The sequence below is a fragment of the Sus scrofa genome, unplaced genomic scaffold, assembly GCF_000003025.6.
Source record: "Sus scrofa isolate TJ Tabasco breed Duroc unplaced genomic scaffold, Sscrofa11.1 Contig2345, whole genome shotgun sequence".
NCBI lineage: Eukaryota > Metazoa > Chordata > Mammalia > Artiodactyla > Suidae > Sus > Sus scrofa.
Window position 1 is genome coordinate 127,429 of NW_018085072.1, and position 70,363 is coordinate 197,791.

Sequence of the window (70,363 nt, forward strand, 5' to 3'; positions counted from 1 at the left end):
CCAAATACCCTGTTATCTCACTTATATGTGGAATCTAAAAACTAAACAACAAAACAATAGAGCTCATTGATATATATAGAGAATAGATTTGTGGTGGCCAGAGGGAAGGGGTGGAGTGGGGACAAAATTCTTGAAGGGGAACAAAAGGTACAAACTTTCAGTAATAAAATAAGTCATGAGCAGGTAATATATATTTAAATGCCATGGGAATATATATAATATATAGTCAGCATGGTGACTCTAATTAATAATACTGTAATGAATTTGAAAGTTGCCTAGAGAGTAGATCTTCAAAGTTCTCATCACAGGAGAAAATTTTTTAACTATGTATGGTGATAGATTTTAATTAGAGTTATTGTGGTGATCCTTTTACAATGTATATAAATATCAAATCTTTATGTTGTAGTCCTGAAGTTAATATAATGGTATATGTCAATTATATCTCAATTAAAAAATTATTCATGAGGGAGTTCCTGTCGTGGCGCAGTGGTTAACGAATCCGACTAGGAACCATGAGGTTGCGGGTTCGGTCCCTGCCCTTGCTCAGTGGGTTAACGATCCGGCGTTGCCGTGAGCTGTGGTGTAGGTTGCAGACGCGGCTCGGATCCAGCATTGCTGTGGCTCTGGCGTAGGCCGGTGGCTACAGCTCCGATTCGACCCCTAGCCTGGGAACCTCCATATGCCGCGGGAGCGGCCCAAGAAATAGCAACAACAACAACAACAACAACAACAAAAGACAAAAAAAAAAAAATTATTCATGAGACATCTGTTGGTGGTGAGCAGGGATGGAGAGTTAATTAAATCAAATTGAAAACAATACACCATTTAACCTACTTAACCATTTAGGTTATACCATTTAACATACTTAAAACAATTTGGGGAGTGTGTTGCGGTCCAGGTGGAGAGTACATCCAGGTTTTGAGTTCTTTCACATTGTTTTAAACTTGATTTTACATAAAAGGGTAAATGTATTTATAATTTTCCTCTGGTCTCTAAACTAGCCTTGTATAGGGCAGTAGACTAGTGAAAGTGATCACAACTGTTTTTTATGAAGTAATGTAAATTATGTACTCATGTAAACTATGCATTTAACATACAGTTATCTGTACTGCTTGCAGCACCTCAGGTCAATGAATCCAGAGATAGGTTGTTGAGGCAAGAAGCAGGGACTTTACACTAAAAGGGGAGTAGGTGTGGCTGGTTGTTGCAAACTTCTGCTGTCAGAACCCTTTGTTCTTGCAGCTATCCACATAGGTCAGGTCATAAGGTTCCTATAAACCTCCAACTCTGTTCTGCAACTTTTGATCTCTATATGAATGGAAAGTGTAACATCTTTAAAGGTCAGAGCCTTCAGAGTGGACTATCCTGTGTATTTCAGGCTACAGGCAACATTCTTTTAGTTATTCATGTGTGGCAAAAGCAATGAAGGTGAAAGTAAAAGAAACAGATCCAATATGGAGTCGGATTTGTTCTTTCCTATTACTATACCTCTAACTCCTGCATACCCCAATTTTTTCAATGGGAAACATCTTGCTAAAGATTAAGTGACTTGCCCCAAAATATCTAGTAAATTGCGATTGGCTTTTATAACCAAAGTTCAGTTTCCCAAACCGGTGCTAAATCAATGCTTTCTAACAAGGTGGTTCTAAGTAGTAGTCCGCATCTGTATGAGGCAAAATTATGCTACTTATGATATACCGAATTACTGTATAATGTAATATGCAAATTAAGGGCCCAACCTCATTCTAAGATTGAGTCTTTTAAACTTAAAATGGCTTTACTTTCGAAAAAAGGTAAGAGCTAATACTTTCTTTTTCCCCAGTCAAAATAAAAAGCCGGGGGCGGGGAGGGGTTGGGGAGTGGGATGCGTTGCTTTGGAATATTACCTGTTCCATGAATTTCAAAAGCTAGGACCCAATACAGCAACAAACAAGTGTCAGCGGGGGTAAGTGAGGGAGGAGTATGTACTGAACCGTGGATGTTGGGTCGAAGCAGACCTCATATGAAGTCCACACACCCGGCAAAGGACAACACTGCAGCCCTGACAGCCGGGCGTTGAGACCCGGCCTGCAGTCTGGAGCCCACTGCCTGGCCGAGGGGAGGCCCGGCCAGGGGGGCCGGCGCCAATACTCAAGAATCGTCTCAAACTGCGCGTTAGACAGGGCCGCCCCCAGCGCCTTCAGCCTCCGCGCTTTGGAATCCCGCCAACTCCTGCGCGGGGTCGCAGGGGCCCTTGGCCAGTATACCATCCTAAGCCAAGCCGGGGTCAAGACCACGGCGGTGCAAGCGCTCTGTGACAGTCCAGGTGGTGGCGTGGAGGCGGGTGCCAAAGTTAGACCGCCAAGGGGCGCTGTGCAACGCCGAGAAATCTGAAATCTCGCGATAAGCGAGACTGGACTTCCCGGAAGTGATTCTCCGGAAGCAGCATGGCTGCTGTCCTGACCTGGCTGGCTGCTCGCTGAACCACTAACACCATGCAGTCAGATGATGTAAGTCTCCTCCTGTTGCTCTGCCACCTGGGTTTACGCAGGATGTCTTGCCTGCTTTAGGAGACTCAGAAGCCGCCTACTCAGGTGGCCCATTAGTCTCGTGTCGCTCCCGAAGCGAGGCTTCCAGAACCCTGATTTCCGAGCGTGGGGCTCTCACGTGTATACCCGGGCCAATCGGCCACGCCCGGCGGGATTAAGGCCAGAACACCTCCACCTCAGCTCCCAGGGTCCTTGGTCCTTGGTTCCTAGCAAAGAAGGACTTTGCGTATGGTCCCTCGGAACTTGGGGGGCGGCGGGGTTGGGAGGTGGGTGGTAGCGTGGGAGGCGGTGAAATGAAGTTTAGACACCAGATTTAAGGATCCTTTTCATCCACGTGCACGTTACTTTTCGACTCAATTTTCCTGTGTTATGCTTTTCTTTACATTTGCTCCACTCTCTGTCCGCGTCATAATTTTGGAAGCATCCTAGATTTATTCGTTTAGTTACTTGTAAGAGATATATTCAGGGGCTTACTGTGTGCCAGGCACTGTAGTAATTACTTGAGACTTAGTTGTTATTAAGCCAGGCGAAAGGCCTCTTGCTTTCCTGGAACACTCTGGTGGGGGAGACAGTAAACACGTGAACAAATTAAATACAATTGAACTATGTAATACTATATGAAAGAAACATCGGGGTTATGCAGTAGCGAGTAAGGAGGAGAGACCTCTTCAGATAGGGCTGATCAGGGAAGGTTTCTCGGAATAGGTAATACGAATTGAGTCTAAAAGATGAAAATGAACCGCCACTGGGGGCTGAGGGGAAAGCAATCAGTGCAGGCGGTAGAAACTGTAAAGTACAAAGATCTGGATGTAAGAGAGAGAAGGAATGTGTTAAAGGACATCAGTGTGACCGTGTTATAGGAATCAGGGGAAGAAAAATAGGTAGTGAAGTCGGATATCCCTGCAAGACAAGACCATGTGGAGTCTTGGAGGAAGTGTTTTTGGGAGTTTTATGAGAAATAACATCTGATTTACATTTGTGAAAATTTCTCTAGTTGTGTGACAGGCTTTTGAAGGAGAGGAAGTAAGGAGATTAGAGTGTGATGAAAATAGCTCCAACTAAGGTAATAATGGTCACGAAAAGAAGTTAATGAATACGAGATTTGATTTATCAGTGTGAACTCGGTTATGGATTAAATGAAGAAGAAAAGGGAGAAATCAAGGGATTTTTGGATTTAAACAAACCATTCAGTGTTGGCTTTATTTATGGAGGTGGGAAAACTAGGGAAGGAACACAGTATTCTTTTGAGAGGTGTGGAATTGAGAGCTCCATTTAGACCTGTTAATGTGTTGTCTTTTAAACACTCAAGTACAGATGTTAAGTGGGAAGCTGGATGTATAACTACAAATCTGGTGCTCAGGGGAGAAATCTGACTAGGAGATGACAGTTTGAGAGTCATCAATTTAGAGATGATATTTAGAGACACAAGCTAGAATGAACTCCTACTTTTACAATTTCATTTTCTCTTACCTGTTTCCTACCATCCCCCACCAAACATAGATCCTGTAAAATCTCCAAAAATGTTGTTCCATTCTTAAACATTACTTTGTATTTTTCCCTTTAACTACTTTAGAGCCTTTCCCAGTTCCTCAAGACAGCTCATTCAAAGGCTCTCAGGTTCAAATACACCCCTATTGGGGCATTTAGAATAGTGCTTTGTATTGTTTTGTTTATGTATCTTTCTCTGTAAAACGCTAAGTATGTGCTTGAGTGCCTCCTGTGTGTCAGGACTTTGAAATGTCAGTGTCTTACAAAAACTAAGTGTACAGTAAATGCTGAATGAATATAGAGCACGAGTTAGTGGATGATAGCAATAGATGATTTTCCTTGTCCTCAATGTGATAAAGTCATGGTATGTATATCCAAAAATCTAGTACTATGCAGTGTTTTACAATGATGAATGATGAACAAATTAAGTAAAAAAGGAAAATTAGTACTATATATATCTCATATTGTTCAAAATATACATGTAGGTATGCTAGTTGGTATAATGTACAGGTATTTATAAAATTCTAATGAAATTTTGTCTGGGTATGAGGTTCTGGTTGTTGCTAATTTGTATTTACTTTTCCTACAGTAATCTGTTATTTGAGTTTAAAAGAAAACAAATAAATCACACTATTTTACAAAGCATTTCTTGGTCCTCTCATTCCTCGAAGACCCCTTTCCTCAGTAAGAAGGGTGCTGCCCTAGGGCATTGTTGTCTTGGATTAATATGTTATCTATTGGGTCAGAGCAATCGCAATGGGCTTCCACTGTTTTGCAGGTTATCTGGGATACACTAGGAAACAAGCAATTTTGTTCCTTCAAAATCAGGTGAGTCTAGATTTTCACCCTGGACAAAGATTCCTTCAGTTGCCCTCTTGGTAACCCATCTTCTAATTTTTGCTCATTTCCTCCCATTCTAGAACCAAGACTCAGAGTTTTTGTAGAAATGAATACAGCTTGACTGGACTGTGTAATCGGTCATCCTGTCCCCTGGCAAATAGTCAGTATGCCACTATCAAAGAAGAGAAAGGTCAGTTTTAACTTCTATAAGAAGTTCTCAACAATTGCAAAAGGGATATTCTTTAGTTTCTCTGTAAATAATAAAAAGTATCTACTTTATCCTGCAGGACAGTGCTATCTGTATATGAAGGTTATAGAACGAGCAGCTTTCCCTAGGCGTCTCTGGGAACGGGTAAGCCTTAGGAGAGAAAATTATGATAACCATTGATTAAGAGCAAAAAAGCCACATGCTTTTCTTGCTTCTTTGACCATGTCTACCTTAAAGTGTTGTTAAAAGTAAAGACCTAAACATTTACTCTTGCCCTTCAAGGTTCCTTTCTGTTTGACAGGTCCGTCTTCATAAAAACTATGAGAAAGCACTGGAACAAATAGATGAAAATCTAATTTACTGGCCTCGTTTCATTAGACACAAATGTAAGCAAAGATTCACCAAGATCACCCAGTACCTAATTCGAATTCGAAAACTTACATTAAAGCGACAGTAAGTACTGATCATTCATTTAATCTATCTTTCCATGCCTCATATTATGAAGCTGAGAGATTATGAAACCTCTAGTAATGCTTTCTATTAAACTCAGCTTTGGGTAAATTTTTATGATGTGCTAAGAAGCAGCAGCTTTACCACAGATTAAAGTTGTATCTTTTAATTTTGCAGGATTTTGAAAACAGTATAGTACAATTTGACTATCCCCTTCCTGTGAAAAACAGCTTCAAAAAATTATCCTTATAACCCTGATGGAATCCTAAAATTAGGGAACTGAAAATGATCTTTAAAAAAATGCGAAAAGACTGGACTCTATGAACCTTACTCTCGGTTCACTGAAAACTAATTTTTAAAATTGATTTTTTAAAATGATATGAGTAGTTTCTGTTGTAGTTCAGCAGGTTAAGGAACCAGTGCCTCTGTGAGGATGCAAGTTCAATCCCTGGCCTCGCTCAGTGGGTTAAGGATATGGCGTTGGCAACAGGTCACAGATGCAGCTTGGAGCTGGTATTGCTGTGGCTGTGGCATAGGCTGCAGCTCTGACTTGACCCCTGGCTCAGGAACTTCCATTTGCCGCAGATTCAGCCCTTTAAAAAAAAAAAAAAAAAAAAAAAAGTGATATGAAATCCATGGAACTAATTGAATGCCTTCTTTAAGGAGTGATAGGCCCTAATACTTTTTCATTTGACCTGTAGAGAAAGCTAAAGATGTCAGGCTTCTGTAGAAAATTCATTTTTCTTAGTTCACTGAAACATTAATCTTCAGCATGGTGAGTACCTACAGAGTCTCAGAATGCTTAAAGAAACAGAAACAGCCACATATATGTAATGTGTCTGTCAAATATACGTAAACATGCCTGACTTATTACAGTGTTATCTAGAAAATTTTAAGTACATCTTGCTATATTGAGCTGAGCCCTACAAAATCAATTCCACTCCCTTTCTTCTTCTTTTTTTTATGGCTGCATCTACAGCATATGAAAGTTCCCAGGCCAAGGATCCAACTCACACCTCCGCAGTGACCCGTGCTGCTGCAGCCAGATTCTTTTTTTTTTCTGTTACAACTGACTTACAATGTTGTGTCAATTTCTGCTATATAGCAGAGTGACCCAGTTATATATATGTGTACATTCTTCTTCTCATTATCTTTCATCATGTTCTATCACAAGAGATTAGATACAGTTCCCTTTGCTGTACAGCAGGACCTCATTGCTTATCCATTCTAAGTGCAATAGTTTGCATCTACTAACCCCAAACTCCCAGTTGTAGTTGAATTCTTAACCAACTGCATGCACCATAGAGGGAACTCCTTTTTTTTAAAGGAACATGTACTGATCTTGTGTTTTATTTCCCATAGGAGGAAACTTGTTCCTTTGAGTAAGAAGGTGGAACGGAGGGAAAAAAGAAGAGAGGTAACTAATTGTTCTGATAATTGTAGCTTCTCTTCTCTCATTGAGGGTAGGGCTGTGCAGGTAGGGCTCCTGAGAATGAGTCTGTTCCCACTGTCTATGAACTGTTTGGGTCCTAGATAATAGGCATGGTACAAGTTGCATAAGATACCTGAGAGTTCATACTTGAAGACTGACTTGCAGCACAGGTTAAAATGTGGGTGCTTTGGGGATATTGGTAATGGAGAACAAGTAAAATACCTTAGAGATCTACAAATTTTCTGAAATTCTTGAGGTTAGATGTTTCAGATTTCAGAATTTTAGTATGTTGCTAATCTTATATTTTACATGTTACTCTCAGCAGGTTTTGTGCATTATCATCAAACACACTAGTAGTCATGCAGTGAAATACTACAATATTTCACTAGATGAATTCACACTAGATGGAATTTAAAATTTTTTCTCAGTAACCTCATGTTGATTCAGGTTGTATTAGTCCTCTAAATTGAGCTTGGGAGGCTCTGAAATTGCTGGTAAAGAATTAATTGGAATTATTTGTTTCTTTGAAGTAAACTGGTCAGCTTTGTTACTGAAGTAGTGAATAGTGATGGTAATGTTGTGCTATCCCTTGAAAAGCTAGTCCAGAAACTCCAACCTTTGTCACAGAGAGCAGTCAGCCCACCCACCTCACTGGGAGCTCACGCAGGCTGAATATTCTTTTGTTCTTAATACCCAGGAATTAGCTTTTCCTGAGAAGTTCACATTTTCAGTCATTCTAGGTGTTTGCGTTGCTTACCTCACTTCCACCAACAGACATTTATCATTTATCGTATCCTATCGAGAAGTAGCTCTAATAGTCTTGATGCTTTTGTTTCCATTAATCACGTAGAGTTCTGTACCACAACCCTGAGGTGTAAGCACCTACTTTGGAGGAAAACGCTGAACATCACAGTAATCTTTTATCTGCTCCCTGTTCCCTCTGTCTCCCTGGGATACAGCTGTGGTTGGTTGTGTGCACTGTTCATTCTACAGCTTCAGTGTGTAACATCCTTTGTGATTTTTACTATCAAATTAATGCAGTCTTTGACAAGAACAGTAGAGTGAGGCTACATTTTTATGTTTCAGTTGTGTACAGATTGTATCATTTCCTACAGAGATCACTGAAGGAAGAAATTTTTTTAAATTTACTTTTCTATCATGTGGAAGCTGGCATGGCTTTAGAAAATGTAAATGAATAAAGGCCTCTGTTCCCTTTTCAAAGCTTTTATGGAGTTTGCTTCAGGATTGCTAATTTTTCGAGATATTTAAATATATGTAAATCTGCTTGCTTTGTAGATCTGTCAAAGGCTTTTGTTAGAATTTAATTTAGAAATCTCATAAGTAAAAATCCCATAGGAATTTTTTTAATTGAAGGCCTTCCAAGGTTTGACAGGGGAAATACACATATCTGGTTGGACAGGCAGAAGTTCCTGTTAAAGCTAGAGGAAAAGGTGGTTACATATTTCACACACATAAACCCTTGGTTTCTTCCACGGCTACAGGCTAAAAAATGAGTACTAATGAAGTAAATGGGTTTGCTCTTTTTTTATCATAGGAAAAGGCATTGATAGCTGCTCAGCTGGACAATGCTATCGAAAAGGAATTGCTGGAGAGACTCAAACAAGATACGGTGAGAAAGCTAGGAACTTTGGGGTGGAAATTTTATTTTGTAGATGGTGATATGCTAGGTAGTGTGGGAAATGTTTTATTTTTGGAGATGCTAGAAAGAGCCTCACCTTGATTTTATTCCTGGAATAAATAAGTATCATATGGGCCCTGGCTTCCACTTTAGTTCAATGATGCAAGTACATAAAATATTATAGTTATCCTTGACACTGTAGTATAGAGACCTTTTCTTTTTTGCCATTATTCCCAACTCTTACTCTGAAACAACAATTCCAGATCTTTCTAATAGCCATATGGTTTTAATCCTCATGCCTATTCATTCATCCTAGTCTTTTAAGGTTGTAAAAAATGAATTTTTATTCTTTTTTGAAAAATTAATGTCATTTACAGAGACAACATGAATAAAATTTACTTTTTCCTTGTTATCTCCCCTTTGTCAGCAGAATTACATTTGTTCCAATCCATGGGTTTTAAAGAGTACTAAATTTTAAGTGATCTAGTATGCACCCTTCATAGAAGTTACCTATTTGGCATTAACCACTGATTAGATAGCAAAAATGGAATTTTTTTAAGATACCACTGGCTCTAGGCTTGAAAATAATATAGTAATATACTTATCAAGCTAAATGTTCTCATTTAAAAACCGAGGAAAATAATATGCTTGTTGGACAGGGGACTTGAAGCATAAGATCCAAATGTAACAGCTGACCTATGTTTATGTTCTTCAGTATGGCGATATCTACAACTTCCCCATCCATGCCTTTGATAAGGCCCTGGAGCAGCAGGAGGCAGGGAGTGACTCTTCAGATGCTGAGGAAAAAGACGAAGAAGATGAAGAAGTGAGCTTTGTGTCTTTTGATTTGTCAAGCAGTAGTTTGTAGGATTAGATCTATTTTTATGTAATTGAGACAGAATAGCATTTTCAGTTCCCTAACTAAAAGTAGTTATTTGGTCATTTTTTTCCTATTATTTTTGATTAATTTGGTTCAGTAGTGGCTGCTTTTCCAGGGTTAGCTAACAAACATTATATATTGACAATTTAACCTTAATTACTAGAGTTCTAAAATTTTTCCGGCAAGGTTACCAATGAGGAGTCCTTATCAACTGATGGACTATAACATTAAGGGGCCTACTGAAACTTACAGAGGATTTAAGCTTGCTAGTAATACAGAAGTACTTAAATGATGGTATTTTTGAGAAAAGGGCAGATTTAACAAGTAGATTCACATGGGTTACAAAGGTGTTATTTTCCTATTAGTAAACTTTTTTTTGATATTTGAAAATTAATAGTTTTAGTTGAATGTACACAGAATTGTTTGTTCCAAATCAGGCAGAATTGATATCCCTAAAATGTTTTAAGTTCAGAAGTATTCAACTTGGAAATAGGTCAGTTTTGGTGCCTAATAAGTGAACTCTCCTGTTTGTTATTGATGTGCTTATCAAAGAATACAATGAGATGGAGTTCCTGTCATGGTTCAGTGGTTAATGAATCTGACTAGAATCCATGAGTTCGCAGATTTGACCCCTGGCCTTGCTCAGTGGGTTAAGGATCCGACATTGCCATGAGCTGTGGTGTAGGTCACAGTCACAGCTGGGATCCTGCCTACGTCTGTGGTGTAGGCTGGCAGCTACAGCTCCATTTTGACCCCTATCCTGGGAATCTTCATATGCTACAGGTGCAGCCCTAAAAAGAAAAGAAGAAAAAAGAATACAATGAGATGTCTAAGCTGAATTTTCATCATGTATCTTGAACCTAATAGTTACATTTTATTTTAGGATGTGGGGAAAAGAGAGTTTGTGGAAGATGATGAAGTGGATGAGAGTGACATAAGTGACTTTGAGGTGAGGTTCATGGGTGAAAAGCTGTCCTTTGGGAGGGGGAGGGAGGTTCTGGTCACACACAGCAGATGAGTCCTCTAGTTTTAATTCTAAATTGAGAGGATGATGACTCGAGTTTGGGAATGAAGCTAGTGTCTTCTCTCCTAATTTTTGCCTCCCCACATTAGGATATGGATAAACTGGATGCCAGCAGTGATGAAGAGCAGGATGATAAATCCTCCACTGAGGAAGAGGAAAAGGCCCTTGATGCCAAATACAAAGGCAAAACACCTCTGAAAGGACCTTTGAGGAGGAAACGAGCATATGTGGAAATAGAATATGAGCAGGAGACAGAGCCTATGGCTAAGGCCAAAACCACGTGATTTCCCTGCAGACATTTATAAATAGGACTGCACATTTTGAACTTCTTCCCTTTTTTTAATCTTAAACACACATACACCTCCAGTTTTTGCTCTTTATCTTTTTAGCACAATATTCATGTTTTTTATATTTATGCTACTTCTCTGGGGCAAAAAATCTAGGAGGGGATGGAGAAGAGTTTAAGTTGTGAACAGAGTATTTTTATAGCATTGGCACATGTGCTGAAGTAACAGTTTGAGCCCAAGAAGCTTAACAGATGAGTCTGTGGGTATAAATATTTTAAAATTTTAAATGCCACCCACCCGTTTTCTTGGTGTCCTCCCCTCTGCATGGGAGCATACGCACAGACACACACACACACACCCTGCTTTATTGAGAAATATCCAGACTTCAATTCTCCTTTCCCTACTTCTATGGGAATAAAAAGAAAAAAGGATAAAGAAGATCTAAATTACAATATTTACTGTAAATATACCTTTTTCCTTAGATAACTGCATTTAAAACAAGTGGAATAGAAAGAAAATCCTTTTGTCTTTAGCAAAGTGATGTAAGTCTTAAGTTGCGTCATAGGGAGTGCTTTCAGAAACCTGCTGCACTTTCCGGATGCAGTTCATCACCTTACTGTCTTCACAGCTTTGGGAGATTTTAGCCAGGAGACCCTGAAACATGAAACCAAACAGGCTTTGATTTTTTTGTGGGGGAGGGGTGTTATTTCTTTTTCTTTTACCTTGGCTGTTTTTTCTTGATACCAGGAAAGAATGGATGCTGCCAGGGCACAATCTGCAGAACAAATGTAACTTTAGAAACTGTTGGCACGTTTCTAAATGTCCTGCTGGCTCATGAAGAAACTGCTTAATGCTGGCCAAGATGAATCAGATTAGATCTAGGGCTTGAAAACTGCAAGATTAAAAACCTGAGATGAAATAATTTGAATAAACTAGTAATAAACCATACTATCCTTAAGTATTTATAGGATATGAATTTCTTTTCATGCTGCCTTAAAACTTTCAATTGAAGATTTCTAAATAGGGTAAGAAATAAGAGAATAGCTAATTAAAAATATATAAGTAGACACACAGTTACTATACACCTATGCCTCTGAGAAGTTAAAAGTGGGAGTTCCCTTCATGGCTTAGCAGTTAATGAACCCAACTAGGATCCATGAGGATGCAGGTTTGATCCTGGGCCTCGCTCAGTGAGTTGAGGATCTGCTGTTGCCATGAGCTGTGGTGTACGTTGCAGACGTGGCTTGGATCCCACATTGCTGTGGCTGTGGTGTAGACCAATGCCTACAGCTCCGATTGGACTCCTAGCCTGGGAACCTCCTTATGCCTCGAGTGCTGCCCTAAGTAGCAAAAAGAAAAAAAGAAAAAATTCCCAGGTGGATAAATAAGAATATGGAAAACACAGTTGTCCCCCCAAAAACTGGAAACATTTCTGGTATCTGAACTATTCTACATAAATGATTATTTCTTGGTGGCTTACAGTTCATTGTTTCAACATTTTTTTTTCTTTTTTTTTTTTTTAATTCAGTCCACTAAAACAGAATTTAAATTTTACAAACTCTTGATCATGATCCTTTTGCCCATTCTCTGTCCTAGCTCCAGAAACATCTACTCTGTCCTAGCTCCAGAAACACCTCTTGCCTTTTGGTCTAAAGAGTTCTGAATAGCTTTAAAGGCAGAATAAGGTATTAATCAAACTGCTGAAGGCCAGAAGGCTCAAAGGCAGAGATGTGAACACTCCATGTTCATTTATAGACTTGGTCAAGCACGTAAATAGTAAATTAGAATCACAGGATTTTCCTGAGGGTGATAAGGCCTAGTTGAGACCAAGTCACAGACTGTCGCTTACCTTCACCTGTCCTTGAGAGCAGTGGTCCAGGAGAATCAGGCAGTCTGTGGCCTCTTCTAACAAGGTGCTTTTAATAGGCCCAGGTGTGAGGCTTGAATCCCCTGCTACATCACATATCAGTTTCAGGAGAGCCTTCAATAAGACCACAAGTCTACAGGAAACTCTGGAACCAAGAAAAAAAAAATGTCCATGCTTTGAATCAGGATATTGAAAACAGACCTCAAAGGCCATATAGTATAAAACCCTTACTTCATAAATGAAGGAACTGAAGTCAAAGTTTAGTGACAAAGTCCCCAGAGCTAAAAGCAGAACTAGAGACCAGACTCTAGATTTCTGAACTTCAAGCCCCCTGTTTTTTTCTACAGCACACTACCCATACACACAGATGCTCTGGTCTGCCCAGGAATACCTGGTTTCCCTCCAGGAGTGTGGTTCTACTATAAGGAAACAGCCCCTTCTAAAAAGGGAAAACTGGGACCCCCCCCACCAGGGGCTAGAATCTTGCCAGGAGAACAAGAGATGGCCCATAGTTCCTTAGTTTTGATGTGGTCTTAGGCTTGGAGGTTAAAAATAGTGAGGCAACTAAGCTTGGCTTCTGAGACCTAAGTGTCAGTTGAATTTTCTGTCACTTTAATTCTAGTTCCTAGATTACCACCAGCTGAGCTGTCTATGTACTTCACTTTTCTAAAAGTTTTTATCTTAATGAAGAAATTCTGAAAGTGGATTGTGGTGATGATTACACAAAATTGTAAATGCACTTAATGCCACTAAATCACACACTTTAAAATGGCAAATTCTATGTATTTTTTTACAATAAAAAAATAACTAAAAAGCCTTATTGGAAGTTGACAAATAATTTAACTTGTGTGGAAATATACATAATAAACCATATTTCTGGAGAGAAATGTGAATGGGAGAAGGAAAGTCTGCATCCCTTATCTTGGTGTTTTTTTTTTTTTTTTTTTTTTTTTGTCTTTTGTCTTTTTTTGTTGTTGTTGTTGTTGTTGCTATTTTCTTGGGCCGCTCCCGTGGCATATGGAGGTTCCCAGGCTAGGGGTTGAATCGGAGCTGTAGCCACCGGCCTACGCCAGAGCCACAGCAACGCGGGATCCGAGCCACGTCTGCAACCTACACCACAGCTCACGGCAACGCCGGATCGTTAACCCACTGAGCAAGGGCAGGGACCAAACCCGCAACCTCATGGTTCCTAGTCGGATTTGTTAACCACTGCGCCACGACGGGAACTCCCCTTATCTTGATCTTAAAAAGAGAAGTTGCCTGTAACTTGTGTGCCTCTCAGCCCTCCACCTGTCATCATTCAGCATAGTCTGCTGTTCCCACTCCTCAGGCCCCACCCCTCCATGCTTGACATTCATTTTCTAACCTCCCTGTATTTCCTTGCTGATCTCTTCTACTTGAACAATATTAGTTTGATTCTGTTTCGCTTATCCATCTATTTCCAGTCATTTTTCAAATACCGTGTACTTAACACCAGGTTCTGAGTAAATTTTGGAGTTGTCAGTATACTGGGAGAGTGGTCTTCCATCCTCTACTTTAGTAGAGGAGTAAGTAAGGAAGTAAAGGCAATCTCATTACAAATGTGACTGTGGGAGAGACTGGGTACATTATAAGGACATGAAAGAATATGGTTCACAGCAGAGGCACACGTGTTGCTGAGGCGCTGGATTCTGGCCAAATCAAACCTTATTTCATGCAGGAGAGCCTTTTGCAGACTTTTGCATGTTTGAGGTCCAGCTTTCTGTTTGGGACACCCACCTCAATCCAGCGTTGAAAGGCTAAGCGATCACCTTAAATTAGTACCCTCGTGATCACCACAGGTGTCCCATGATGTGCTATGCATGCTCCGTTCTCAGATTTAAGAAACATTACCATGAACAAAGCATGTCTACTGTAGCACTTCTATATGGCCTTTAAAATTCTTTTTTTTTTTTTTGGTCTTTTTGTCTTAGGGCCACATTTGCAGCATATGGAAGTTCCCAGGCTAGGGGTCTTGGAGCTATAGCTGCTAGCCTACACCAGAGCCATAGCAACTCGGGATCCAAGTCGCATCTGTGACCTACTCCACAGCTCACGGCAACACTGGATCTTTAATCCACTGACGAGGCCAAGGATAGAACTAGAGTCCTCATGGGTGCTAGTCAGGTTCAATAACCACTGAGCAATGACAGGAACTCCAGCCTTCAAAATTCTAGCATGCATTATAAACCCAGAGAGATGTACACCTGAAGGCACTGAGTATATGTGATCTTTTCAGTGCCACCTGCACATGAAATCCAGTTGGTATGTAAAAACAGGAGCTATTCAAATATATGGCATGTCCTTAATACTTTGTGCTGAAGGTACACCTGGGCAAGTTCTGAAGAGAGTATCAGCTGGTTTTGCCCCTCTCAGCACACCTGTCTGCTGGCTGGTTTACCTGGGCCAAGTATACTGAAGGAGAAGTTTTAGGGTTTCCAATATTTTCAATCTAGCCTCCTCTTCAGGTCCATCATAAACCTCCAGATAACTAATGATGACCCGCTCCAGCCTCTTCAAGTGCCGGACAGTTAGGATCCCCAACCTAAAAACAAAAAGAGAATATGTCACCAAAGAGCTAAAGTAGCGTATGGCCAGCCCCAGCCCCCAGGGACTCACCTCTTCACAAAAGCCGGAAGGTTTCTGGCATAAGTCCTGCGTAAGAGAAGGCGGTGCTCGGGCTCCATGTGGGTCAGGATCAGCTGCAGGACTTCATCACAGTGTGTGGTGGGTCGAGCTGCATCTCCTTTCCAGTGCAGGGTTTTCTCCAGGATAGGGAATAAATCCAGCAGACACAGGAGCACTGCCTGGGAGGAAGTAACAGAAAGAAACTGTAGTTCACCAGTTTGTATTCACAACACTCAATGATTTTTCTAGCAACTTCCACTACTCTACCATCACTGGGGTCCAGGTCACAGATTAAGAGATTCTAGTAATAACACACTAAGTGTATTTATATTTTCTTTCTTTCTTTTTTCTTTTTCTTTTTTTTTGTCCTTTTGTCTCTTTAGGGCCGCACCCGCAGCATATGGAGGTTCCCAGGCCAGGGGTTGAATCGGAGCTGTAGCCCCGGGCCTACGCCACAGCCACAGCCACACACAATCCAAGCTGCATCTGTGACCTACATCATAGCTCAGCAATGCCGGATCCTTAACCCACTGAGGAGGCCAGGGATAGAACCCAAGTCCTCATGGATGCTAGTCGGGTTCGTTAACCACTGAGCCACGATGGGAACTCCTAAGTGTATTTATATTTTCAAAATTTTTTTTTAACATTCTTTATCTCCACCTGAGTCTCAAATTAATACCTTCTCCACAGAGCTGTTCTCTTCGCTAATCTATAAAATGGGAAAGAACAGCAAAGGTAGGACTTTAACCCCAAATTTAGGAGTCTCTGTGTCTACTATGACTAAATTCCCAAGTCTAAGTGATATTTACAAGTATTTACAATAAAAATACTCCCAAAAAGAATCTAAGATGATCCTATTTGTATCCAATTTGATCACCCTATCAAAATGTCAGTGTCTAGGCAATCCCTTTTAGCTCTCTTAGGATCTTTGGGGGTTTTTTCGGTTTTTGTTTTTTTAAACCACCATCTCAGGAGCCCTAACCTAACTAGTTTCTTCTGTTTTTAGAATGTTCTCTCTGACCCCATCCCCAAGAAACTCTTATTCATCCCTCATAAGCAAGTATCACCTCCTTCCTGAATCCTTTTTTTATTTTTATTTTTTTGTCTTTTCAGGGCTGCACCCATGGTATATGGAGGTTCCCAGGCTAGGGGTTGAACTGGAGCTGTATCTGCGGGCCTACACTACAACCACAGCAATGCCAGATTGGAGCCAAGTCTGAGACCTACACTACAGATCATGACAACGTCGGATCCTTAACCCACTGAACTAGGCTTGTACCATCATAGACACTAGTCAGATTTGTTTCCACTGAGCCACGATGGGAACTCTCTGAAATCCTCTTCAAACCACCCCAATACCACCAAACCTGCTCAGTTATTATTTATATAATGCCACGTTCTACTTAAATATGAGAGCTCAGAGTTATGAACAAATCTTAAAATTACCTGAATGAGGTGGTGCTCCGGTGTGTACAGGTGGTTGAAAAGGGCATGGTATAGGACCTGGGCCCTGTTATACTGGAGCAAATCAGCAGCTGGCTGCAATCAGACAAATTATCCAATTTCAAGTTTCCCAAGGTTGGCAAAATGTTGATAATTTCTGAGACTGAACATGGTACAAAGGATTCATCATTCCACACTTTATCCTTCTATGTATATTTTAAAAGCTCTCTAATACATAGTTTAAAAGAAGTTTCCTTGACTAACAGCTTTAACATTTGGGTATAATCCCTTTAGGTTGCTAAATTTTTTGCTCCTGTCAACCGTTAATTACTCAAAGTCTGGTTATTCAGTTTGACAATGTTTTTCACATTACCCATGAGATAAAAACCTTCTAGGTTGGCAGAGGAAAACATGGAGAGAAAAATAGAAATTAGTGAACTGAGTCAAATTACAGCATTACTAGAAAGCCAGTTAATAAAAGATACAAACACAGGCAGTGATAAAATAGTGATATCATGAATGAGAAACGGCCATGATGACTCAGCCTGTGCCACTGACATAGGTGACAAAGCAGAGGTTACTCACCACGTTGAGCACAATGTGATGGAGGCAGTGGACACCTAGGATTTTGTTCTCAGTTTGATAGTCATCTGAGATGAGCAATGATGGGGGAAGTATCCTTTCCAGATGGTGGCTCAGCCAGGGTCGAGTGACCTTTTGCAGAGTCCATGAGAAAACGTATTTGGTGGCAGGGTTATTTTTCCAGGATTCCCTAAAAGAAAATGTGAAACCCCATTAAGTGGCACAGGGTCCAGATCAAGCCGAATGTATTTTCTTGTACTTGAAAGAAAATACATCCCACAGAAGATACCTCTTGATGTTATAACACATATTTTATGATTTAGATCAAAACAACTTACAGAACTTATACTAAATACAATCACTCAGGGTTCCAAGTCTAAACTGTATCCAATGAGAAGTAGCCAATTTTAACCACAGCTATGTAAAGAATCTGTGGTCAGGGGTTCCCATGGTGGCTCAGCGAAAACAAATCTGACTAGTATCCATAAGGATGCAGATTCGATCCCTGGACTTGGTCAGTGGGTTAAGGATCCAGCGTTGCCATCAGCTGTGGGGTAAGGTGCAGATGTGGCCCAGATTTGGAGTTGTTGTGGCTCTGGCAGGCAGCTACAGCTCCGATTCAACCCCTAGCCTGGGAACCTCCATATGTGGCAGATGCAGCCCTAAAAAGACAAAAGACCAAAAAAAAACCCAAGAATATGTGGTGATGGGGCCGGTGGTTGCTGTGAAAAAGTGTTGAGGAGAGACAGAGGAGTAAAGGAAATGTCTTCAATAACCTTATTTTTATTACTATAAGGCAGCCAATGAATCAATATTTGAACAGTAACTTACAGCTTAAAAAAATGAGTTTACACACATTACTCAACCAATCTTCAAATACAATGTAATAGGTAATGATATCTTTGTGTTACAAATAATGAAACTAGTCCTTTTCAGAAGGTATTAAAAGAAGCACCAGAATGCCTCAAAACTAAGCCTTTTAACTCCAAGTTCCTGGTAAAATGATGGTTATGTACTCACTTTTTCCTCATCATTCCAGTGTTACAAACACTAACATACAAAGTAGCAGGTGGAAACTCACAGAAAGTACTTTAGCTAAGAGCAATCTAAAGGACTTTTTTTTTCATCCCAAACACTGCTTTCATATCGAATAAGTAGCTATGAGTTTCAAGATCCATACATTTAAATTCAAACGGTAAGTTTAAATCCTCTCTGAATCCCCAAACTCATCTAACTTAAGAAAATTAAGTCTCAATAAATGGGACAGAACTTCCAGTTTCCAGGACAGTTATCAGGAAGATTGGAAAGAGCACTAGAAAATAGAGTCTGGGGAGGACCTGTGGTGGCGCATCGGAAATGAATCCAACTAGGAACCATGAGGTTGCGCGTTCGATCCCTGGCCTTGCTCAGTAGGTTAAGGATCCCGCGTTGCCCATTAGCTGTGGTGTAGGTTGCAGACATGGCTTGGATCTTGCGTTGCTGTGGCTGTGGTGTAGGCTGGCAGCAACAGCTCCAGTTAGACCCCTAGCCTGGGAACCTCCATATGCCAGGGGTGCGGCCCTAAAAAGACAAAAAAGAAAAAAGAAAATAGAGTCTGGGGAGTTCCGGCCTTGGCTCAGCAGTAACCAACCTGACTAGTATCCTTGAGGACCTGGGTTCCATCCCTGGCTTGGCTCAGGGGTTAAGGATCCAGAACTGCCATAAGCTGTGGTGTGGGTCATAGATGCGGCTCAAGATGCGCTTACATTTGTAGAGTAGACCGGCAGCTACAACTCCAATTTGACCCCTAGCCTGGGAACTTCCATATGCTGTGGGTGTGGCCCTAATAAAATTAAAAAAAGAAAAGGAAATAGAGTTTGAATATTTAGGTTCTAATGTTCAATTTGCCAATATCTAGTTCTGTCATTTATAGCAAATCATAATCTCTCTGGGCCTTAAGAGATCTGTTATTACAACACCTTTATCTTACTCATGAAGAAACGAGGTTCCTTTGAGCTAATCTAAAACATTAGGTTGAAGATCAGGTCCGCGGCCCTTGTGACATGAGTACTCACTTATTCAACTCGGGTTTCAGAAGCCCCATTATCGCAGTAAATCTCCCTTTGTCATCTTCATTTTCTCCGTGGAGGAATCCAGCCACAGAACCACACTCAGTAACCTGAAGCAGTAAGGCGAGCACTTGCCCAGCGATGACCAGAGATCTTGCGCTGGTCCATGGTTGCTCCGAGCTGTGTGTGACGGCAAAAATATAGATGGATCCTGCCATGTGACGGAGGCCTGTCTTCCATGCCGGGCAAACCAACGAATTCCTGGCGGCCTCAACTTTCCTCAACAGCTTAAGAAACAACAACCCAACTGCAGCCGCTTTCTCCGCCACTTCGGCGTGACGATCACCTCTCCCTTCCGGCTCCCTGGGTGGGGCCGCATGCTTCTCCAGGGCTTTTGCCACCTGCCCTAGAATCTCGGGCATTCCACGGAGCGAGTTGTCACTCCCCTCAAATAACTTATCACATTCTTTGGCTTCTAATAGAGCACTGAGGTCCTGAAGGACTGTATTTCTGGCCTTACCCCGTCGGGATTCCTGGCTGTTGAACTGGTGCAAGATCTGGGAGAAAGCCTGTCCGAGGGCGGAGGAAGGCCACTCTGCAGGCAAAGAGCCTTGCCCAGCTGCGGATTCCTGAGAGCTGCTAGGCTCCATTCCTCAGACGAAGGACGAGGATGTAAGCGGGCGAGGATCCGCTAAAGAGGAAAGGAAAGATCACCTAGGGGCTGAGATTCCCTCAAAGAACAGAACTAAAATCAAATAAAACCGCGAGATGTCTCGGAAAACAGGGGAAGTCTAACCGTCAGAGGAGTAAAGCATGTAAAAAGATGCAGAGGGAAAATCTCAGATTCTCAACAGTGGAGGGGAGCTATTACTCTTGCCTTTCTGAAGACTCAAAAAAAAAAAAAGAAGAGAAAAGACAAAACCAAAAAAATCCTAGAGTTTAAGAAATAAACCCCTAAAACATGACACTAACAGTGCCGCCATTACCTGTAACCCTTCCAGCGCCTCTGCGCCTATCGGGATCCGGATCTAGTTAACGTCATTGCCGCAAAGCACAAAGGTAGCTCCCGTCGTTACCGCAGCAACGCTCCGTCAGTTCACGACCTATTACGGTAAAGCAATAGCGATCAGGTTCAAACGGGGTGGGGCTACGAACAGAATATTTGCATAGATGATAATCTGCTCGCTATTTTATTTCCGATTTCACCTATTAAGGTGGAAAAAAGATAAATCACAGAATAATAGTGATAGTTATAAAATATACAGGGTTTTATATATCAGGTAGGAAAAATATGCACCATGTCTGTCACCCTTTCTGTAAAGTCAGTGGGCCATATTCGGGGCTCCTTACCAGAGCGTTGTCATGATCCTTTTGTAGTTCATAAGCATGATGATTGGGTGTTCACGCGCCTGCGTGATATGTGCCTCCCTCAAACCTTGTTACGACATCGGCACATTACCCGTCTGACGTGAACTTGGAGGATCTTTACTTTTTTATTTTTTTTTTATTGCAATGCAGAGCTGGTTTTGACATTTAATTGATCTTCATTGTTTGTAGTTATTTTGCTGTGCTTTCGCGGTTCTGACGTCAATTTTTAACCCCCGTTGGGCTGTTTTTGGAACTGATGTTTTCATGCCTGGAATTCCTGTCTTGAGAAAGAGTCCGCTGTTGAGCAAAGAGTTGGCGACTGATCACTGAAGGGGATTCGGTAAAAATTTTAGTGGTCTGAGCGTCGTGGTATGGTTCCCGGCCACAGGTGGATGCAGACACGGACGTCTGAAGCTGTGTCCCGGCTGTTCCTTAAGTGGGATCGCGAGCTCGAAGCTGCTCCTTGCCGGTTCCAAGGGAAAAAGAACTAGAGGAACCACGGTTCTGGAAGACTAACCCCTTTCCTAGCCCTTTACCTGCCACGCCCGCAACGCATCGCTTAGTCCCTGTCCCTGCGGGTTCCCTGACGGTGAATCTTGGACATTTGACCTTGGGTTCCCCAGGGGCGAGTCACGGCGCCTGACCATCCCTGGGAGTTTGCCGATGACCTCATACAGCTTCCATCCTGTCGTAGGAGCCCGGGGAAGCACACTTTGTGCCAAGGAGTGAGCCGGGGGCACAGAGAGATGAGTGGCGGACAAGGCGTGGGGGGCTTGGGGTGGGGGGAAGCTGTATCCGCCGCTTCTCAAACAAGGACCCTGGGCGGGAGACCCTGAGCCGCTGCTCAAACTTACGCTGCCCCGTAGGGCTGCTTAGTTTTCGCCGTGCATCTATCAGGTTGCCTCTGGACTTTGGGATTCCTCTGGCTTCCGAGCCCCCGGGCGTCCAGAGAAGGACCTAACAGGGTTTTCCCATCTAGGTGTATGTGATATGGGGGTGGGTGTGTGTGTGTAGGAAGAGAGGTGTGAGGGGGTGGTGCTTAAAGTGAAGGGAGGCTGCAGGGCTTGGTCTCGCCTTGGATAGCGCACCGCTTGCAACTACTCTGCATATCCTACCTTTGCTTCGTTTCTCATTCCAACCTACACCCCGCCACCGCCCTCGCTCGTTCTATGACTTAAGGCAAAAGTTACTTAAACTCTCTGTCCCTTAATTTTTATCAGAAGTAAAATAAAATGTGGGTAATAAGAGTCCTTCCTTCTTAGAATTGTTATGAGAAATAAAGAAGTTAAATATACGTAAATTGCTTAGAACAATTTCTGGTCACTGGTAAATTCTGTACAGGTGTTAATTTTATTATTAACCCACAGCTTCTGTATTAACTTAACATTTCCTCTTTTCCGGGGAGTTTTATGGTTAGGACCTTTCCTCTCTACCTCTTTCACTTGGCCTTCCTTCCTTTCTCTGACCAATTGGTGGCACTCATGATTTTCTAAGCAATTTCAAACAGCGACTAAAAACTCTCCCCAAGGGGCATCTCGCCTATGGAGATCTCCCATATATTACACCCAAGATCTCCCATATATCTCCCATATATTGCACAACTATGGGAGCAAGATGCCAATCCCAGACAGTTACTGTGTTCCTCCCTTGTGGGACTGACTGCCCTGTTCCACGTGTCTCCCCTGCTAAGCCCATGCAAGATGTCACTCCCTTATGAGGAAAGTACTTGTATTGGAAGGGTTCACCCCCTTTACACTCTGAGTTTCCTGAGACCAGAGACCATGCCTTTATCCCCAGTGCCTGGCACAGTTTAGTCATGCGATAAATGGTTGTTGAACCCACATGTCCATCCACAGAGAACTGGCTGAATAAACCACGGTACAGCCACACAATGCAGTTCTGTGCATCTATACAAAGGAATGAAGACCATCTCTGTGGAGGCCATGGAACCCTAGGATATATTAAGCGAAAAAAGCTTGCCTCCCTCCTAAGAAGGATGGGTGCATTTACTTACATTTTATTTATTTTTTTTCTTCTGTGCCTGTGGTGTCTGGAAGTTCCTGGGCAAGGGATTTGAACCTGTGCCACAGCAGTGACACAAGCTGCTGCAGTGACAATGCTAGGTCCTTAATCTATTGTGCCATAAGGGAACTCCATTTCCTTGCATTTTAAATAAGCAGCAATGGAAGTATAAATTACAAACTAATAAAAAGTGTTATGTATAAGAAAAGAAGAAGGAAAAAATGGGTATGGAAGCTAGACTTCTTTTCATATACTCTGTGTTATAGTTTTGACTTTAGCATCATCTAAGTATTTTACATAATTATTTTAAAGACTTCCCACTGTAGTGCAGTGGGTTAGGGTGTAGGTTGCAGCTGCAGCTCAGATTTGATCCATGGCCAGAGAACTTCTGTATGCCACTGGTGTAAACAACATATAAATAGAAACCAAGGTCTTCAGTGAAAGATAAAGAGATACAAGTATCAAATCAACGAAGTTGGGAGTTCCCATTGTGGCTCAGTGGAGATGAATCTGACTAGTATCCATGAGGACTCGGGTTGGATCCCTGGCCTCACTCAGTGAGTTAAGGATCTGGTATTGTGGTGAGCTGTGATGTAGGTTGAAGACACTGCTCAGATCTGGAGTTGCTGTGACTGTGGTATAGGCCAGAGGCTGCAGCTCTGATTTGACCTCTAGCCTGGGAAACTCCATTTGCTGAGGGTAAGGCCCTAAACACACACACACACACACACACAATCAATCAATGAAGTTATATGTAGATTCTTCTTTTTTTTTTTTTTTTTTTGGTGGTACCTGAGGCATGTACAAATTCCCAGGCCAGGGATTGAACTGGCACCACAGCAGTGAGCCAATTCACAGCAGTGACAAGTCTGGATCCTTAACCATTGAGCCATCAGGAAACTCCAGGTGTAAATTCTATCATCCAAAATTTGAATTGGCAATGGTAGGATGAATTCACAATTTTTCTCTTTCTACAAAATATATCCTAGCAGTGTCTACTGAAAAGGCCAAGAATCAAGGATAATCCAGACTATGAACAGCCCTAGTGTTCAAATTCATAATCTAAATGCCATTGCCACTGAGGAACCAGAATTCCTTTAGGAAGTGACTAATTTTATTTATTTTTAAAGCATCTTTTTTCTTTCTGTCTTTAGTGCGACACCCTTGGCACATGGAGATTCCCAGGCTAGAGGCTGAATTGGAGCTGCAACTTCCAGCCTACACCAGAGCCACAGCAACCCTGGATCTGGGCTGTGTCTGTGACCTACACCACAGCTCACGGCAACGCCAGATCCTTAACCTACTGAGCAAGGCCAGGGATCGAACCTGTGTCCTCATGGATACTTCTCAGATTCGTTTCTGCTGAGCTAAGATTGGAACTCTGGAAGTGACTAATTTTAGAACTGAGGTAAGGATTGAGTAAGATGAGCCCATGGCATTTAATTGTAACAGAAAGTAAAGTAGCTATCAAATACTACTGAGGTTATGTCAAGAAAAACCCCAATGATGAAGAGGCACCCTTGGCCAAAGAAGGAAAAATTTGGGCTTAAAAAATAATGACTAGTTGGAGTTCCTGTCGCAGCTCAGTGGTAATAAACCTGACTGGTATCTGTTAAGATACAGGTTCAATCCCTGGCCTCACTCAGTGGACTGGGGATCTGGCATTGCCATGAGCTGTGGTGCAGGTGGCAGACGTGGCTCAGATCCTATTTTGCCAGCAGCTGCAACTCCAATTCGACCCCAAGCCTAGGAACTTCCATATGCTACAGGTGGCGGCTCTAAAAAGACTGAGAAAAAAAAAAAAAGACTCATGAATTGAAACATATCAAATATATATAAACCCATGAATTCAAAGTGATACTAAAAAAGAAAAAAAAATCCCTCTCATTTACACTTGGATCACCTGAGGAACCAACTCTTTATTTTGAAGTTTGGTAAAGGAAAAAAATCAAGCATTTATTCTGCTCTATGTTTCAGGGTACCTGAATAGTTTGTAAGGGCAATAAATGCCACAGAACTAGTAGCTTTAGAAAGATACTGTTCACAAGTCCTAATGAAACGCTGGGGTCAGCCAACAGTCATCTATGGCTATTAGAATTATGAAGTGGAAGGGAAACTTATAATAGCTGAATCAAGCTAACAAAACCTGAACCCACTGATTTATCTTAACATCAATAAAAGTGAGACAACAGATACCATGTGCCTCTTGATGCAATGCAACAGGAAATACACACTATCTATGAAATAATCTTACACAAAAATTGGCCCTAAATTTAATCAAACTTTTAGATCTAACTACTAAATGGCAAGAAATATGAAGAACAGAAACAGTTTAAGACACCAAGACAGGAGTTCCCGTCCTGGCACAGTGGAAATGAATCCAGCTAGGAACGATGAGGTTGCTGGTTCGATCCCTGGCCTCGCTCAGTGGGTTAAGGATCTGGTGAGCTGTGGTGTAGGTGGCAGACGAGGCTCGGACCTGGCATTGCTGTGGCTGTGGCACAGGCCATCGGCAACAGCTCCGATTAGATGCCTGCCTGGGAATCTTCATATGCTGCGGGTGTGGCCCTAAAAAGATAAAAGACAAAAAAAAAAAAAGAAAAAAAGAAAAAAAAAAGAAAAGACACCAAGACAATATGGTCAGCTAAGCTAAGAATATGAAAATTCCACAAATTACCTGGTTTCTTCAATAAATAACAAGCATGAAAGAAAGGAAGAATTGAAAGTGTTTTTACTTCTTGTCAGTTCTCAGGACTTTTTTTTTTTTTTTTCCACAGCAGCCAAATCCATCCATATCTGTGAGCTATGATGCAGCTCATGGTAATGCTGGATCTTTAACCCACTGTTCGGGTCAGGGATTGAACCTGCATCCTCACGAATACCAGTCGGGTTTGTTCCGGCTGAACCACAGCGGAAACTCCCTGAATTATATACTTTAAAGTGTTGAATCTTGTGGAATGTGAATTAAATCTCAGTTAAAAAAACTAATTTAAAAAGTATTGAGAATTTCAAAGAGCTTTTCTTTTTGTTAGATATTTCAATAGATATATTTTTCTATGTTAGAAATTAAAACTGACAAGTTTATTTTTCATTTTTTGGCCACACTCACGGCATGCAGAAGTTCCCAGGCCAGGGATCAAACCCAGGCCACAGCAGTGACCCAAGCTGCCCCAGTGACAAGGCCAGATCCTTCAGCTCTGCCACAGGAAAACTCCAAAAGTGACAAATTTTTAAAATATCCATTGAATTTTTTTAAATCTAGCAAGAGTAAATCAATTGCATGCTAACTAAAAACTTATTTTTTTTTAAATAATTACATTTTCTAAGAAAAAACAAAAAGAGAGATGAGTGGCATTATTTTACATTTTTGTAAATAGATTCGAAAAAATTTGCCACTGTCAGATCTGGTTTAGTAGGAGACAGCTGGGTCCTCAGATCTGCTGCTGCATTCAGTCTGTGTGGGAAAACCCCACCGTATACTCAGGAAAGAATGAGAATAAAAAAGACAAACAATATGTTAATATTATTATAAGAATAGTTTTGACCTGGCAGATCTTCTGAATAGGGTCTTGGAAACCTCTCAGAGGTCACCAGATCCTACTTTGTACTAGAAATTCCCACGAGTATTAACAATTGATATCATATGATATCTGGAATTCACTTTTGAATACTCCGTAGAGAGGGGTGATGGGAAGGAGTGATCAATAAATGAGTGAAAAAAGATTATCAACCTGTTGATAATGTTGAATCTGGGTCATGGCTGTTCTTGTTTTGTTTTGTTTTTATGGCCACACCTGCAGCCTATGGAGGTTCACAGGCTGGGGGTTGAATCAGAGCTGCAGCTGCTGGTCTATGCCACAGCCACAACATCACCAGATCTGAACTGCACCTGCAAGTACAATGCAGCCTGTGGCAACTCCAGATCCTTAACCCACTGAGCAAGGCAAGGGATCAAACCTGAATCCTGATGGAGACCACATTGTCTTCTTAACCTGCTGAACCACAATGGGAACTCCTGTGACTGTTCTTATATATATTACTCTTTATGTTGGAATGTATGTCTGATATTTTCCACAATAAAATTTTATTGTTCCTGTTCTTATTTTTTAATCAGTGCTGGTTTGATTGAGCAACAAAGACCTTATGGTAGTTGGTAAGAGAGAAAACCAAGTGAGAGATGGGGTATACAAAGATGCAGTGCTGAATTCAATGGAGATCCTTCCTTCAATAGGTTTTTATCTGCTGGGGGACCCAGTGATAGGTAGGTATGAGGCAAAGCTATAATGAAACTTTTGAGAAAATGGCACCTTTAAGGGCCACCAGACACTCTGCTCAGGACCTTAGGTCCATTGTTTCCTTCTCACAGGAGATTGGTGTCATTATCTCCATCCTGCAGATGAGGAAACTGAAGCTCTGGGATGTTGAGTAACTTGCCCATGATCTCACAGCAGAAAGTGGTAAAGCTTCGATTAAAGCTGGGTGCATTTGACTCCTGAGTCTTTGCTCTCCCCAGCTCTCCCCTTCCTTTGTAGAGCCTCCAGATACACAATCCTAGACTGTCACTCTCATTGTGTACTTCATGAATGCACCCCCTGTCCAGCCAACAGAGGCCTGGGAAGTGACCTGGGAAGCCCATAGTCTTTAGAAAAAAACTAATAATAATGTCAACTGGATTGGTCTTTTTTTTTGCTTTATTTTAGGGCTGCACCCATATGGAAATTCCCAGGCTAGGGTGTACAGCTGCCAGATTACACCACAGCCACAGCAACACCAGATCGTTAACCCACTAAGCAAGGCCAGGGATCGAACCCATGTCCTTATGGGTACTAGTCAGGTTCATTTCCACTGAGCCACAATGGGCACTCCCTAGATTGGTTTTTACTCTGCACTTATCCCCTCATTTAATCCATACAACTTAAATTCATGGAGTAGGTATTTTATCCAAGGGTGCCCTCCTCTCTTTGGCACTTTTTCCTCGTCCAGCTTTTGAAAAGAATCTGGCAACATCCCTTAAAGGATTAAGTGAATTCAGTGGCAGCTGTACTCTTGAGACATGTACCCTTTATCTGCTACAAATAACTATATGTAAGGATATGGGTTCATGACCACGAGAATGAACAAGCAGGTTCCTTGTGTGACTCTTCATAAGGTAAAAATCAAAAAAAAAAAAAATCATAGGCTCATCAACAGCACATCCCCACTGGGGAATCATCCAGCCATTTAATGAAAGAACCAGAGGCCCAGAAGGGATTTCCACAAGGTGTGGTTCAATGGTAAATGTAAGATGCAAAAGATGCTATGATCTCCCAGTTATAGGACAATGCTTTTCTTTTTCTTCTACTGTTTATTTTATGGGCACACCCATGGCATATGGAAGTTCTCAGGCCAGGGACTGAATCTAAGCCACAGCTGTAACCTACGCCACAGCTGTGGCAATGCTGGATCCTTTAATCCGCTGCTCCAGGCTGGGGATTGAACCTGCACCACTGCAAGTACCCAAGCTGCTGAAGTCAGATTCTTAGCCTACTGTACCATGGAGGGAACTCATATAAGACTGTGCTTTAAAAATAAATGCCAGAAATTCTCTTGTGGTGCAGAGGGTTAAGTATCTATTGTGGTTCAGGAATGCTCTCCCCCCCCAAAAAAAATGAATGCCAGGGAATTAATTCCCTGTTGGTCTAGAGGTTAGGATTCAGTGCTTGCACCCCTAGGGCCTAGGTTCAATCCCTGGTCTGGGAACTGAGATCCCACATCAATCTACAGCATACCTCAGCCAAAAACAAACAAATAAACCTGCCTGTCTATGTAGATACATATGTAGGTGTAGGTGTAAGAATACTTGAATAAGGGAGTTCCGTTGTGGCTCATTAGTTTAAGAACCCAACTAGTATTCATGAGGATGTATGTTTGATCCCTGACCTTGTTCAGTGGGTCAAGGGTTTGATGTTGCGGTGAGCTGTGGTGTAGGTCACAGATGCAGCTCAGATCCCGCATTGCTGTAGCTGTGGCTGTCAGCTGTAGTTCAATTCGACCCCTAGCCTGGGACATTCCCTATGCCTCAGGTGCAGCCCTGGAAAAAAAAAAGAAAAAAAGCAATACTTGAATAAGGAGAATATGTGGGAGGAAACATCCTAGGTTCTAGCACAAATGCCCTTGGGTGCTGATGTGGGGTAAAGAAAAGATAGGAAGGTGGAGGAGCTTAGCAAAACCAAACTGAAAGTAAATGGAAAGAAAAGATGACTATGTATTTTTACAAAGCATATATATGTGATTATATTTACGTAAAATTATGTATGAACGTGGTTATGTATAGAGAGATTAAATTCTTAAATCTTTCTTTTAAGGAGAACTGGAAGAATGCAGTAAATTCCAGAGGTTTTGTGGCTAAACATTTAGCAACACCTTTCAGCTAATGATTGATGATTTAGGGTGAAAAACTCTTCATAAGGAAAAGCCAAAGTGAGAGAAAGTAAAAAAGAAGTGTTTGATCTCTTTCATTCAACTAGGAGTGAAAACTGATGTGATTACAGCTTGACTGTATTGCAGCTACATCTTTCAAGGTTTCTATGGTCTAAACATGGTTAATCATAGGACTCTGAAATACACTGTAAAATAATTACTGCTTGCAGCAAAGCTACCTTTTTGAGTATAGGCCAAATAGAAAAATGATAGTACAGTATTTACAAGCCTTGAATACCTGTGGAGAGTGAGGCAAAGACCATGTCCTTTTGCATATGATACGAGACCATATATATACATATATTTTTTTTTTTTTTTTTTTTTTGGCTGTGTCTGTGGCATGTGGAAGTTCCCAGGCCAGGGATGGAACCCAGAGGCTATACAATTTTCAGCATTGATTGTGACTATAACTCATGAACTAAAGAATATACTAATTAGGAGCTCCCACTGTGGTGCAATGGATTGGCTGTGTTTTGGGAGAGCTGGGAGAATGCTGGGATGCAAGTTCAATCCCCAGCCCGCCTGGCACAGTGGGTTAAGGATCCAGCCTTGCCACAGCTGTGGCTTAGGTTGCAACTATGGCTCCGATCCAATCCCTGTCCCGGGAAATCCACATGTGTGCCACAGGGTGGCCACAAAAGAAGAAAAAAAAAAAAGGATATACTAATTATGTTGAAGGTTTACATGTTCATAAAGTTTATAAAACAAGCACCAAATGACTCTTATCTGAAATTTTTTGAAAGATTATAGAGCGCTATAAAATATATATAAAATGTAACTAATACATGTCTTGAATTCCTCAACTTTCCTTTGCCGATACTATCACCATCTCAGGCCAAGTCTACCTCCCCTGAAATAATCTAATATCCTTCCAAATGGCCTCTTGCTTCCATTCTTGTCCTTCATCTCATCTCCATTGAACAACTAACTCAAATAAGGTGACTTCTCTTCTTTTTTTTTTTTTTTTTTTTTTTTTGTCTTTTTGCCATTTCTTGGGCCACAACTGCGGCATATGGAGGTTCCCGGGCTAGGGGTCAAATCGGAGCTGCAGCTGCCAGCCTACGCCAGAGCCATAGCAACTCAGGATCCTAGCCGTGTCTGCGACCTACACCACAGCTCACGGCAAGGCAACGCCGGAACCTTGACCCACTGAGCAAGGGCAGGGATCGAACCCTCAACCTCATGGTTCCTAGTCAGATACGTTAACCACTGCGCCACGACGGGGACCCCCTTTTTTTTTTTTTGACTTCTCTTCTTAAATCCCCATTATCATAAATTGAAGTTCCTCACCACAGCCATACATGATCTGACCCCCGTGTCCCTTCAACCTTGCTTTGTACTATTTTCCTGCCTCTCACGAAGCTCTAACCACATGGGATTTGTTCTCCAACTATCCAAGCTCAATTTTGCCTCGAAGTTCTCACATATGCTCTTCTGTCCAGCCTTTCCCCAACTCTTGTCAATCTTCTGAGCTCAGCCTCAGTGCCTCTACTGGTCTTGCTTAAAGGCCTCTCCTGTAGTCACCTCCATACCCTGCTCTCGGTTTAACTTAGGAAGGCACTGCACACTTTTCTATGGCTGGCATGTGTAGAAGTTTGTTTAGTCTCTATTTTTCTTATTATACCACAAATGACTTAGGAGTAGAGACCCTCTTGGATTTTGTACTTTGGCACAGGACACAGTGGCTGGCACATAGGAGGCACTCAATTACTCTGTGCTGGCTGTTGAATAAATAGGAAAAAATTGAAATATGTACTTTTCAATAGTTGACTTTAAGTATAGTTATTACTTTATGGCTCAGTGGGTTAAGAACCCGACATACGGTTTGTGAGGACGCAGGTTCAATCCCTGGCCTTGCTCAGTGGGTTAGGGATCCAGCACTGCTACAAGCTGCAGCATAGGTTGAAGATGCAGCTCAGATCCAGCATTGCTGTGGCTGTGGTGTAGGCCGGCACCTCCAGTTCGATCCCCTAGCCTGGGAACTTCCACATGCCGTAGGTGTGGCAGTTAGGGAAAAAAAGGAGAAAAAAAAAATTCCATATCAGACTTCTCCACAAATGGCATGTTCAATGGCTATCAGCTAGGCCCAGTGAAATAAAGCAAATCCTTTTTTATGCAACATGAATGCAGCACCTGTGATAAAGTGCATGCTCACCAAAGAGTGATGCATTAATTGGGATGACTGGAGGAAATACGCAAGCTTTCTTGTTTCTTCTGGACCTATCATTTAGTCCCCTTATTGGGGATCTTGACTTTAGAAACTAAAATAGCTTATATTTGAAAATGACTTTGAGCCTTTATTCTGCATTCTTTTATGTATGCTTCTTAACCACACTTGGAGGCAGTTACTATGATCTCCATTTCACAGAGGAGAAAAGCAAGGCTTAGAGAGACTAAGGAACAAGGCCAGGGCCTCCCAGCTAATTAGAGGCAGAGCTGGGTTTAAAACCCATTCTTTGGATTCCAGTGCTGGCTTTGTTTATTCCTCTATATGAATTAACCTCATAATGAGGAGCAGAAGGGAGAGACCCCTTGTTTCCTAAAACATAGCCTCAGTTCATTGCTGACTCTTGCCAGTGAACTTTTTGTTTCTCAAATACAGAACCTTCACCCCTTTGAAAACTAATAATGATGAACAAAAACCGTGCATTCAAAACGACTCTTTCTTGATCTGTGCTTGCTTCGTGCATTTTTTTTTGCAAACTAGACTTTAAAGAAATTCTTTCTAATTTATTTTATTCTATAGCCATGGCTCACTTTAAGAAAAACTGATTTTACATGAAGATTTCAGTGTTTCAAAGTATATAAGTTAAAAAGTGAAAAAGCCCTTAGATCTTATTTTAAAGACTTTTTTAAGTCATTAAAAACTCAAACAGAATTCCTTTCAATAATGAAATCCGCCTGGCACACTTAAGGCAATTATTCCATTCAGTGTGCCCAATCGCCAGAACACACAAAGCAAACCTATAATGCACTGCCTGTTTCTCAATATGAATGTATGAGTTTTTAATCTTATAAACCTGTAATGAATTTGCTGGGGTACTCTCTTGGCTCTGTCCTCAGCATATAATAAAGCAGGAGTCTGCTTCTTTGCATCATAATTAAATTGAAGACATTACATCCTAACCACAAAGAAATGCAGATTTCCCCCTCCTCGGCAGTCTCCCTTTCAAAAAGTTTGCTTAAAGTGGTGCTTAAAAGATAATTCTAGCTTGCTAAATTTAGGGTGTGGAAAAAGTCCAAAATGAGAATATTCCATGGGTAATTGTGGAAGAAATGTTAATATGTTCAGGAGGGCAAGGATGTCTTACACTCTTGATGCTTTTCTCTCTTTTTGCCTTGACATCTGGCACATAATTTAGCAAGGTTAAATATTACCCAAAGCACCAAAGGATGCTTTACCACCAGGATCACATTTTACTTTTGTGTGTTTGTTTGTTTTTTTAGGGCTGCACCTGAGGCATATGGAAGTTCCCAAGCTAGGGGTTGAGTCAGAGCCTATGCCACAGCCACAGCAATACCAGATCCGAGCCACATCTGCAACCCACACCACAGCTCACGGCAACGCCAGATCCCCGAAACACTCACTGAGCAAAGCCAGGGATTGAACTTGCATCCTCATGGATACCAGTCAGACTTGTTTCCACTGCACCACAAGGGGAACTCCTTAAATATAAAGTGATTTCATACCTGAGTTATTTTTCAAACAAGCCTCAACTCAAAATGTATGCATGAGTGATCAGAAGGGACTTATCTTCTTCATATCTGAGGCAGATTTCTGGTTATACTCAGTTCACTTGTTTTTAAAACATTAGATGTACAATTTATATATATATGTCACTGAGTTGCTATCCATCGTGCCTCCAGATCCATTTCCCTTCCTGAAACAAACCTGGTTTTTCCTTCTTTGGGGGTTGGATTTTTTGTCCTCTCTCACATTGCATCGTATCCTTAATGCATCAGCATCACCATGGATCCCATTCCTGTCTTTGAGGATATCAGCCACCTTCTTGAGACTTAACGCACACATATATTAAATACAGTGAAATTCAGAGCTGGTCCCTGGGTGGCTTACGCAATCACTTGGGTGTAACCCCTTTGTAACTGACCTATCTTTTCAATCATTCATGACAATGATGGCCCAGCGGGAGGTTCTGCAGTGGCTTTGGAGTTCTCTCAGAGAATAGGCTAGGATGAAGGAAAAGAGTGGCAAAGAAAGGAAGAGGGAGAAAAAAAAGAATTAGAGAAGAGAGAGGATGGATAAGAAAAATGTGCTTAGTGAGTTCCCCACAGTGGAGCAGCAGGTTAAGGATCTGGCATTATCACTGTAGTATCTTGGGTTGATCCCTAGCTTAGGACCTTTCCCATGCTTCGGGCATGGCCAAAAAAAAGGAAAGTAAAGAAAAATGTGCTGAGGGAGTTCCCTGGTGGAGCATCAGGTTAAGGATCCGGCGTTGTCACTGCACTGATCTCTGGCTCAGGACCTTCCACTTGCTGCGGGCATTCCCCCAAAAAGAGAAAGAAAAGAAAAGAAAAGAAAAGAGGAAAGAAGAGAAAAGAAAAGAGAAAAGAAAAGAAAAAAAAGAAAAGAAAAGAAAGGAAAAAAGCCTGTGACAGGTGAAAGACTGTGAAGAATACTCCAAAGCCATCAAAAATAACTTCCCGGGCCCCCTGGTGTTGGTGCTGTTAGTTTCCCTTTTGTAGAGGAAAGGCCCTAGGTTGGAGCTCAGACTGTCACATGGAGGCAGGATCAAAGGCCATGCCAAAGCACAAAGGTGACATTGGTGATGTCCTCCGCATCTGTGGAGGCTGCCAGTTTATCAGGAAGGGAACTACATGCGTATGCTTTTTAAAATAGGATCACTAGGAATCCAACGCTGTTGCTGGCATGGGGCGTGGGAAACAGCTTGACTCTTTTCCCATGAATGGCTTTGTACCAGCTTGCATGACTGGTCATCAGTTTGTCCTGCTTGTCTCTCATTTGGCCACCTCTGTCCCTCTGAATCTGTGTGCCTGGCTTTAACAAAAGAGTACCCTGTGAGTGATACAGTCAGGGGTATTCAAGAGGTTATTCTAATGCCCACAGGGACGGAGAGGGTGGTAGAATGGAAGGCAGAGGTGGGGTTAGGCTAATGGGGAAAACATGGCACAACTGGGGAGGCATAAAAGGCCCAAGTGAGGAGTTTGAGCTGTGGCAAAGTGGGATCAGCGGCATCTCTCCAGAGCCAGGACACAGATTCAATCCTTCATCTGGCACAATGGGTTAAAGGAGCCACAGCTGTAGCGTAGGTCGAAACTATGGCTCGTATCTGATCCCTGGCTTTGTCAATGGTGGATACACATAGGATTTCTTTAAAAGTCATCCATTGCAGAATTAAAAAAAGAAAAGTCCATGCTCTTGGATAGTGGCAAGCACATCACTTGACAGTCACCTGGGGTTTCTCTCCTCCACAAGGCAACAGCCCAGGAGCTAAAAGCAGCTGCTCCTTTGAGTGTCAGGTGCCCAGCTGCACCCGGGTCTGCCCAGCCATGAGCACCAACTGTACCAACAGCTTCTGTGGTGTAACTGCAGGGTTGGGGGGCACCACACCTCTCCTGTTGGCCTGGTTCCTCTGAGTGCACGGGCATCATCCACTACAGATGCTCAATGGATGCTCCTCCTGGGCACAGTACCCAAAGTTCATTGACTGGGATGACCATTGGTCCTGCCCTATTCCACAGAGCAGGGGGCAATCACAGCCCAGCTGCTCCGTGCTTATGAGAGCTATGAAATTTGTTCCCAACCCTCTCAATCCATTTTGCAAATGCATGATGGACTCACCACCCCTTGAAGATATTGACAAAGTAGCAGGGCGAAGGTGTCAAATCTGAGTGCAGCCATAGGAGCATGACCAGTTAACGATATGATATTTCTAGATGTGCTATACAGGGTGTGACTTGTCAGCCAGTGGAGAAGAAAAACAGACATCGGTCAAAGAAATCAAGCCTCTATGGCAGCTACCTGGACCTTGAATTGTGTTAGGAGTTCAATGGCTTGAATTACAAGAGTTGTATGACTGACGAGTCCTACTAGCTGGAATGCTGTGGCGGCATAATCAACTTTCTTTACAAATATTCTAGAAATCATATGAATGAGCCTGGCACACTGATGTCAGCCCTAACCTAACCCATGTGGAGCAGGTAATAATCTAATACTGATACTTCTTATCAAGGATTAGGCACCTTCATGCACATGTGTCTGCCTTGAGCATGGAGAAGTGAGTAGAGAGAACAGGCCACAGCTACTGGCAAAAGGTTAAAAGAAACTTGTTATTAAATTTAATTTTCTTTAAATACATACCTTTTCCCCACCCTCACCCGCTTGGGGGAGGAAAAGAAAACCCCCACCTTTTCCACTGGGGGGAATTCCACGTATAAAGCCTGAGATGGTGAGGATTAAGTATAAAAATACTATTTACAAGGGGGAAGGGGGGGTCTATTGCGACCTTACTCTTCAGACACCCCCATCCCCAGGCCCCTTTTTCCTCCTTTAGACAAAACCCCTGGGAATCCACTTGGGTGGAGAACAAGCCCTTCCTCTGCTGGGGTGGGGGTGGGGGGTGGGGGGGATGGAGCACCCAACCTGGAACAGGAAGCTCTGAGATCAGTGAACAGATAGCACCTCAATGCCAGCGGGGGAGGGGCTGCCCTCCACCCCCCTGCAGTCAGCAGGCCAGGTGGCCAGCCTTCGCTTCCACAGGTCCCATGTAAACAGCGACTTTGCTTCTTTTAGTTCCTGCTCTTCCTGATTTGATTTCCTCCAGTGCCTTGCTCCCTGGCTTTCACTGGAGGCACTTGGTTCTACCATCTCTCCTCCCTCCCCTTCTAACCTTCCTCTGGAAGGACTGGGGAGGGGGCAGGGAAATAACGGGTGGGGCAGAGCCCAGCTCATCCCTTCTTCTAGGTCAGGGCAACATGTCCACCTCAGGGGAACCCTCAAGGTGGGGTGCTGAAAGTTCTTGGCCCTACAGGAGTAGATTTCTTTCCCTAGAGGTGGGACAAGGCAGGCACAGTCCAGTGCCAGGATACAGGCTTCCGGATGGGCCATGCCGTCAGTGTGGAGTAGCTGGGAAGAAGGCTTCAGGACTCAATGAAGGGGGCAAGTCTAGTCTCCTCCTGATGGTGGAAGGCCAGCCCTGCGCCCCCTCCCCTCCAGGTCAGCATGACCATTGCCACCCAACAGTCTTGTTCACCACAGCTGCGTGGAAGGATCTGGTCCCCCCGCTGCGAGGCTGGAGGCGGAGTCTTCTCCAGTCTTCTCCACGCCTCCGTATGGAGGCGGCACTCACACCAGTTCATCCAGTAGAATCCCGATGCTCTGAGTGGCCTCTGAGGGACCAGCAATGGGCTTGTTACACATGGGGCAGACACAGCGTACTTCCAGCCACTTCACCAGACACCTGTAGGCAAAAGAAGATACCAACCCGCTCCAGCTGTCTTTTCATAGAGCCCCGCTGCTTCTCAGAACAAGAACTTCTCTATCCTTGCCCCAGTCTAAGCCCTCGGGCCTGCCTGGTGTCCAGACAGGATGTAGGGGATCACCCCCAAGGGACAGATGGGAGGGGAGGCCCTAGAGGCCCTAGAAGATGTTCCCTGTGTCTTGGGAGCACTGGGACACAGGTTTGATCCCTGGCCTGGTGCAGTGGGTTAAGGATCTGACATTGCCACAGTTGTGGCTTAGGTCCCAACTGTGGGTCAGATCTGATCCCTGGCCCAGGAACTCCATATGACATGGGGCAGCCAAACAAACAAAAAAACAAAAGGCACCCCCTAGACACACATTCCCACTGCAGACACATACTTGCGGTGAAAGGCGTGTTGGCAGGGAAGCACACCTAGCTCGTCCTTCCCCTTGAAGTCTTCCAGACAGACTGCACAGGTCTGCTGTGGAAGGAGAAGGGGGCGTGTGAGAGGAGAGGGGGAAAGGACCTCAGTCCCTGACCCTGAAAATCCATCACCTCATCCCCACCCAAGAGAGAACTAACCTGACCGGATGGCAGCCATTAGCCACCAGGGACCGTTTTAGATTTAAACTGACCAACATAAGAGGAAATGAAACATTTAGTTTTTCTGTCACACTAATCACATTCAGGTGCTCAATGCCCACGGGGTGGCCGTGGCCCCCACACTGGGTGGTGCACGTAGAGAATCTTTGTCCTCAGAGATTTCTGAGGGCAGCGCTCTTCTAGAAGAAGAGGTTTTCATCCTTTCTAGCCCAGGAGCTTGGCTGGGGTGGGTGGGGGTGTGCTTATCAATAACTAGGGGTAAGGATGGGGGTCTGGTGTAGGTTTGCATTCTTCAAATCCAGCCTCATATTCCAATACAGCAATCCCTTTGACCTTAGCTCTCTTGCTCTTTCAGAGGAGAGCTTAGGAAACATCGGAACTTGTGGATCTCATAACAGCAGGCACCAGAAAGAGGGATGAAATGAAGCCATGTCCAGGCGCTCTTGTGTGTCCTGAGAGCTGTGAACCTCCCCACACCCAGACAACCACACCCTCACTCTCTGCAGGAGTGTCTGTGGTTATGGAAGGAAGCCTCTCAGAAGTGAGTTAGATGTCCCTAAAGCATAAGCGGCAAAGAAAGAGGAAACGGTCTGCTCCTAAAAGAGTCAGAGCTGGAGTTCGTGTTGTGGCGGAGCAGAAATGAATCCAACTAGGAACGATGAAGTTGCGGGTTTGATCCCTGGCCTTGCTCAGTGGGTTAAGGATCCAGCATTGCCATGAGCTGTGGTGTACATTGCAGATGTGGCTAGGATCCCGTGTTGCTATGGCTGTGGTGTAGGCCGGCAGCTATAGCTCTGATTTGACCCCTAGCCTTGGAACCTCCATGTGCCACGGGTTTGGCCCTAAAAAAGCAAAAATAAATAAATAAATAAAAGAGTCAGAGTTGAGAGAGGCAAGGAGCTGGTGTCATGGGGGAGGGGAGGGGGATGAACCACAGGGCTGGACACAGGAGATCCAGAGGACAGAGTATATACAGAGGTAACTGGGGCAAAGCTACTGCAATCTGGCAGAAAAGTGTGACCCTCTATCCTTTTAAGATTATGCTTATCGGGCTTCCTGGGGCCATGGATCACCACTTACCCAAACCCTCTTGTGATCCCTTTGTTTTCTGCCAGCCCTGGTCCCAGACATAATGGACTCAGCATATTGATTAATTCCTGGGATGGGTTTCTATTTCTTTCTTTTTTTCCTTTCTTTCCTTCTTTATCTTTCTTTCGTCCTTCCTTCCTTTCCTTCCTTCTCTTTCTCTCTCTCCCTCTCTCCCTTTCCCTCCTTCTTTCCTTTTCTTCCCTTCCCTACCCTTCCTTTCCCTCTTCCTTTTCTTTCTTTTGCCCAAGGAGATAAGAAGGCTGGGACTAAAAAGGTTCCTGAAAAGCTCAGGCAGAAACCCAGGGAGGGTGCCCTTTGCCTTACCCACTGGGATCCCCATGTGCTGCCCCAGGACACTCACCCCGTATAACTGTAACTTCTTGGCATCACCTTTAAGCACCACCTGGGAATAAAAGAGGAGGCCTGGTGTCAGAAGAAACCAAACACAGGGTGGGCCAGGTAGCATCAGCCGAGGAAGGAGTCCCCAACCCGCACAGGAGGGACCCCACACCCTCCCCAAAGGAGGAGGGCTTTGGGCCCAGCCAGACCTGAGGACAGAAAGAGTATTCACCTTGGAAGGGACCAGAGAGGAGGCCGGAGAGGCCAGGCGAGGCCACTTCTGCTTGCTCTCTCCCCCTGCCTGTCAAGCAGGGCTAGTAGAGGGGGAAGGCTTCGCAAGGGAAGATCTAGCCTCTACTTACCTCTTTATATCCGTACCGTTCGCTCTGTGCCTGGTTCCGGAGTTTGCTGCGGGAGCAAGAAAGAGGGGAGAGAAGAGGTCATTATGTGTTTTCACAAACAGCCATTCAAAGTGGGGGCGGGGTGCAGCTGCTTGAGGCATCCTTCTGGGGGTGGGGAGGTGTGCTTCCCATGGAGGTGTCTTGTCCCATTGACACACAGGGTACAGTTGGGGCCTTATGCAGGTCGCCAGGGTGATTAGAGACTCAAATTCTTTCTCAGGGTCAACTGCCTCAAAATCACTGCCAGCTGCCACAGATGGTGGGAGGGTGAGGGGTCTCTGGCAAAGCACCCTAAAAGTTCATTCACACTCCCTGCTGCTTCCTGGTAGGTCACTGCCTTCAGGCTTCCCAGGTGTCCAGAATTTAGATATTCTTCTTAAAAAAATTTTTTTTAAATATAGTTGATTTACAATGTTGTGTCAATTTCTGCTGTACAGCAAAATGACCCAGTCATATATATATGTGTATATGTATATATATGTGTGTACACACACACACACACACACACATTCTTCCTCTCATATTAACTTGCATCATGTTCTATCACAAAAGACTGGATATAGTTTTCTGTGCTGTACAGTAGAACCTCATTGCTTATCCATTCTAGAAGTTAGTCTTTTTTTTTGGTTTGGTTTTCTTTTTTTTAGGGCCGCACCTGCAGCATATGAAAGTTCCCAGGCTAGGGGTCGAATTGTAGCTGCAGCTGCCAGCCTACACCACAGCCAGAGCAACATGGGATCTGAGCCACATGTGTGACCTATACCTCAGGTTGTGGCAAAGCCGGATCCTTAACCTACTGAGCGAAGCCACAGATCAAACCTGCATCCCCTTGGATACTAGTCAGATTCTTAACCTGCTGAGCCACAAGAGGAACTCCTAGAAGTTAGGTATTCTTCAAAGGGCTATTTCCACTAAGCCAGGGTAGCAGGATAAAGTCTGTCGAGCCTGGGGAATTTTCCACCAGGAAGACCCAAGTATTCTGGAACCAAAGCACACACTTCTCCCCTCACAGTGCCAGGCCAACACAGGCAATCCCTTCTTTTTTCCTTCTTTTTGTTTCAGGCTGGTGGCCTGCATACAGCCAAACTCTCAATAGCCAAAACACAATAGCCAGAACACGCTGTTACTAGTGGCAGCAGTGGCATAGTCCTTATCAAGGATTTGCTGCATGTCGATCCCTGCAACGGACACAGGTGTTCTCATTGATCCCAAACGGATTGGGAGGGAGAGACCTCCCTTTTCTGCAGATGAGGAACAAGGAGTCCAAAGAAGTTGAGTAACTGGCCCAAACCTCAGGGCTGCTTGGCAGCAGCATCTGGATTCTAATCAAAACTGATCTGATTACAAAGCCCGAGCTCTTTAACACACAATGTGGCCTGCTTCACCAATGAGGGGGAACGTGTCACAGTCCCAGAACTAGATGTGGTTTTGGGAAACACCCTTTCATCAACAAGGCTGCCAGTCTCTGAGTGGTTTACTCTGCAAATGGCTGGAACCACAATTTACGCACTGATCACAACTTTTTGTTGTGGTTGTTGTTGTTGTTTTATTTTCAGTGAGAGAACCCTCCTGAATTGTGTGGGGGGCTCTATGGCCTTCTCTACTTGGAGCCAGACAAGGCTTTCTCTGCCACAGATCATTTCTACCAAAGATCTGTGTTATTGGAAGGAAACAGCAGAAACCCACAAGGTTAGAATAGGTGCAGCAAACCATGGCCTCCCGAGAGCCAATTTCAGCTGACCACTTGGCTTATAGGGCCGAGAAGCTAGGAGTGGTATTTATTCTTAAATTGGCGAAAGCAGAAATGGAAAGAATATTTCATGCCATGTGAAAATTACATGCGACAACTTCCTTTTTTTTTTTTTCCCGCTGCACCCACAATATATGAATGTTCCCAGGCCAGGGATGGAACCCGAGCCACGGCTGTGACCTATGCCACAGCTGTAGCAATGCTGGATCCTTAACCCATGGCACCTGGCCAGAGATTGAACCTGAGCCATTGCAGAGGCAACACTGGATCCTCGAACTGCCGTGCCACAGTGGGAACTCTGAAACTCATTTTTCAAATGCCCATAACATTTTATTGGAGCACAGAAAAATGCTATGCCGGTAGTTTGCGTATCATCTAAGGCTGCTTCAGCACGGTAGAGGTAGCTAGTTCAGACAGAGATCATATGACCCACCAAGCCTGTGCTATCTGGTCTTTTGCAGAAAAAGATTGATGCCCTGGGTTAGAGGAAGTGGATCTCCAATCACAAGCCTCTATTGAAGGGAGTGAGGGAAGATGCTCTGTGGGCAATGCAGACATGCTGGAACAGCTCCCAGAGTGGAGGGAGGGCAGAAGGTGGGGAGGCCAGGCCACAGTATGGCCAGGGAACAAAAAAGATTGGGCTGCAGCCACCTGCACGGTTCCTAACAGGAGGTCAGGGGACCTGGCGAGGCCCTACGTGCTTAGAGCCCCTTGGGAGCTGCAGCCCAGGTGTCCCCCTGCCTCCTTCCCCACTGGAGGGTTTCTGGTCACTGGAGAGTTGGACTAAGGGCCTAACCAGGGCTCCCACCATCCCACCCGTAACTTTGCACTTTCACATGTACACATGCATCTGCGTCACATGAGAGGGGCAGAGAAGGAGGCACTCAAAGCTGAAAATGAGCAAGTGCGACCAGCCTGACATAGAGTAAATCTGTGGAAGGAAGGAGGGAAGAGAGCAAGGGAGGAAGGGAGAATGTGACCACATTGCCAGGGTGCTCACAGCCACCTTCGGAGGGAGACGCTGTGGCTATCAGCAGCTATGTACAGAGTAAATAAGGAAGTGGTGAGGAGCTGGCTTCTTGACTCAGATGAGGGGATGTTGCAGCTTTTGAGCCTCGCCTGCAACACGGCTGCACACATGGTATGTGCCGTGCCCTTCTGCCTGCAGTAGCGTAGGCTGCCTGGGAGTCCTCCTTTCCCACCCTTAGCCCTTTTGTCTGCCTTGTTCTGTTTAGTGGTCTTATCCACAGATCCTCCAGAAGCCCAACTTTTAGAGCTCAGGACTATCTATTGGCACAGAGAAGGGTTTCAGAGCCGCACTCCTATATTTGTTCTGCATATAGATTTCCATATAGGAAGGTAGAGATTGTGATGAAATGGGGCCGTAAGAGTTACAAGGGAAACAAAGCAAAAAGCGGAGCTCCTGGGCTACCCCAGCGGGGGAGGCCATGCCAACAACTCTGGACAGGTGGCCTTCTCAGCTGTTGAGTGAGCAAATTGACTAAAAATACCCTGGTTTCAATGAGACCATTTCTAGCTGCTGCCAGTGGGCTCTCCCTGGCTTTTCCCTTTTGCAACAAACAATGTAGCCAGGTCCTGAAAATAATCGTTTCTTTCCTGCCTATTTGTACTTCACCAGCCCCTCCATCCTGTGTAGGGCAGAGGTCAGCTCCTGGGGTGGGGGGGAGTGAGTGAGTGAGGGGGAGCTGGAAAGAAGAGGCTGGCCTTGGCCAATGAGCTCACCAGGTCAGGAGGGGGGTCAGGGGCCTGTTTTGGCTGAGGAGGAAACCGAGAAGCAGGGAGAGGAAGTGGCTTCTGCGCCTGTGTGTCTTTCTATATATAGACACTCCCAGGCTGCCACATACCATCAAGCCTGGGGAACCATGAAATGCCTGGGTCAAACTGGCTTCGGGCAGGCTGCAGAACAGAGGGCAGGGTGATGCAGGGCAGATTGCTGCCCCAGGGACAGGTGGTGCGGAGAGGCCCCCCAGTGGGAGAAGCTTTTGGCATCATGTGGTTACAGCTCTGTTCTTTTACTCCAGCCAAAGACAAAAGAAACCAGCCATACCCAGCTCCCAGCCTGTCCTTCCACTGGATCGTGAAATCTATGTGTAAGGGGGTTGGCGGGGGGTGGGGGGGAAGGCGGTCGGTGGCGCACAGATGCTACAGCTGTTCCTATTCAAGGAATAAGAATCAGAGAAGGCCAACATGTGGAATCAGAAAGGCTAGCTAAGAGTTCCTGTTGTGGCTCAGTGGGTTAAGAACTCGACTAGTATCCATGAGGATGCAGGTTCCATCCCTGGCCTTGCTCAGGGGGTTAAGGATCCCGTGTTGCTGTGAGCTGTGGTGTAAGCTGCAGAGGCAGCTCAGATTCAGCATTGTTGTGGCTGTGGTTGTAGGCTGGCAGGTACAGCTCAGATTCAACCCCTAACCTGGGAACTTACATATGCCACAGGTGTGGCCCCCCCAAAAATAAAAAAGACTAGCTTACTGTCACCAGACTAACCCATCTCTCCATCTTTCTGGATGGGGGACCTTCAGCAGATCCTTAACTGTCTGAGCATGTGTTTCCTGATTTAGGAGCTCCCAATGGGATTTGATCCCTGGCCTAGGAACTTTCATATGTCTTGGGTGCAGCAAAAAAAGAAAATAAATAAAAAATTGAATAAATTTAAAAAAGATAAAAGTGAATTTCCTCATTTGTAAAGCAGGCTGATACCAAAACTGGATGGAAATTCTGAGGACTGAGTAAGCTAAACGTTTTACAAAATGCTGACTATGATGCCTGGCACACAGAAAGTACTTGGCAAAGAGCAGCTAAGATCATGCCTATTAGTGGCAGAATTAGGAAATGAAGCCTGGTCACCCACTCACTGGCTCAGAGTGATTTTCTAGATTTTCTTCTCTTGACCACCTTTGTGGCCTGGTGTGGACGTGCCTCTGTGTGTGTGCAGGGACTAGTTGGTTTTACTGTCCCCTCCTCCCACCAGCATCACACATCAATCTTTGTATGCCTCCGTCTTTGGGCTCTGGGGAATTGCATAAGTGGTTTGAAATGGAGGAGAGAGGAGTGGCAGGTGGTCAGGAAGACAAAAGAGTTTGAGGAAGAAAACTTAGGCTTGGGGAAAGGGGCGGAGATGGCAAGATAACCGGAAATCTACCCTCACCCTCCTTTAATGATGAGATGCAAATTTTAGACCCAGTTGTACAAGAGGGAACATAAACCACGATCTTCTCTGAGAAGACTTGTAAGTGGAAAATTCCAGTCCTAGGGACTTTTTAAAGTTCTGAGAAAGAAGAGGCCCAAGATAGTGGACGGGTAGGGGGGTGTGGGGACGACACAGGACAGCGGGGCCTGAGGGCACTTCCCCTTCTGAAGAGGGAGCTCCCGCTGCCCTAGGAATCCGGACAAGGGTCTGCCTTCCCTCTAGCCTCCGGCCAGGTGAATCACTCAACCCACCTGGAGGAAAAAGTCATTCAGGTGTCTGTGGGGAACCTGAATGCCTTTTTCCTCCATCTTTTTTTTTTTTTTTTTTTTTCTTTTTAGGGCCACACCCACGGCATCTGGAGGTCCCCAGGCTAGGGATTAAATCTGAGCTGCAGCCACCAGCCTATGCTACCAGCCACAGTGACGCCAGATCCAAGCCGCATCCTCAACCTGTATTGCAGCTCACAGCAAGGCTGGATCCTTAACCCACTGAGCCAGGCCAGGAATTGAAACCGCCTCTTCATGGATACCAGTTGGGTTCTTAACCTACTGAGCCACAAAGGGAAATCCCCTTTATCCTTCACTTTAATAAACTTCTTAGATGATTTGATCAGACACTAGCCTAGACTCTCAGCTGACATCTACCCCGACCTTGGGTAATGTGCTTGTGTGTGTAGGTTGGTTACCACAATGGCTTTAAGCATCATTAGCACATTCTACCAGTCAGGGGTGCTCAGTGTTCCCTGATGTTCAGGACAATCCCATACAATGAGGGATTGTTAATATCAATAGGGCACCCTAGTCGGAAACACTACTGTATTTTCCACTCCAAATACCAGGCATGCCCCACATTTTTGATAGAAACCAGTCACCAGTGCTTATGTCTTTCCTCAGGAAGTGGAGAAACTGCTCCTGGAGCTTGGCTAGTGCTGCCGAGCTCATGTCCTTCCCCAGATCCCTACCCAGTAAGAACAGAAGTGCCAGTTTTCATTTTTTTCTCTCTTGAAAATAAGAGCTTACAGGGCAGGACAAACAAGCAGCTCAGCAGCTACCAGCTTGCTAATATTAGAATCTGGAGGGATGACAACAGGATTTCCCCAGAGGGCAGAGGAACATGCCTTTGGTGTCACGATGCCCACCTGTTCCTGGCCATGCAGTAGGTGTGAATGGGTGGAGAGGGCAGTTAGGAACCAATGACGTTACTTGGTTGGACAGTCATTCTAAGCAATCTGAGAATAACTGGCCAGTGGGCGGGATGCAGCCCAACCCAAGCTGACCTTATATGCTCTCCAACAACTTGATAGGCTGATGTAAATAGAAACACCAGGCCTCAGGGGCCCAGTGAAGGGCAGGCTAAGTCCTGTCCTCAAAGCTGGAGGCTGGTGACTCTGCTACTAAGAGCTTTGCTTGGCTCACCCTACCCATGGCCTCCTCCTCCTGGATCCTCATCCTCCACCCTGGGTCAGCCAGTGAGATGCCCACCTGATAAAATAGCAGCAGAAGATGAGGCTGAGCATGAAGACAAAGATGCCTGTGCCGAAGATGACCATGTAGATGTTCAGAGGGAGGTCTTGGAAACTGATGGGTGGCATGGAGCAGGACTTGTTGGTGCTTACCAGTCCCAGGCCACAGAAACACCCTGCAGAGAATGAGGGAGGACAAGTATTAGGGTAGTGGAAAATTTACCCCTGGGCGGTCAGTACCCAGTACCCTGTGTTAGCAAGCAGCAAGCACAGAGGAAGAAATGGCAAACCTCTGATTCAGGGGCTAACTTTTTTTAAAAAATTGATGTCTTGTTGATTTACAATGTTGTATTAGTTTTAGGTGTTCAGCAAAGTGACTCAGTTATACATATGCATATGTATTCTTTTTCACATTCTTTTCCATCATGGTTTACCACAGGCTTTTGAATACAGTTCCCTGTGCTCTACAGTAGGACCTTGTTGCATACCCATTTTATATATAGTAGTTTGTATCTGCTAATCCCAAACTCCTAATTTATCCCTCCCCTACCTCCTTTCTACTTTGGTAACCATTAAGTTTGTTTCCTATGTCTGTGAGTCTGTTTCTGTTTTGTAAGTAAGTCCATCTGTATCATATTTGAGATTCCACATATAAGTGATAACATATGGTATTTGTCTTTCTCTTTCTGACTCACTTCACTTAGTAGATAATCTTTAGGTCCGTCCATGTTGTTGCAGGTGGCATTACTTCATTCTTTTTTATGGCTGAGTAGTATTCTGTTGTATATGTACCACATTTTCTTTATCCATTCATCTGTCAATGGACATTTAGTTTGTTTCCATGTTTTGGCTGTTGTGAACAGTGCTGCAATAAACACGGGGTTGCATGTATCTTTTCAAATTAAGAGTTTTCTCCAGATTATATGCCCAGGAATGTGACTGATGGATCATATGGTAACTCTATTTTAAGTTTTTAAGGAACTTCCATACTGTTCTATAACACTGTTCCATAGTAGCTGCACCAATTTCCATCCCAGGGGCTTACATTTATAACCTAGTTCTAACACTTACAAGCCATATGATCTTGGGTAAATTATTTAACCTATCTTTGAAATGGTATCCTGCATGCAGTACTTAAACCAGCATCCCCATCTAGGGGATCAAGGATTCAGGCAATAGGCAGAAAATGGAAAACTCACTTCTATCAGATGGAAACCCAAATAGTATAGTAGCAAAATGAAGAGACTTAGGTGAGGAAATGTACGTTTGGGCTCCAACCCCACCTCTCCTTAGTTACGTGACCTTTATGAAATTACCTCTCTGAGCTTCACTTTCTCACAGGAAAACAAGCAATATGCAGAGAAGACTGAAAACCATGGTGTAACAAACATGCTTTGTAAATTGTGAAGTGCAGTTGCAAAGGTCATTTGTCATTATTAAGCCACCTGCTCCAGAAGCCAAGGCTGCTCCAGGACCAGAATAGAAATTGTTCACTCTGAGGCTGGGCCAGCATTCCAGAAAGTGGCAAGCAGGCAGGGGTGGGAAGCTGCAGCTAACTTTTACTGGCCACCCTTCCCCTTTCTACTCAAAACTTGCTGTGCAGTCCCCTAAGGACAGTGCCGTCCCTGGGAGCTTTGTTAGAAATGCAGAATCTCGGGTTCACCCCCACTGAGATGAATCAGAATCCACATTTAAGAAGGTCCCTTTGGCATCCATTTCCATTCCAGGGACTTACATTAAATCAGTTCTAACACTGGCAAGCCACTAGCTGCTTCCCTTTCTCACATGACTGGAATAAAAGGGGATTGGTCTAAAGGTGGTAATTACGTTGCCCTTGTCAGGGGTGATGTTGAGGTAGGTATATAAGGCTCTGGGCCAAGAAACAAAGAGAAGAAGGTCTGCTGGGAAAGAAAAGGTTTTTCTTTTTTTATCACCCCCCCCCCCCCAAACCTGGAATGGTGGCAGCCAAGTTACAACTGGAAAGAGAGGAGATCCATATGAAGCTGGTGGCAGAGAGGACAGGGAAAGCGGAAGAAACTCTGTTGAGTTGCTAGATGTCCAATTCTGGAGCCACGAATTTGGGGACTACTGATTCTGAGAGTTACTAAGTTTTCTGTAACGTGTATAGGGGAAAAGTTAGATAGGATTTAACCACTAGCCAGTTGAGTATTTTTGCTTGCAGGCAAAAATGTCAGTGATCTCAAAGGTAAGCATCAAACTCTTGGATTTCAGTTCTCTTGCGGCTCAGTGGGTTAAGGATTCAGCATTGTCACTGCAGAGGCTTGGGTCGCTCCTGTGGTGTGGGTTTGATCCTTGACCCTGGAACTTGCACATGCCATGGGCACAGCCAAACAAACAAAAAGCAACAACAACAAAAACCCCACTCGTGAATTTCAGGAAGTATTGGGGAAAGAAGGCTAGACCTTATGGTACACTGGCTACTTCCCAAGCACATTCTTATACTAAGCTACCCTTTGTGATAATGCCACCTCGAAGTGCTACTTTACTCCTAATGCGTGGAGTGGTGGGTAAGGGGGGAGACTCGATCATTAAATAACGTGTCCATAGTCAAACAGCTGAACTGGACTCAAAGACCTCTGGACTCAGGGCTTCAGTCTGGGTTTTAAGGACTTTCCTGATCTCATGGTTAGACACCAGACCCCCATTCATACACCCTGGAAATTCTACGTGGTAATTAATGATGCTACCCCAACTCGGCAGCAGAGTGGCTTAAGACTGGAAGTCATCTTTGACATCATATATCTCAGACCTCTTCATCTCCTGGCACAATCTAGTGACCAATATAACGAGCCTCCCCCCCAAACCTCTTTTGGATGTTGTGTCAGCTCTATTGCCAAGTCTCTATTCCAAACAGATTTGGAGCCCACTTCTGCTCCAAGTCCCTATTCCAGACACCTAATTGATGTCTCGTCCCTCCTCTAATTTAGCCCACATGTCTGACATTTCCTCCCACTCGATGTATTTCCAAAAACTCACAACTGGCTTTGAGTCTTCCTAAACCCACACGGTCCGTTCTCCACTTCCTCCACTCAGCAGCTTCCAATATCACCCCATGTGGGTCAGTCTCTCTATTTCTTGCTCAGCCTTGTCCTCACCTGTGTCTCTACCTTTGTTCATGAAGCTTTCTCTGCCTGAAACTCCTCTCCCTTCCCAAAGTCCCTCAAGCCTGGTCTTTGTGACATTCTGGTGACCCCCCCTTCTCCTCTGAATTCTATAGTACTCACAGCCTGTATCACATATTCTGGCTCTGGCACACTCAGTAACTGTCTTTTGTTGCCCAACTGTTCTGCACGTCAACTTCATTTAACTCAAACATGCATTGAACATTGATTATATTGATAAGTACCATGACAGACACTGAAGATTAAAAAAGCAAAAGAAGAGGAGTTCCCATTGTGGTGCAGTGGTTAAAGAATCCGACTAGGTACCATGAGGTTGTGGGTTCAGTCTCTGGCCTCGCTCAGTGGGTTAAGGATCTGGTGTTTCCGTGAGCTGTGGTGTAGGTTGCAGACATGGCTCAGATCCTGCATTGCTGTGGCTCTGGCATAGGCCGGTGGCCTATTAGACCCCTAGCCTGGGAACCTCCATATGCCGAGGGAGGGGCCCTAGAAAGGGCAAAAAGACAAAATAAATAAATAAATAAATAAATAAATACAATAAAATAAAAAAGCAAAAGAAGAAAGACCAGATGATTTTATCATTTTGGGAAAAAGAGAGACACAAAGGTTTCCACTGTACAAAGTGAGGAATCATCTTAGAGGTGTGACTACATACAATGTTGAGATCAGAGACAGTTCTAACAAGCCTGAATGCTCCTAGGTCTGAAGACAGTGATGTGGACTTTTATACATTCTCCAGCGCCTACCCTTGTGTTTGGCTTGTTTTCAATAACTGGTTAACAGATAAATAACTCCTGATTTCAAGACAAACTGGTAATCTTTGGCAGAAGCTCCCACTTCAAAGTAAGGAGACTTAAGTTTGGGAAAATTGCCCACAAACTGCCCTTAGCTAACTGATGACCCGTCAACCAACAAGTATTGCTAATGACTTGGTTTATACACTGACCTAGACACTGGGGGGAAACAAAAAGTAAAAGTAAAGTAGTTCTTGTCCTAAAAGACTTTGAGGTTAAGCTGAAAAAAAAAAAAAAAAAAAAAAAAAAAAAAAGAATTAGCTACTAAACTTCTGGTAAGCTCTTGCTTCTAGCCTCTAGCATGGGTTAGAAAGTTCTCACCACCCTTCACCCTCCACTGAAACATCTGATCTCTGTGGGCCAAAGGAGATCAATTTTCTATAAAGACCTCATGGTGGACTGGCTGAGGAGGGCCAGCTTTCTGTCTGAAAACAAACAAACAAAACGCCTTTGGAAAACTCTGGAAAAGGGCCTTTGGGCTTCTCTTCCAGGGAACTCTGTCCTCAATGCCCAAGAGCCTTCTTCCCCACCATATACATCACTCCTCAACTCCTGTCCCAGCAAGAATTGATGCTCTAAGAGGGTCTAATCCCCAATCTGCCTTGGCTCTCCATGCACCTTTCATGAGCTGGATCTGGCATATTTAAGGCCCCAAAGGACCTCATTTTGTTCCCTCTTCTGGGAACCTGCACAGCAGTGGCCACAGCTAAGGCAGAGGGTTTACGTATGCACTCTGGAAGCACTCTGGCCTCAGCAGTTTATCAGTTTATCTCGACCATCTTATCTTGCTAAGAGAAGCTTTCCCTGGGGCTCTGGGATTGAGTCAGTGAGGTTGGGACTCTATGTGATAAAGAGGTGTGGGTGAGAAGAGCTTGAAAGCCAAGAGGAGATGGTCCATTTGTTTGCATTCTGATGAAAAAGAAATGGAAAAAACAAGCAAACCATACACTGGCTAAAAGCTGACAGTGGAGTAGTTTTTTCCTCTCAACTTTTAAGGACAGAACACGAACCCCAGGAAAGATGGGCTCCAGATATTTTTCACAAAGGAGTTGGGGGAGGGATTGCTTTCTCCTTGGAGTCAAAGAACAGTCCTTGGAGTCAAAGAACAGTTATCTCTCCATCACTTTAAGAAGTGAAAAGATAAAGCAGCAGAGTCCTCTGCTGGTCTCAAAACCTCTTCTGAAAGAGAACTGCCCAGAAGAAAGGCTAGTGTAACTGACAGCCGCCTGGGCTCTACTCCCTGAGTCTCTTCCATTGTTTCAGGCGACCTATGAAAGCCCTGACATCAGAATGTCTCATCTCAGAGCTCGCAGGCTGGGAGCTGGAATGACGTCAAGAGAAGGGCTGGCCAAGAAAGACCAGTGGATCTGGGAAATGCTTCTCCTTCCCAGCCAAGGGGAATCTTTCCCAGATGCTGGGATGCACCGTCTTTCCTTACCACCCCCCCCCGCCCCGCCCCCGTTCCAGCAATGCCGCCTATCACACACACACAGCTTGGTTCATTTTCAGGAAATTAGATCCAACCAGCAAGAGGAAGAGGGGGATGGGGGGCCACTCATACACATGCTATCCAAACCGTGCCTTAAAACAAGAGCCTCTTGAAATAATTAATCCAAGATCTGGCAGGAGTCTGCTCTCAAGAATGGATTCCTGCCCCCCACCCCCAACTAACTATCCAGCCTACCAAACTCAAGAGATAAGGCCAGCTGCTTTTGTCCCCCACCTCCCGCCCCGCTTCTCCAGAAACTCACCAAGCTTCAGAACAACGAAGTCAAGATACTATGGCCACTACAGCGTATTAGCAGCCAAAGTTTTGAACTGACCCGCTCTCTAGGGCCCTCCTTTAAGATAGCCTGGGCGGGGAATCAGACCCAAGCCCAATCGGTATCACCTGAACAGCTAAAAGCCTCAGGAAAGATGAATTTAGCGTCACCCAGGTCTGGATGGGATGGGGGACTGGGTCTGGAGGTGCGGCCACCACCGAGGCACAGGAGCTAGCACCGCGGTTTGGCCTTGGGGCCAGTGAACACAGCACCCCAGGCTTGCTCAAAAGTAGCTGGGCGCCGAGACATCTGTAAGGCTTTATCAAGCTTTATCAGTCCAATAAAGCCATGCTCATTAATCCGGCGTCTTCCACAGCCACAAAGCCCCCTAGCAGCCGATGCCAGGCCAACAAAGACGCAGCGGAAGCCGCCTCCGCGCAGGTCCAGCACGCTGCACTGTATACATATTTAAAATAGCCTGCAAAGTTTCAGGCCGGGAACTTGAGCTCCCTCTAGGAGACCCGAGCCCAGGCGCGGATTTAATTCTCCTCGGACAACCACAACAAAGAATAGAGTTTGAGCGCACAAAGGCAAGGGAAGGGGGTAGGAGAGCGAAGCCGCCACACAAAGGCCGGGAACCCCTCGGCTCCCACGCCCCCCGCCTGCCGCCCGCCCAGAGATCCTTCTTGGCCCAGGAGTTAAACCTAGATTTCCCCCCCGCCCCCAAATCCCGCGCTGTGCAGAGAAGAATTGGGCGCCAGGACCCTCCTCTTCAGTCCCATTTCAGGAGAAACTTGGCTAGAGAGGAAGAAGGATCCCTCGGATCTCAAACCTGCCCCCCCCCCTCCGCGTCTCCGACCAGCCCCGCGCCCCTCGCCCTCCCCGCCTGGGACTCACCGTTACACCACTGAAATGGGTGCATCAATGAACTCTGGGCTGGCTTCCTCGGGCGAACGAACGCAGGCGGCGGGTCGGGCAGGCAGGGTGGGCGCGCCGGCTTGCGGGGCCGCAGGAAGGGCCGGTGCGGTGCGCGGCAGCCGCCTTCCTCTGAAAAGTCGAGCTCGCTCAGGAGCCGGGGGCTTCGGCGAGATAGGTTTTAGAGCAACAAAGAGGAGAGAGGAGAAAACAAACAGAAAGTCTCCCCGAGCAAACCACGGCGAGGAAAGGCAGGAAGGACCACGGGGCTGGGAAAACTGCTGGGCACCAATGGGCCGGGTCGGGGTGCGGGGTGGGCAGAGGCTCTCGGCTGGCAGAGGAGGAAAAAGCCTTGGCGGGAAGCGCGACCCAGATGCCGGGGAGCGGAGGTGAGATGCCAGGAACTCCAAAACTGACAAGGAACGCGCACACCCCCTCCCTTATACTCCCCCTCCCCCCTCTCCCCGGGAAGCTCCGCCCCCCGCCCGTCACCCGCCCTCCAGCCAATGGGAGCCTTCCTACGGGCCCCGGGTATTATTTACCGGCCAGCACGCATCCGCCGTGGGCGAGCATCTTTGCTCCTTGGACGATTTCGCGTTCACCATCCCAGTCCCCGGGATACTTGAGTCGAGAAAGAGAAGCGCCTGGCGAGTCGGGTTGGGCGCGGCAACCGGAGCCAGTCACCTCCGTAAGGGACGTGGAGGAAATCCAACAATTAGTGCCATACGGTTTTCTGCGTCCTGATCTTTTACTGTTTAGCATTTCTATAGCTCTTTGAGAAGTCAGCTCAGAGAAGTGGTTACATTTCTGTCCAGAGGGCAAGGACTTGGTCCTAGAGGGTGGCTAGCAGGTTCCTTGGCTCACTTCAAGAGAAAAATTTGCAGCATGGGGGATGGACCTAGAGACTCTCATACTCAGTGAGGAAGTCAGACAAAGACAAATATGATAGCTCTTATATGTGGAATCTAAAAAATGATACAAATGAACTTATTAAAAAAACAGAAACAGGAGTTCCCGTCGTGGCGCAGTGGTTAACGAATCCGACTAGGAACCATGAGGTTGCGGGTTCGGTCCCTGCCCTTGCTCAGTGGGTTAAGGATCTGGCGTTGCGGTGAGCTGTGGTGTAGGTTGCAGAGGCGTCTCGGATCCCACGTTGCTATGGCTCTGGCGTAGGCCAGTGGCTACAGCTCCGATTGGACCCCTAGCCTGGGGACCTCCATATGCCGCGGGAGCGGCCCAAGAAATAGCAAAAAGACAAAAAAAAAAAAAAAAAAAAAAAAACCAAAAAACAAAAAACCAGAAACAGACATAGAAAACAGTTATGGTTACCAAAGGGGAAAGGAGGTGGAGGGAGGGATAAATTAGAAATTTGGGATTAGCAGATACAAACTACTATATATAAAATAAACAACAAAGACCTACTGTATTGCACAGGAAACTAAATTAAATATCTTTAATAACCTATAATAGAAAAGAATCTGAAAAAGAATATATATATGTATATATATACACACACACACACATATATAACTGAATTACTTTGCTGTATGCCTGAAATTAATGCAACATTGTAAATCAACTATTTTTCATTAAAGTTAATCTATTAATTAAAATTTTAGAACAATTGCTGAATGTAATTCCCTAGTATGACTATATCACAACTCCTTTGTTTGCCTGTTTTTGGAAAACTGTTATTTCCAGTTTGGAGCAATTAAAAATAAAGGTCTTGGAGTTCCAGTTGTGATTCAGCAAGTTAAGACCTGGACTAGTATCCATCCATGTGGATGTGGGTTCAATCCCTGGCCTTGCTCAGTGGATTAAGTATCCCAAGTTGCCACAAACTGCAGTGTAGGTTGCAGATGAAGCTCAAATCTGGCATTGCTATAGCTGTAGCTCAGGCTGGCAACTGCAGCTCCGATTCAACCCCTAGCCTGGGAACTTCCATATGTCACAAGTGCAGCCCTAAAAAGAAAAAAAATAAAAATAAAGGTCTCAAGAGCAAAAAATCCACCACCACCACCAACAACAAAAGAAAAAACAGAAGAAGGACCTGAAGCTAGGAAGGTAAGCAGATGAATTACAAAAATAAAATCTGTAAAGTGCTTTGTCTTTTTATTTGGGGGGGAGCCCCCTCAAGGAACTAAGGCCTGAAGCTTAATCTTAAAGTAGACTTATCAGCGTTCTAAGTTCCCGAATAGCAGAATCGAACCCAGACATTGACATTGGCAATAACACAAGGGCAGCATTTTCATCAGCTAACATGGCACCCGTGTTGATTAAATAGCAGTTGGATGAAAGACTGAATCTCTTAGTTCCCTGTCCAATGTGATAATTTCTTTTACCTTACTTTGCATCATTTCTTTCTGTTTCTTTCTTTCCTTTTCTTTCTGCCTTTCTTTCCCTTTCTGTCTTACTGTATTCTTCCTTCCCACCCACCCTGCCCCTTCCTTCCTCCCCCCTTCTTTCTTTCTTTCCCTCCGTCTCTCTCACTCTCCTTCCCTTTCTCTCTTCTTCTGCCTCTTTTCCCCTTACTTTATCTGTCTTTCATTTATTCAGAACCTATTAACCACGAGCCTACTTTGTGCCAAGCACTCTTTAGCTGCAGACCCATCAACATCCTCAAGTCTGCTCTTCTGGCATTTATTTACATTGTAGGAGGAGATAAAGAGTAAGCAAGCAAGAAAACAAATAAGAATGATTCAATCTAGTCTTCCTATTAAACTTAATATCTTAATTGAAGGTGATTAAATACTCTTTCCTTACTCTGAGAACACTCAAATAAGACTATGCAGATGAGCACTTTTTCATTTAAAAACATGATGGTTGAGAATTTCCCTCTGTGAGGCAACTGCTCAAGTGGGTTCAATCCCTGACCTGTTGCAGTGGGTAAAAGGACCTGGTGTAGTTCGCAGCTGAGGCTCAGATTCAGTCCCTGGCCCAGGAACTTCCACAGGCTGTGGACGCAGACATTAAAAAAAAAAAAGGCGTGATGGCTAAGGTCTCAAAAGATTTGGCTGAGATTATTTAGCAGTCTACAACAAACAGTTCAGCATTTAATTACATACTTGTCTGAAAATAATTGTTTTCTTTAGGAGCTACTATGGAAGGACATCATGTACAGATTCAACTAATTTTATCTCCAGATTGGACAATTACGAAACCTTCCTAACTGGTCTCTCTGGCTCTACATCTTAGATTTTAGAGCCCATAAGAATCACTGCTTTGTGAGAGATGTTACATATGCAGACTCCCAGGTCTCAAGACTGGAGATCCTGATTCAATAGTTACTAGGTCTCCAGAAGTGTTCATTTAATATGCTTTGTCCCTCCCAATCCTCCTGCAGTTATTCTGAGAGAAATAATACTCTGATCTTACTCTCAAATCCATCCTTTCTGCTGGCCCCAGAGTTCTCTTTCTAAAACTTACATCTCATCATTTCTTTCTCTTGCTTAGCAAAATCTATTGACTCCTGGTCGTTTACAGGCACTCCAGTCAAATTCTAGAGTGTGGCACTCAAAATTGTTTCAATCTGGCCTTTGTTTGTAAAGCTAATGCCAAATGCACCCTCCCCATATACTATTCATCAGCCATGAAGTTTCCACCGTTATTTCTTAAATATATTCTTTCTTGACTGTGATTTTGTCCTTGGTAAGTTTTATGTTTGGAATGCACTTTTCCTTTCTGTGCTTGACATTTTATAAGATTTCAGCTAAGAATTCACCTCTTCTGTGGCCCCTTGTTGCCTGCCTTTCCCCTCTCTTTCAACACCTTTCATATAAAATGTAGTAGTTACAGGATTATAAAAATAATTATGTGAGTTCTTGAATTTGATCTCTTCATAAGCCCTCCTCTGAAGAGATTTTTCAAGGGCATGAATCATTGTGTAGTCTGGTTCAATAAATATTTTTGAAATGTGTGTGCATGTGAGTATGTAAATTGCCTTACAATTTCAGCCATGTTCTAGCACAGTGTGGAGGACTTAAGTGTAGTTGTGACTTACCTAACAGTTCTGTATCTTAACTCAGAGGAAAGGTGACAGCATTAAGGAATTTCTGTGCCTCTAGGGCACCCCTGTGAAAGAGGGAGATCTCTGCAGGAAAAATGGATGGGAAGTGAGGAATACCTCTTCCTGCCTTAGGCTAAGGAACCCAGGTGGGAAGACACCTGAAAGGTGGGAACAGTGGAAGTCCTCAAGGAGACACAGCTGGTCCATCAGGGCAGTGAATAAGGACCATGAGTACAGTTGCCCGAATCTTCTATAACAATTCCTGTTTTAAGCCTGGCATCTTAAGCATTCACTAAGGAAGTTCTCCTGAGGTACTCAAGGACTCTGACTTAGAAAACCTGACTCATGGAGTTCCTGTCTTAGCACAGGGGAAACGAATCTGACTAGGAACCATGAGGTTGCTGGTTCGATCCCTGGCCTCTCTCAGTGGGTTAAGGATCTGGTGTTGCCGTGACCTGTGGTGTAGGTTGCAGACACAGCTCAGATCTGGCATTGCTGTGGCTGTGGCTGGCAGCTGTAGCCCTGATTAGACCCCTAACCTGGGAACCTCCATATGCCATGGGTGCGGCCCTAAAAAGCAAAAAAAAAAAAAAAAAAAAAAAGAAACACAACCAAAAAACCAAAAAACTGACTCCTCTCTTCCCAGTCTCCTACCCTCATCTCTCATGGCCATTGGTGGCCATAGGGCAGTGCCTCAGATGATGGCTTAGATGGGGAGATGTATGTTGAAGGAAGCATTTGATCTTGAGCATCCTTGACAAGGTTGGTGCAGTCCAGCATTTTCCTAGATTGAAAGGTCCTATCAAAAACAAACTGAAGAGTTCTCACGATAGTTCAGCAGATTAAGAACTGACTAGTTTCCATGGGGATTCGGGCTTGATCCCTGCCGCTCAGTGGGTTAAGGATCTTGTGTTGCCAAAAGCTGTGGTGTAGGTCGCAGACGTGGCTCGAGTCTGGTGTTGCTATGGCTGTGGTGTAGGCCAGCAGCTGCAGCTTTGATTCAACCCCTAGCCTGGGAACTTCCGTATGCTGCAGGTGTGGCCATAAATAGGAAAAAAAACATTGATTTCTGGAGTATTTCTGGAGTAACTGTAGTGCAGTTAAGAATCCGATGTCACTGTTGTGGTCTTTGTTCTATCCTGGATGGGGAACCTCCACATGCCATGGGTGTGGAAAAAAAAAAAAAAAAAAAAGATTTCTTAAAAAAAAGCATTTCCCTGCAGGCTCAGTGGGTTAAGGATCCATGTTGTTGCTGCTGTGTCTCTGGTTACTACTGTGGCGTGGGTACTATCCCTGTTCCAGGGAATTTCCACATGCTGCAGGTGCAGCCAAAAAGGAAATTGATTTCTCTCATCATGTCAATATAGTTTAGATAACTCATCCCCCCTCAACCTCCACCAATGATTCTTCTTGTGAATCAGAAAGACAAGTCAGTTTATTTCATGAGGAAGAAACTGAAACAGTAAAAAAGTTGAGAGATTATACATCCAAAGCCACTTGAAGCAGTCTGAAGTAGAGTTATGTTTCTAAATCATCCACAGCAGGTGAGAAGGTAATACTAAACCTCCAGAGAAGTTTCTAAGGAGTCAGGGAGTCTCTTCATTTCCAAGGACCAACTCAGCCTCCTCTTTTACACCCAAAACCTTCCTTATTGGAATGAGCACTAGAGAAACGTGTTTTGGAGAGAAAGCCAATTCTATGGAGGAGCATGAGACCAGAGACATTAATTCCACTGTTTTTCTAAGAGACGATTTCTTCCATGGGCCTCCAATCGAGCCCTGAAATGCTAACCATGGTTGGTTGTAAAAAGTAATAATTAATCCCAAATCAACATGTCATACTTCAAAATTAGACAAATTGGCACACTCCCCCAACTTTTCTTTTCTGGCTTTTTATGGCCACACCCTAAAAGTTACCAGGCTAAGGGTCGAACAGGAGCTACAGCTGCCAACCTACTCCACAGCCACAGCAACGCCAGATCTGAGCCACATCTATGACCTACAACACAGCTCATGGCAACACCAGATCCTTAACCCACTGATTGAGGTCAGGGATCAAACCCACATTCTCCTGGATCCTGGTTGGGTTCATTCTGTTGAGCCACAATAGAAACTCCTGTCTGTGGTTCTCTATGTTAAGTTTTTTTTTTTCTTCTTCTTCTTTTTAGGGCTGCACCTGTGGCATATGGAAGTTCCCAGGCTAGGGGTTGAAGTAGAGCTGCAGGAGCCAGCCTACACCACAACTGCAGCAACGCCAGATCCAAACTGTATCTGCAACCTACACCACAGCTCATGGCAACCCCAGATCCTTAACCCCCTGAAGGAGGTCAGGGATCTAACCTTTATCCTCACAGACTCTATATTGGGTTCTTAACCCCCTGAGACACAATGGGAACACCCAAATCGTGTAACTCTTAAGTGTTAGTGACAGAATTCCAACCAAACTTGCTCTCCATAAAATATGCTCTTTCCCTAACACTTAAGTAGTGAAGGCTCTGGAATCTGGCATGGCATTAACCATGATAAACTTCATTTTCTACCCTAGAAAATTATAGTCATAACTCTACCACAAAGGGTCATATGAGAAACAAAATGTTTGGAAAAGGCTTAGCATGTACATGGCCCATAAAAAGCCCCCAATACATGTTTGTTATTATTATCATGGAACTGTATCGTGAAACATCATGGCTCAGAAGCTGCATCAGACCAGAAACCAGTACATCTATTGTATTAATTAGGATGCAGGCTAAGCTACTATGGTGAGTTTGAAAATATGCCCACACTCATTTTATTTAATTATCTTTTTACAGCCACATCTGTAGCATATGGAAGTTCCTGGGCTAGAGGTCCCATCAGAGCTGCAGCTTCGGGCAACACCAGGTCCTGGCCACATCTGCGACTTAATGCTGCAACTTGTGGCAATGATGGATCATGGATCAAATATGTACCTCATGGATACTACGCCAGGTTCTTAACCCACTGAGCTGTAATAGGAACTCCTGTCCACACATTTTTATCTATCTATCTATCTATCTATCTATCTATCTATCTATCTATCTATCTATCCTCTATTTTATTTTTTATTTCTTTGGCCACCCTATAGCATATGGAGGTTTCTGGGGCCAGGGATCAGATCTGAGCCATAGCTGCAATCTAAGCTGCAACTGGATCCTTAATCCACTGCGACGGTCAGGGAGCAAACCTGTGTCCCAGCGCTCCCAAGATGCTGCCGACCCTGTTGCACCACAGGGGGACCTCCTACACATTTGAAAATACTCCTCCTTTCACAATGGGAGTCTCCTTTCAATCATCTTGAGATTGGGTTGGACTTGGGGGCCCTTCTAACAAGCAGAATGAAGTGGAGGTGACAGCGGTTGATTTTGGAGACTGGGTCATAAAAATGCATTAGGGTTTCCTTTCTCTTTCTCTGTCTCTGTCTCTCTCTCTCTGGTCACTTGATCTGGGGAAGCCAGGAACTGTGTCACAAAGGCACTGACGTATGCAAAAGCCACACGGTGGGGCACGGAGGGTTCTGGTAACAGCCATCTGAGTGGGTCTTGAAGTAGATATTTTTGCTTTAGTCAGGCCTTCAATGACTGCAGGTTCTGCCAACACCTTGGCTGCAGCCTCTTAAGAGACCCTGAGGCAAAATCATGCAGTGAAGCTGTTTCTGAATTCCTGACTCACAGGAACTATGTATGAGACAACCCATGTTTGCCGCTCTAGGTCACTGCGTTTGGGGATAATTTATTACTTAGCCAAAGGTAAATATTACAGCCACTGGAACAAAGAGACACAAAAGTACAGAGGCTCCGACAGTCTAGTTTATTTCTGTCTCAGGAATATTTCAAAGGAAGGAGGTGGTTCCCGTTCATGAAGCCATCCAGAGCCCCGGGTTCCTTTCTCTGGCTGTTTGGCCCCGTCCAGAGAGGTGTTCCTTGTTCAGATGGAAGAAGCTGACTTACCAGTTACATAGCTTATATTCCAACCCCAAGGGAGGGTATGAAATAGTGGAAAGACAGCATTTTCCTTGTAGTAATTCAAGTTTTACTTTTGTTCCCATTCCACTGCTGAGAGCTTAGTCACAGGGTCTGTAGTAACAGGAGGAATTGATGAAGGGGAATCTGGTGGGTGCATGCCCAGCAACCTCCCTGTACCCCAGTCCCAGAGTCAGCACCTGCTCTGTGACTTGTAATAACACCTCTTCCAGCCTGCCTCCATTTTCTCATTAATAAAGTGAAGGATTGGATAAGTTTGGTGGTTTTCAAAACTTTTTTTTTTTTGGTAGCTGAATGTTGTTTATTAAGTAATATTTAAAAACAGACATTGTGGAGTTCCCACTGTGGCGCAACGGGATCAGCAGTGCTCAGGAACACTGGGACATGGGTTTGATCCCTGGCGCCGCACAGTGAGTTAAGGACCCTGCGGTGCCTTGGATCTGATCCCTGGCCAGGGGAACTCCATATGCCCTGGAGGACGGCCAAAGAAACATAAAAACGTAAAAACAACCCCCACAAAAAAACAGACACTGGGAGTTCCCGCTGTGGTGCAGTGGGTTAAGAACCGACTACAGTGGCTTGGATCCCTGCAGAGGTGAGGGTTCGATCCCTGTCCCCAGGCAGTTGGTTTAAAGAATCCTAGGTCGCAGCTGGGGCTTGGATTCAATCCCTGGCTGGGGAACTCTCATATGCCCACAGGAACGAACCAAAAAACCCAGACGCTTCATGGATAAGAGAAATAAAAACAGATCTGGTCTGTTTGAATCATGTGGGTTTTTCTTTCTCTGTGACTCCCCCCCCCCCGCCCCGCGCCCCCGTCAGCGGCCCCATGAAAAGCGATTTCAAGGACTAGTGCCCTGGGAAGCACGATCAGAAAATCGCCGGGTGAGAAGTTCTCCTGGCTTCCTTCCAGCTCTGATATTTTTGAGACTGCGATCACTCATCTGTGTCCCCTGCTCTGGGCTGGATCGCAGCCCCGCCTTGTTGGGCAGCTGTGTTGGCGGAGGAAGATGGAGTGAGCCTTTGCCGTGCGGATCCAGCCTCACCACACTTTCTTTCTTACCCCTTTTCTGATCTGGTGACATCTCTTTCCTTCGTCCTTATGCAAGTGAGGGTCCCCGGCCCAGGGTTCTAGGTGCCGGCGATGGAGCTAGGAAGGACTGTTCCGAGCTGCCAGTACACTCTAGGTAGCTTTCTGCGCCACTCGGAGATGGGTATGTGGAAATTCTCCAAGCAGATGGTCTCCCTCCCCAGGCTAATTCTTTTACTAACTCTCTTGTCCTCTTCAGGGGCTGCCATTGGCTTCTGCTGGATTAGGAGCTCAGGGTTTGTCAGGGTTCTAGACCGGGAATGTGAACTTGCTCAACCCTGACCCAGTCTGTGAGTGACCTCAGGGACAAAAGGGTGAAAGCCCCTGCCTCTGATTTTCTTCGCCCCCCCCCCCCCCCCCCCCCGTTATTCTCAGATTCTCAAGAACACAGTTTACCTCAGGGAAAGTTGCTTAGGGGCAAGGGAGTTCCTTTCTTTTAGTGCACCGACCATCCCCCATCGAACAGCTCCTGTGCCAATAACCCATCCCCTCCCCCGCTCCTGAGGGTCCTTTCTGAGGGCCTGCGGTGCCAGCTAACTTCTCCCAGGTTGGCTTCAGATGCTGAAGGGGAATTGGGCAGAGGCCCTAAGGAACAATCCCAGGCCATTCTGCACACCCTTAACCACTGCCCACAAATAAGGTCCTAAGAATGGCTGGGAGGAGTTCCATTGTGGCAGAGTGGGTTAAGGACCTGGCATTGTCCTTGCAGAGGCTTGCGTTGCTGCTGTGGCATGGGTTCAATCCCTGGCCCTGGAGGCCAAAAATAAATAAATAAATATTTAAAGAGTTCTCCTTATGGCTCAGAGGAAAACAAACTTGACTAGGATCCAGGAGGATGTGGGTTCAATTCTTGGCCTTGCTCAGTGGGTTAAAGATCCGTCATTGCCTTGAGCTACAGTATAGGTCATAAATGCAGCTCTGATCTGGCTGTTGCTGTGGTTGTGGTGTAGGCTGGCAGCTGCAGCTCCGATTCCACCCTGGGCTGGAGCTTCCATATGCTTTGGATGCAGCCCTAAAAAGACAATAAAATAAAATAAAACAAATTTTAAAATTAAAAAAAAAAAAAAAAAAGGGATGGCTGAAGGCAGGGGAGGGGAATTGGGAGAAGATAAGGGCTGGAGGCCCACCAGCTTCTTAGGATGAGGAATATCTTACATTTCTGGATGGTACATTAGGGCTCAGTGGAGGAGGGTTGATTTACTCCAGGGATGGAGGCAAATGATCTCAAGGAGTGAGCAGGTCCAGGGTCAGAAAACAGTGATGGGTAGTGATGACTACCAGGCAGCAGGCCCTGGTCTCAGTGGAACGGACCCTACTTAGATAGTGCCATGTGCAGATGTTGAAACGTGGCCCTTTCAACATTTTTTTCTCTTTTTTTCTTAGGGCTGCACCCGTGGCATAGGGAAGTTCCCAGGCTAGGGGTTCAATCGGAGCTGCATTTGCCGGCCTATGTCACAAGCACAGCAATGCCAGATCCGAGCGACATCTGCGACCTGTGACACAGCTTCGCATCGCAGGATCCTTAACCCACTGAGCGAGGCCAGGGATCGAGCCCGCATCCTCACCGACACTATGTCGTGTTCTTAACCCGCTGGAGCCACAACGGGAACTCCCCCTTTTAACATTTTAAGAGAAACTGGAAATGCAAAAGTTGTGTAACATTTCCCAGTACTGCAACATTGCATAGAAAACAAAACGCCCTCTGCTGGTGAGTTTTGCTCTGTGATGTAGTCCCCTTGCCAAATAAGCCTCCCGGGGTGGTGTGTGCCGCTACTTCTCAATTTTTTTAAACCAGGTGTGAGATTAGTCCCTGTACTTTTAATCAGTATTCATGGAAAAGTATGGCGTGCCAAGGGACTTTGATCAGTTTCCTGTTGCTGTTGTAGCAAATCACCGCTTCATGGCTTAAACCAATGCACAATTATTATGTTATCATTTTGTAGACCGGAAGTCTGCCGTGGGTGTCTCTGGGCTGGAATCAAGCCCTGTCAGCCAGGCTGCCTTCTAGAGTCTGGGGGAAAGAATCCTCGTTCTTGCCTTGTTTGGCTTCTAGAAATGCCCATATTCCTAGTGTCACCACCTCCATCCTTGTCCTCAAAGCCAGCTACCAGGTCCAATCCTTACATCAGATCTCTCACCGCAGTTTGCAAAGGTTCCCTAGTTCTAAGGACTCCTTTGATTGGGTCCACTGGATAAGCCAGTGAAATCTACCCACAGCAAGGTTGCCGTTTTCATCCCATTGCAGAACCCCCTTTACCACTTAAGGTAACAGTCACAGGTTCCAGGGGTTAGGACATGAACTGGACTCCTCCCTGTACTTTTCCATTTTTTGCTCCCCTTCCTTCCTCAAAAAAAATTTTGAGGACAGAAACCTATGATAAACAGGGTTTATCTTTCTTCATAACCTGACCCATTCTTCCTTTGTCCAGGCTTCCTTTTCCTTTCTTTTTCTTTTTCTTTTTTTTGTTTTTTTAGGGCTGTACCTGTGGTATATGGCAGTTCCCTGGGGTTGAATCTGAGCTGCAGCTGTCGGCGTACACCACAGCCACAGCAACTCAGGATCTGAGCTGCATCTCTGATCTACACTACAGCTCCTGGCAACACTGGATCCTGAGCAAGGCCAGGGATGGAACCCAGGTACTCATGGCTACTAGTCGATTTGTTACCATCATTACTAATGGGAACTCCAGGCTTCCTATTCCTTAAGAGATCTGCTTTTTTCTTTCTTTCTTTTTTTTAACCTCTATTTTCTTTTTTAAAATTGAGTTATAGTTGATGTATGATATATGTTTCAGGTGTATAACAGTGATTCACAAATTTTAAGGGTTATGTTCCATTTATAGTTATAATAAAATATTGGCTGTATTCTCAGTGCTGTACCATACATCCTTGTGCTTATTTATTGTATACTTAATAGTTTATTCTCTTAATCCTCTATCCCTATCTTGCCTCTCCTCCCTTCCCTCACCCCAGTGATAACCACTAGTTTGTTCTCTGTATCTGTGAGTCTGTTTCTGTTTTATTTGTTTGTTTGTTTGTTTTGGCCACCCCCTTGGCCTGTGGAAGTTTCTGGGCTAGGGATCAGTCCTGACACACAGCAGTGACAACGCCGGATCCTTAAACTTCTGAACCACCAGTAAACTTCTGCTTTGTTATGTTCACTAACTTGTCCCCTTTTTTATATTCCACACATGTGATATCATACAGTATTTGTCTTTCTCTGCTAACTTATTTAACTTAGCAGAATACCCTCCAGGTTCATCCATGTTGTTGCAGTGGCAGAAGTTCATCCTTTTTATGGCTGAGAAGTATTCCACTGCATGCACATACTGCTTCTTCTTTATCCATTCATCTCTTGATGAACACTTAAGTTACTTCCATTTCTTGGCTATCGTAAGTAATGCTGGCATATGCATTTTTGAATTAGTGCTTTTGTGGGCTTTTTGGATAAGTACCCAAGAAGTGGAATTACTGGGTCATATGGTAGGTCTTTTTTTTTTTTTTTTGGCTACCCTCCGGCGTATAGAGTTCTTGGGGCCAGGGATCAGATCCAAGCCACAGTTGTGACCTACACCGCAGCTGCAGCAACACTGGATCCTTTAACCTGCTGTGCTGGACAGGGATCACACCTGTGTCCCAGTGCTCCAGAGATGCCACCAATCCTATTGTGCCACAGCGGGAACTCCTCATATAGCAGTTTTTAGTTTTAGTTTTAGTTCCTTGTATTTTTAGTTTTTGGGGAAACCTCTGTACTGTTTTCCAGTTGGATGCACGGTTTATATCCCCACCAGCAGTATAGAGGGTCCCTTTTCTAAGGGATGGGTCTCTAGTGGGGGCTTTGGGGGGCAGCCCTGCTGAGTCCTCTCCAGCGGGCTGTACTTGGCTGCCTATTTGCCTTCCAGCTCCATCTGCTACCTCAGGGCCCAGAAGCAGCAACTTTCTCTTTGCTGCGGCTCCCTATGGAACTTCTCAGCTGGGATTGGTTCCAGGGTGAAGGACAGGGCAAACATTCCTCTTTCTCCCCAGAGTCGGCCAAGGCCCCAGGGCCTGCCCTGAATGTCTGAGTCAATGTCAGGCGGCCAGGGCAGTGTGGGCAGGGCAGGTGGGGCAGGATGACCAGACCGATATGAGCTGCAGCTCCCCAGGGCCCCAAAGCTCAGCCAGCTGGAAGCACAGGCTGCATCTCACAAGAGCATATTTACTCCTGTTTATTTTCAAGTCCTTTGCTTGGGTCCAATTGGTCAATTGCCTGAGAACCGGATGCAGGAAGTTGAACTTTCAATGCTGATTTTGGCAGGTGTGAGTGACATCCACCTGTGACAGGTGTCATCCTCAGCCCCTTTGGGGGATAGGAGAACCCATTCTACTTGTGTGATCACTAGGCTGTGCCCCTTCCTTATCTCCCTTGACCCAGCTGGTTCCTCAAGACACATACACACACCCTTAAAAGGTGGAGGTGGAGGGATGCATGGCAGCATGATGTCCACACACGGATTCTGGAGGAGAGCTGCCAGGTCTGAATCTGAGCTCTTCAACTCACTATTCGTGTGTCCTTGGGAAAATGACAACCTCAATTTCCCTGTTTCTAAGCAACAGCAATGACGCCACTTCAGAGGGTTTTCAATGGGGATTAAATAACTTAATATCTGTAAAGACAGAAGAGTGCCTGGGCAGAATTATAATGTGGCTTTGTTAAAAAAAAATAATAACATGGATGAACTAGAGACTCTCATACTGAGTGAAGTAAGTCAGAAAGAGAAAGAGAAATACCATATGATATCACTTATACCTGGAATCTAGTGTACAGCACAAACGAACCTTTCCACAGAAAATAAAATCATGGACTTGGAGAATAGATTTCTAGTTGCCAAGGGGAGTGGGATGGATTGGGACTTGGGGTTAATAGATGCAGACTATTGCCTTTGGAATGGATTAGCAATGAGATCCTGCTGTGTAGCACTGGGAAATATGTCTAGTCACTTATGATGGAGAATGATAATGTGAGAAAAAAGTTGTATACATGTATGTGTAACTGGGTCACCATGCAGTATAGTAGAAAAAAATAATAATGTATTGAGGAAATAAAAAAATAAATTAAAAAATAAAGATAAATATATAATCTGCTCCATGAGAATAATCTGGAAATCTGTTCTTTGGTCAAATATACTTTGGTAGCTATACTTCTCTAAAAGTTAGAGTTAAATTCTCAAGTTATTCAATTTGCAAGAAGTGCGGGGATTTAGCTGAGAGCAAGAAGTGCGGGGATTTAGCTGAGACACATATACAAATAAAATTATAAAAACAGGTCTGTGCCTGTAGGTTATATTAGTAGCATATACTTACTAGAACAAAGGAGGTGACGACTCTATTGTAGTCTACACTGGTCAGACCTTAGTTTTAGTTAGTCCTTCCAAGAGTTTGAATTATTCCTAGGTTCTTTTTAGTTATGCATAAGTCCTGTTGCCAGAATTGATTGGGAATCAGTACAAGTTTTTTTGTTTTGTTTTGTTTAGTTTTTGGCTATGTCCACAACAGGTGGAAGTTCCAGGGCCAGGGAAACTGCACCACAGCTGTAACCAGAGCCACAGCAGTGGCAATGCTGGATCCTTAACCTGCTGAACCATAGGAACCTCTAATCAGTTTAATTAGAATCAACATCCCTAAGGAAGCCCTCACTCCATCCCTTAGATGAAATTGTTCCTCAGTGGTAGTGAAAATGTGGGACTCCAGCCAAAAGATCTTGCTGGCCCCCAGCCCACAGATCTAGCCCGAAGCATGGAGACCAGTTCATAATTAGAAAGAAATGCTAATGGGAGTTCCCTGGTGTGCAGCAGGTTAAGGATCTGGTGTTGTCTCTGCCCCATCTTGGGTCGCTGCTATGGTGTGTGTTCGATCGCTGGCCCAGGAACTTCCACATGCCACAACCATAGCCACAAAAAAAAAAAAAAAAAAAAAAAAAAAGAAAAGAAAAGAAAGAGATGCCAATATTGGCGAGGCTGGGGAGGAAATGTGAAACATGACACATTCAGATTCAGACTTTTGGAAAAAAATAAGAGCCATTAGGCTGAAAGTGAGGGGACTCAGGAGAGCTAGCTCCAAACCACAGGAAGGGCTGCCATGTGAGAGATGGAGCAAGAGAAAAGACACGTTCAGTACTGGGTGTGCAAGGGACTTTCCACCTCATATCTAATTAAATGCCCACATCAGCCCTGCAGAAGTAGACAGACCACTGCCTGCGACTGGGGAGAGGGTCGCAGCGGTGGGTAAAATGACTGCCTGTCACAAACACCCTCTTGGCTCTGTGCCAGGGCCAGGACTCTAGGCTGTCAGATCTTTTGGCCTCATCTCACTGCCACAGTAACTTGATTACATGATGCAAGTGTAATAGCAGCACTTTCTAATACTGAGAGCTGATAATGTCTGTAGTTGTTATGCAGTGATTCCTACCATCAAAGATGGCCAAACCAATAAATTCTTTATAACTATCATCAAGTGATTTATTGAAAAGGTGATTAATTTATGCCTTATTGGAGAGTGGAAATGGATCATCTATGAAGGCAACTGGCATCTTTGGGATTCTGAGTTTCTGTACATTAGAATAAAATATACACTTTAGATATATTAAGCGATTTTTTTTTTTTTTTTTTTTTTTGGCTGCTCTGTGGCATATGGAGTCCCTGAGCAAGGGGTCAGATCCAAGCAGAAGTTGCTACCTAAGTCACAGCTGTGGCAATGCTGGATCCTGAACCCACTGTGCAGGGCCAGAGATTGAACTTGCTTTCTGGTGCTTCAGAGATGCTGCTGATCCTGTTGTGTCACAGCGGGAAGTCTTTCAGAGATCCTCCACCCCCCACCCCGCCCCGCCCCCCATATTTTCCACTTCCTTTTACATCCTATCTCCTTCTCCCGCTCAGGCAGCTATTCCTTTCTGGGAACAAAGCCTTTTAAAAATTTTTTATTTTTTATTTTATTTATTTATTTTTTTGGTCTTTTTTGCTATTTCTTGGGCCGCTCCCGCGGCATATGGAGATTCCCAGGCTAGGGGTTGAATCGGAGCTGTAGCCACCGGCCTACGCCAGAGCCACAGCAACGCGGGATCCGAGCCGCGTCTGCAACCTACACCACAGCTCAGGGCAGCGCCGGATCATTAACCCACTGAGCAAGGGCAGGGACTGAACCCGCAACCTCATGGTTCCTAGTCGGATTCATTAACCACTGCGCCACGACGGGAACTCCCTAAAATTTTTTTAAAATTTTATTTTTTTTTTTTTAGGGCCGCACCTGTGGCATATGGTTTCCTAGGTTAGGGGTCAAATTGATGCTGCAGCTGCTGGCCTATACCACAGTCCCAGCAATGCCAGATCTGAGCTGCATCTTTGACCTACACCACAGTTTGCCGTGACACCTGATCCTTAACCCACTGAGTGAGGCCAGGGATCGAATCCACATCCTCATGGATACTAGTCAGGTCCTTAACCCAATGACCCACAAGGTAATTCCCACTCTTTTTTTTTTTTTTTTTAAGAAGGATGTGGTGCCCAGCAGTTTGACAGTTGGGATAGCAGGAAAACCATACTATTCTCTCTGGTGGTTGAGTCTATTTTTTGACTAAATTTGCTAAAGAGATTATGTTACACTCCTCAGAGGCAAACCTGGAAAGAGGAGAAGAGGAAGCAATCACATCACTTCCCTTCCAATTTCTTGGCACCAGGCAAAACCCAAACACAAGTGTGTAGGTAGGATTTAGAGCTGGGACTAATTTAAGATTAATATTCTGTTCTCCCACTAGAATGGGGACTTGATATAGAAATCAGGTTGACTTTTTGGGAGTTCCGGTCGTGGCTCAGTGGTTAACGAATCCGACTAGGAACCACGAGATTTGGGTTCAATCCTTGGCCTTGCTCAGTGGGTTAAAGATCCGGCGTTGCCATGAGCTGTGGTGTAGGTTGTAGACGCTGCTTCGATCCCGCGTGCTGTGGCTCTGGCGTAGGCAACTGGCTGCAGCTCCGATTAACCCCTAGTCTGGGAACCTCCGTATAGCGCGGGAGCGGCGCAAGAAATAGCAAAAAGACAAAGAAAAAATCAAATCAGGTTGGCTTTTTGAAAATAAAGGTATATTTTTTACACACCTGAATTTGTGAAGAGAGACCTAATTAAAGGTTGGTAGATATAGGGTGTGTCCAGAGTCCCAACACCAAGTGTTGCAAATTTGAATTTTTGGTCCTCTGCTGCCCCTGTGTGGGCATAGCTGGAAATAACAAGCTCAAGATTTCTCAGGCGGTGGGGAGTGTGAAACTGGACTTGGAAGAAACCTCCCCTAAGAACCGGTGAAGTTTAAAGGCAGTTGGGAGCTGATGACCCTTAGGGGGAGTCAGGAACTGTTCTCAGAAAACAGGTGTAGACCTCGTACAAGCTGTTAGTGATTCAGGAGGCTCGCTTTGTATTCACCATCTTTATTTTTCTTGGAGACATCTGGATCTAGTAAGCGAGTGATTATCTACACACCCAGTCATGCACCTCTGCCGTTTTGGGCCACGACCAGCACCCACGGGCACAGCGCCAAGCCTCCCACACCTCTTCTCCCTGTGTTTGGAGTAACAAGTCTGTGGGTTTCTCCCTTAGCTTTTCACACCATCTCTTCACCGTCTGTCCCTCCACTACCAACTCCACACAACTCTAGACCATACAGTGGTGCGTGCTGCATCCCTGACTCCCCGCACTGGCACAGGACTGAGATGGTCCTTTAGTTTTGATACGCGAGGGAGGGGAACAGTGGAGCACAAAGAGGGGCGGGGGTTGTGACTCTCCGGGGGCACCCTGGCCGGAATCCAGTCGGGGTCCCAGGACCGACTTCTACCTCCAACCCAGCTACTTCCTTTCCTGGTCAGCTCCCTCCTGGCGGCGGTCAAGAGGCCCAATCTCAACCCCTCCTCCCCAGCCCAGCCCCTCTTGACAAATAGCAAACTGTGGCCTGGGGGAACTTTCGGGGCCCTCTCAGCGGAGAACGGGTTAACGGGGCCTCTTCGCTCCAGCTGGGATCCTGGGACCTGCAGGCCTGGCCTGACCTCCCCTCCCCACCTCAAGCCTCCAGTCCCTGCCGCAGCCTGCGGTCCAGGGCCAGGAGCTGTCTCAAGAAGCCCCGATTGGGGATG

The 70,363-nt window shown here is 44.7% G+C and overlaps 4 protein-coding genes across 18 annotated transcripts in view; 1 reads left to right on the forward strand and 3 right to left on the reverse strand.

The window, feature by feature from the left end:
• The first annotated feature begins 2,426 nt into the window (after positions 1–2,426).
• MAK16 (MAK16 homolog) lies at positions 2,427–12,130 on the forward strand. The gene is given in 10 exon segments (NM_001243808.1): positions 2,427–2,489; positions 4,795–4,844; positions 4,937–5,046; positions 5,144–5,208; positions 5,366–5,517; positions 6,877–6,931; positions 8,502–8,576; positions 9,301–9,411; positions 10,349–10,414; positions 10,579–12,130. Coding segments are annotated over 10 exon segments (894 nt in total). The 5' UTR covers positions 2,427–2,474; the 3' UTR covers positions 10,774–12,130.
• TTI2 (TELO2 interacting protein 2) lies at positions 8,910–20,465 on the reverse strand. Of its 4 annotated transcripts, XR_002341173.1 has the most exons (9): positions 20,349–20,465; positions 19,369–20,053; positions 17,318–17,504; positions 16,736–16,828; positions 15,281–15,468; positions 15,063–15,206; positions 12,626–12,788; positions 11,247–11,430; positions 8,910–9,382 (listed from the first exon to the last, which is right to left on the reverse strand). XR_002341173.1 is itself a non-coding variant. In XM_021081793.1 (8 exons), exons 2-8 carry the CDS (start codon positions 20,010–20,012, stop codon positions 11,326–11,328), a joined length of 1,524 nt encoding a protein of 507 aa, XP_020937452.1. In that variant the 5' UTR covers positions 20,013–20,053; positions 20,349–20,465; the 3' UTR covers positions 10,808–11,325. The 4 variants fall into 4 exon arrangements, 2 of the variants coding, with proteins under 2 accessions (XP_020937452.1, XP_020937451.1); XR_002341174.1 differs by having other exon boundaries at positions 19,369–20,356; XM_021081793.1 differs by lacking the exon at positions 8,910–9,382 and having other exon boundaries at positions 10,808–11,430.
• On the reverse strand, positions 12,284–52,561 carry RNF122 (ring finger protein 122). 2 transcript variants are annotated; one of them, XM_013984095.2, is made up of 12 exons: positions 52,101–52,561; positions 45,526–45,682; positions 39,047–39,092; positions 38,707–38,748; positions 37,052–37,134; positions 20,713–36,650; positions 20,349–20,465; positions 19,369–20,053; positions 17,318–17,504; positions 16,736–16,828; positions 15,063–15,468; positions 12,284–12,788 (listed from the first exon to the last, which is right to left on the reverse strand). In XM_013984095.2, the coding sequence occupies exons 1-6, from the start codon at positions 52,123–52,125 to the stop codon at positions 36,536–36,538; spliced, it is 468 nt and encodes a 155-aa protein (XP_013839549.1). In that variant the 5' UTR covers positions 52,126–52,561; the 3' UTR covers positions 12,284–12,788; positions 15,063–15,468; positions 16,736–16,828; positions 17,318–17,504; positions 19,369–20,053; positions 20,349–20,465; positions 20,713–36,535. The 2 variants fall into 2 exon arrangements, with proteins under 2 accessions (XP_013839549.1, XP_013839550.1); XM_013984096.2 differs by having other exon boundaries at positions 37,052–37,131; positions 52,101–52,555.
• A 17,083-nt stretch (positions 52,562–69,644) lies between these two features.
• DUSP26 (dual specificity phosphatase 26) overlaps positions 69,645–70,363 on the reverse strand; it is a 6,518-nt gene continuing 5,799 nt past the window's right edge. For all 11 annotated transcript variants that reach the window (XM_005671786.3, XM_005671790.3, XM_005671788.3 and 8 more), the window contains one exon: positions 69,645–70,363. This exon is cut by the window's right edge and continues 127 nt beyond it. In XM_005671786.3, the coding sequence (XP_005671843.1) occupies positions 70,291–70,363 (73 nt within the window). In that variant the 3' untranslated portion in view covers positions 69,645–70,290.

Excerpts from the sequence above, each read along its gene's own strand:
- TTI2 (XM_021081793.1), bottom strand. The coding sequence starts at position 20,012 with ATGGAGCCTAGCAGCTCTCAGGAATCCGCAGCTGGGCAAGGCTCTTTG. Across the intron at positions 15,469-16,735 it reads CGGAGCACCACCTCATTCAG|GCAGTGCTCCTGTGTCTGCT; the intron begins GTAATTTTAAGA and ends ACTTCCTCCCAG. Across the intron at positions 11,431-12,625 it reads GCTCTCAAGGACAGGTGAAG|GGTCTCCTGGCTAAAATCTC; the intron begins GTAAGCGACAGT and ends TTCATGTTTCAG.
- RNF122 (XM_013984095.2), bottom strand. The coding sequence starts at position 52,125 with ATGCACCCATTTCAGTGGTGTAACG. Across the intron at positions 39,093-45,525 it reads TTCTGCTGCTATTTTATCAG|CAAACTCCGGAACCAGGCAC; the intron begins GTGGGCATCTCA and ends TTGCTCCCGCAG. Across the intron at positions 36,651-37,051 it reads CAACACGCCTTTCACCGCAA|GTGTCTGGTGAAGTGGCTGG; the intron begins GTATGTGTCTGC and ends TTTTGCCTACAG.